This window comes from Bombyx mori, chromosome 1 (genome assembly GCF_030269925.1).
Source record: "Bombyx mori chromosome 1, ASM3026992v2".
NCBI classification, from domain to species: Eukaryota; Metazoa; Arthropoda; class Insecta; order Lepidoptera; family Bombycidae; genus Bombyx; species Bombyx mori.
The window spans coordinates 14,648,152-14,720,240 of NC_085107.1; the positions used below are offsets into that span (position 1 = coordinate 14,648,152).

Genomic DNA, 72,089 nt, shown 5'->3' on the forward strand with positions numbered 1-72,089 from the left:
TCACTCCAAAAAACTCCTTAAAGATACAACGTCCAAATTAGTGAAAGTAATAAAGACTCTCCGTGTTATAGAAAATGAAAAATCTTTTTACTTATCTCACATGCATGCATTAGTTGAGTTCTCAATAAAGATGTACCACTCGTCCACTTCCAACCAGACCCCTGCATTTTTATAACGAAATAACTCGATTTATTGTCGCAAAGGGAACGTTTCTAGATGGTGATATCAGTTCAACTACATTCGCGCGGAAGGTCTTCTTACGTCGCATGGAAAGGAATAAGTCCCACGATCGTGGAACTAAGATATCAATTATATAGATATAAATATAGGTTGGGGAAAAAGTCTTTTCGCATTATAGTATATGTATCAACTTGTACCTAATAAAATCTCTTTGGCTATAATACTATTTGTATCTGGCTGGTTTTGGTATCATTATTAGTTTAAATTTTAAAGAAGATAATTGCAAATTCAAATTAGGGAAATGTGTGATTTTTATTTATTTTTCGTACTGTCAAGATGAGTGAATCTAATGAAGAAATTCAATGCATTTTAAAATTTTACTACAAAAAAGGAAAAAATGCAACGCAAGCCGCCCTTGTAGGCAGACGATTATACGGCCCACGTGATGGTGAGTGGTTACCGTCGCCCATGGACTTCAACAATGCTAAGGGCAGAGCCAAGCCGCTGCATACCGAATGAATGAGTAACAAACATAAAAAAATACAACACACATTTACATTTGTATTGAATACTAGCTGACCCGGCAGACTTCGTAGTGCCTCAATCGATAAATAAAAGACACATCAAGGGGACACGTCAAAGGAAAAACAAAATTGTTTGTTTTTATATAATTCCGAGCTTTTTTATATTTTTTCACCTTTTAAACCTTCCCTGGACTTCCACAAACAATTCAAGACCAAAATTAGCCAAATCGGTCCAGGCGTTCTCGAGTTTTAGCGAGACTAACGAACAGCAATTCATTTATATACCTATATATATAGATATTAGATGTATTACTGGTGGTAGAACCTCTTGTGAGTCCGCATGGGTAGGTACCACGGCCCCGCCTATTTCTGCTGTGAAGCAGTAATGCGTTTCGGTTTGAAGGGTGGGGCAGCCGTTGTAACAATACTGAGACCTTAGAACTTATATCTCAAGGTGTGTGGCGCATTTACGTTGTACTTAACACCAAGTGGGCTGCGAGCTCGTCCACACATCTAGGCAATAAAAATAAAAAAAAGATATGAATAAAATGAATAAACGTGGGAATATTACGTGATAGTAAATAAAATGCAGTAATAATAAGCGTATAACAATATAACTCGGAGATGGAGGATGCATATTTGCTTACGCTTCGCTTCAACATCTATTTGGGTCGAGAGAACATTGCAATGCTCACCGCGTTTACAACAGACAATGACTGTGGTTGACATCTTTTCTGAATTGGAATAGAATGGCGAAATCTTTGTGGTATTGATTCGAAAATTTTCACAAATTTATTAGGTTTATAATCAAAATCTAATGTTCCGTGATTACGTCGTTTTCGTAAGAACTAATTTTTTTTTATCTACGTTAATGAATTTGAAAATTATGTAACAACAATACAAGTATTTCTCTACTCTATAAGAAATACAACCCGACACCAATATCGATATCAATACCAATACCAAATTCATTTAAAGTCATATAAAAAACCCTCAGCGTGGCCCAGAGGATAAGACGTCCGATATACTGTATTGAGCGATTCGTCTATGCCGAAGTTCAAATCTCGTAGTGGTTACCGTTTTTTCTTAAGAGATTCGTAGTAGCAACGTTCATAAATTAAGTAATGACTGGTAGAAAAGCGTATGAGGTCGCACAGGAAGCTACATATTACAATTCTGTGCCCCGAAAGAGGTATGCGTATTGCTTGGAATGGTAGGACCACCACAACATACTATAAATTGAGGCTTTAGTACACCTTTCAATGTCCATATCGTGTGGTGTCTATGGTCTCATTTAATCATTTAACATCAGGTTATATCACAATACATTCAGTGATACAGAAAGGCCTTAGGAACTATTCATGTTCAAACGTAAATATAATAGCCACATACCAATTCGATGAATAGATGAACAATTTCAGCTCACGGATGTTAGATTAGTCTGTACTGGGGCTTGGTCGCAATCGCATTTATCAGGTACGTATGCTGATGAAATTACGTAAGATACAAACCATGCTAGTGTCCGTTAAATCCTATAGTGGAGTGCGTCGATTCATAATTTTGGTTGTTCCATTTTGCGTCCATTCCATGTCCCCTCGAGGCAATCGAAGCCCACAGCCAAGAGAAAATAGGGTTGTTTTTGTTTATTATTGTATATTTGTTTATATACGCATATATTTTGAAACGTAAAAAGGGAAACCGATACTTAAACAAAAGCAAAATAAATTTGTTAAAATTTGGAATGGAGGGATTAGTTGGAGGCTTGGAGACCTTACAAACTTCAAGAAATGCATGCAAGCACAGGCTCGACTAGGAGTGATTTAATTTGATATCAACTTGTCGAGTAGCTCCAAAGGAGGTCCTAAAGGGTCAACGCAGTTGTTTCGCGACTGCATCTACTACCAGTACGTCATAGTGACCCGCTGAAAAGATCCGGCGAGAAACTCAGGGGGCTAGTGTTGTGGGCTAAGTGTCATGTCCAACTATTCAACGGCAAACCTTGCCTTGTGGGACCCCGGCTGAGATTAGGCGGGCGGAGGGAGAACACGAGTCGATTACGAAACAAACGGCTCGACAAGAAATCTCGTAAGATGAGCACGAGATTTTCTGGCACGTCCATATTGTTTAATATGTGAATCTAAGTATTGTGCCAAAGTTTATCAAACGTAATCGTGAAAACAAAACAAAAAGAAGAGCGCTCCCGTGAACACTGGTTGTGGTTCATGAGCCTCTAAGCCTGGTACCTACAGACATAAGCATTTAAAGCAGAACCCACTTCACTTCGTACTAATTAACTCTCTTTACATAGGCATAAAGGAACGATAAATATAAAAGTATTTGGAAACAGTTTTCCAAAAAATGCAAATGTGACATTTTATCCCTTATATCTTGATTTTGCGAATTTGAAACAAAATATAAAAATTTTCCAAAAAAATATACAAAATTTACAAAAAAATATACAAATTTAATGAACCTTACAATATTACAACTCCGTTGTGGAAGTTGTTCGTGATATCTGTTATAGACATATTTCCATATATAATCATTGAGTCAGAATTTTAACACCGGCATAGTCGCATCGCTTTAGGTCACGAAAACTTAGACTATCTTGCTTTTTATAAGAGCTTAAAATTCATCATCATATCCACACGGAATTTTATGAATAGAACACAATGATAGTCATTTGTAATTGATTCGGGTATGAGTTCGAACAACCCAATGAGTTTCTCGACGGATCATCTCAGTGAGACGCAATTTCGATTCTGTTGTAGATTCTGCCTAGCACTGCTCTTGCTAGGGCTAGTGTTAGCAAATTCTCTCAGGTGAGCCCATGAAGTTATCTATCTAAGGGCTGGAATAGCCCCTTAGGCTATCATAGACTTGTCTTATATGTAGTGAAAACAAATCGAATATTTCTGATTACATAACAGTTGTTCTAATGAGAAATTTCAGTAGTTAGTTTATTTAAGGTGTCTTGTATTCTGTGTAATAGTCCTAGTTTAATTGAGTTTTAGAAACTGTAGACTGACACAATTAAGACGTAATTCGCAGGACATAATCTAGGGTGTTCAGATCTCATTAAAAATCAAATATTCAGTGAAAATACACTGAAATGTATATTTTATTTGGAGCTTAAACACATTAAAATTCAAATATCCAACGTCGACTCGCTGAGCTTACGAAACGGTGCATAAGTAAAAATATTCATAAACGTTTGCATAGGATTCGTAAGTTAAATATTAAGTTTTAAATATAAAATGATATTTTTTTTATTGCTTAGATGTGTGGACGAGCTCACAGCCCGCCTGGTGTTAAGTGGTTACTAGAGCCCATAGACATCTACAACGTAAATGCGCCACACACTTTGAGATATAAGTTCTAAGATCACAGTATAGTTACAACGGCTACCCCACCCTTCAAACCGAAACGCATTACTGCTTCACGGCAGGAATAGGTAGGTTGGTGGTACCTACCCGCGCGGACTCACAAGATTGGCTAAGATCAAAATGTAGTATATAAAATGATGCTCCTAAAATGTTTCCTTTTTTATATTAACACAACTATTAGACAGGTTGAAAATATACGAAATCAGTGATTTTGATAAAATATTTTAACAAAAAAGGTTCTTTCCGTCTACTAAATTAAGAAGATGGCTATAATATGGGTACTTTGAAAATGAACGTACTGCATTTTTTGGTTGGTTTTTTTGTCAGATTACACTTATGGCTTTAGACGGCTTTACGCAATATTCCATAGTAAAATACAATGAAATTGACAGAGCGACATTGGGGACTAAGATATTGTTAAAAAGTTATATGAATTTCTTTTTCTTCACCTCATCCCACTAGATGGGGCCGACACAGCTAATTTTTCTCTTCCATTCTCATCTATCAGCCGTCAGCTCAACACTCACTCCTCTCTCTCATATCATCCTTCACACACTCCATCTATGTCTTCTTCGGCCGATCTCTTCCCCCTCTACCTTGCACTACCATTTCCATCTCCTAGTCACATGCACGCAAAAAGTTATATAAATTATATTGGTCGCTAACCAACGCTATCAAATTTTTGTGTAACACGAACACATCTCGTGGGTTGGTTGAATATTTCGGTGCGAGCGTGAACTTTATAGTGTTCTGTTTATTATTCTTCATTTACTTTTATAGCTTACTAATGGCGTCTTATGCACCGCCCGAGAAAGTGCACAAGCGTGGTGAAATAAAATAAAACAGTCGGATACGAGGCGAATTCTTCCATAAAAACCATTAACACGTTCACTGCGGAACAGGCCCAAATCAGCCTGCCGCGGAATTTCACCTGGTGCGGACGAAGAAAACTATGTCCCTCTCGCTGGTGCGGAACGATTATCTCAGGTGTTTGTAAAGTTACGACAAAGACAAATATATATTTGAGATTGTGGTCAAAAGTATAGGTGTTCCCTATAAAAACATGACGGCAGGCCTTTATCGGCCTATCACGCACTGACGGTAAAAAATATCAACTCGGTGCGGGAGGAGGCCTATTGTGGCCCGCCGTCCCAACAGGCTGTTGGCGGCCCGATACCGCACAGAGCGCCCGCCTCGCCAGTTAGTGTTGGGCAAGCTATCGGAACTGACGTACGTCACGTTTTTTTTATTCCTTAAAATTAAAGGCACGATGTCAGGCAACAAAAGAAAGATAAATATTTTGGAAAATAAATTAATTTGCGGTGCAGATAGTGATAGTGACAGCAGTCAGAAGATATTTTCCTTCAAGAAAATGAAAAACTGCGGGAAACCATTAAGAGTTCCGAGGTGAAAAGGAAAGTAAAAAAAATTAAAACATACTGCAGAATGTGCAAGCAAAATCTTTATGCGAAATGTTTTAAAGACAGCCATTAATAAATAATTAAATAAACAATTTTTATTTCTTTACTTTAATTCTGTTTTATTTTCGATATCCCCTTATTTTTGTCTTTCCCATCACTACTAAAAATACTTTCTAGTGCGGTTCTGGTCGATATCGACCCGCCACTTTCCCTGGTTTATTTCTCATTTTCTGTTCGGCAGATCCCGGGGCGAATCAAATCTAAAGAAGTTGGGTTCAAGGTTTTTCCAACAGTCCAAAAACTGTTCACCTACATTATGTTTTCGCAAAGTTATAGCAATTTAATCTAACCTTGTGCTGACGTGTCGAAAAAGACCTACCACGCACTGGCGGAAAAATCATTGGGGGCACAATTTGGCCCGCCGCCGCACCAGACAAAGGTTTAAGATTTTACTTGCCGCAGCGAACGTGTTAAAGCAGACTAAGTAAACTCCCGCAATTTTGAGAGAGCTGTTAAAGATCATTATTTAATTATACTACTTCGAAGTCGACGCTGGTATTGTGACGAAATATACTCAAAACAGGAGTACAGCTAGCAAAATGCAATCGTCAAGTGGATCAGAGATGCAATAATTAAGTACATCAATTTAATTTTAAACTCGAAAGAGTACGTAACAAACCCATCGCTATACCAAAGAAAAAAGAAGAAAAAAATGACATGTCTAAAGAAGTAGACTCAAAACAGCCACTATATCACTATTGGGAGATAAATAATGAGAAAACTCAATGCACTTTTCCCTCGGAAGACAAAAGTTAATGTTGCTACTGAAGTCAATAATATCATAGGGATAGTATTACTTAACTGACAGTTTATAGTTCTATCGATTTCCGTAAACGGTGTCTTAAGCGCTGGGCGGAGCCATAGACTCCTCCGTCAGCTAGTAAAAACGAATTAGCCGGTCAATGAAAGTGACGTTAAGAGTAATTAATTATCATGGTATTTTATAACTAAGATAAGTCTTAAAAAGCCGTAAATTTTCCGGTGCGCACGCTTTTTGTTTCGCTAATTGGGTCATCGGCAAAAAAAAAATAACAAAGCCGTTTTAATTTACTGAACGCACGCTTAGAACTCAGTAAAATTTCATCTACACAAACTTAAGTAAATGTAACAGCAATACTAATCGCGTTATTCGATCAATCCCGAATAGATTCGTGGATATTCACGACCTAAATATCGACGCTTGAAAGGCAAACGTGACTAAGCGACAATGCGTGAACTTTACAGTAGACTAATTTAAAGTTGAAATACCTGAAAAAAAAAAAAAATTTAACGAATCTAGCTGTAGGATTGAAATTATTTTAATAGATCTAGAAATATAATTTTTTTGCGCATCGAATACGGCTATTGCCTATGATTTATGTACAAAGCAGTTATTGTCGCTTAGTCACGTTTGTCTTTCAAGCGTCGATATAGTAACATTAATTGACACGTAGTGCATTAAATGATACCTGGAATCTTTTGACTAAGATTTTAATTAAAACATTCGGCTTAAATAAAACTTAGAAGCTATGAGTGTACCGTTATAATAATATGTGGAGTGTGATTTGTGCCTTCATACATACATCATTAAGAGTATACAAAGCACCATTCACTACTTATGTGGTTCAGACGTCACAGGACCAGCGATGGCAATCTCATAATAATAATTTTTCTCTCCCAATAGTCCCTAACGCTCCGGCCGATTGTTGCCCACCTCGCCGGAGTGTGTCCTGCCGTCTTCCCAGGCGTGGCAGTGTTTAATACATAATAATAATAATGTTTTTATTGCAAGTAACCATGACTCATATAAATTGTTAATAAGACTTAGACCTATGTTAGTAGTTATATTTACATCACAATGAATTACTGTCGTAACATCCCATGGGAGATGGCACCACAGCGACCCATGTATACACAGTCCAGCCTGCTTGCGATCATGCTCAGGATACTGTTGGAGCTGGCCCTCACTCTGCTTACCAGAGATGCACACCTCTTACGCATGGTAGCGTAAAAACAATCTATGTGCGCGTCTGCAAACATCTCTGATGCGCTACAAAAGCGGGGCAGCACCAATAGCACCCTAAACGCGTTATTATAATAGGGCGGTCCCGACAATAACATAATCTGTCCATCTATAGCAGCAAAAACGCGTCATGAATTCTTTTTTCTAAATAAAGAGACGAGAACATCGAATATCGCGTAACTTTATTCATCATGTCAACGTCACAATTCTCAATGAATATCGCGGAAGGGTATCCTTGATTTCGTCAGAATGCGAAGGTAACGTAATAAATTTTACGTTTTAGGTTATATTAATGATAGTACTTCTTGGTTAGGAGCGAGATGGCGAAATGACATGCTTAGAAGGCCGAGGCGACGTCGCACCGCCTTTACCTTAATTGGGTTCGGTCTCGATGAAGATCCGACTCTCTGACGAAATATGTAGTTTCAGTTTAGTTTTGTTGTTCTTGTCCAGTGTGCTTAGTGAGAGTTTTTTAACGTACCCCGTTGCGGGGGGCACGGAGCGGGCCTCGGGGAAACCCCTCTGCCTGCGGACTGAATCTCCCCGCCTCTTGAGGCAGGGGTGATACGCTGCAGGTAGATCTAATTTAGGCTTGAGGTACGATGGGTAGGACTTTCCTTCTCCTTCTTCTTCTTCTCCTCTTCCATCTTCTCTTCTCTTGTTCCTGTCTCGATAGCGTAAAAGTTAACTTAAATTTATATGCAGTTAGAACAGCGCCCCTAGCGACAAACTTAGGCAAAAGTTCCAACTCCATACATATTTGATTTAACTTTTACGCTATCGAAAAAGTTAAAAAACTCGCACTCAGTACATTGCTGTCTCAACGGCAAGAGCAGAGTAACGTAATGTCAAAAAAAATTGGGCCTGCGAATGGGCTGCTCACCTAAAATAACCTAACGATTTTATGTATCCCATACAAATCACAACATGAACCTTAAGACACACGGTCAGATATCGTGTTACGAGTAGAATAATAACAATTGTCCGAAACAACAGCGTATCCTTGCAAACGCCATGATCACTCACAGCGCCGATATGTCGATAACACGATAAAATAAAAAAATCTAATACGACATAATATTTAGAACTATTTTAAACGCTTTTATCTTGCCGTACGTGACCAAGAAAATTGTAAAGTCTTCGAAAACACGGAAATATTAAAAGAAATAAACGCGGAATCAAGCCGTAAACATTCAATTCTAATTATATCTGCCACTCGTGAAAATCGAAGCAAATACTAACTATAACGTTAAGAGACCGTTCAATAATATTTTTTATAATATAGATAGCCAAGGAAATTTTAAAATAATTCGCTATAAATATTGTATCGATTCAAATAGGTATACCTAGATCTTTCTAGAAACATTACTGAGTACCTATTTTATCGTGTCTTTTAATTTGTACTGCTGTGTAATTGTAGCATCACTTGTTTTTTTCTGTCTCTATCTGAACGCAATGCGCTGTGCGAATTGTAAATTCAAATTTATAAATCGAGGCAATAACGGAGCCTCAAAATCAAATTGATACTCGATTGAAGTTTCATGTTCGTAATAGTACCGATTTCTCAGTAAAACTTATAGGTCAATAAGTCTTTTTTATTGTTTAGATGGGTGACCCATCTGGTGCTGACGTATGCTGCCACCCACCTTAAGACATGAGTTCGAAGTCTCAGATTTAGGGGACAATAGCTGCTCCACCATTCGAACCGAAACGCATTACTGCTTCACGGTAGAAATAAGCAGGCTGGTGGTACCTACTCGTTCGGGTTCACAAGACGCTTTACCATCATCAGTAATTATGTAATAATAGTCAGTAATTATCATTAGCAACTTCGCATTCGCAAAAAGTAATTACGAATTGAAGTACGCGTAAACAATGGCATAAGGCATCTATATATTAATACGTGAAGCAAAAACTTTGTATCCCTTTTTACGAAAATTGCGCGGACGGAGGAGTATGAAATTTTCCACATTTTTAGAGACTATAGAGAAGAAGTGCACAATGCTAATATTTTTTTAAAAAAATGCATAAAAGATACATTAATTCAATAAAGAAAACATTACACACACTACATACCATGTATTTGACGCACACACGCATGCATACTATTTATTGTCAAACTTTTGTTCTTGACGTCTGTTGTCAAATTGAGAATAGATTAAATATTGTTTCTCTTTGTAGTCATGGCGAAATTTGTGATTATAGAAGTATAAAATACAATCATAATAGTGTACAAACTTACAATGCCAATTAATTATAGTCGAATTTCGACTACTGCGGGACCTCTAGTATATTTAAGTACATATTAGGTTTTCGAAAATTACTAACTGAATAGAATAGAAAGTTGGCAACGAAATCCAGCAGGATTGATTTTGAATTATTTTAATGTAACGCTTTGAACCCTTCTCAAGCTCTGAGGCAGACAGATAGACTGTCTAAAAAGGCTGTACCTAAATTGATAAGTAAGTTTAATGTTTATTACCTAATTCAACAATTAGAACGCATCGCGCATAGATACGCGTTGTTTTTAGTGACGCTTACTGTTTTCGGCTGCTGTTGGGTAGACCGGTGCTATAAAATAAAAGAGTGGACTATATTAATACAATAAGTGTAATATTTGGTTAATTTATAAAAGAGTAACAAGCAAGACAACGGCGGATCCAGGGGGGGGGGCAGGGGGGTCATGACCCCCCCCTGAGCTAGTTCCAGGACTTGAACTAACTTGGACTAATTAAAGAACATCATGATTTATTTATTATCTATTGTTATCAACATTAAATTATAGGTTCTTAACTTGCCCACGACTATGTGACACCCTCCTGGCGCCAAAGCTGGATCCGCCCTTGAGCAAGTAAGTGTCGCGGGTGGCGTTGCACGAAGTGTCGAAGAAGGTGTAAGTCCGCGACCCCGCGCCGCTGTCCTCCTCCCGGCGCCGCGCGATCTTCGATGTCCATGCATCGACACTTACGTTAAAATCCACCACAGTGAACTTTTTTTGTTACTCATAGTACACGAAGTATCTCAGGAAAAGCCGCTTCAGGGATCCCCAATGCATTACTGTAGAACGCGGTACAAAGTAAATGCTCGATGCAGCTATGTAACTGACCTGTGAGTTTATTATGTGACACTGAAATCCTAGTGTTTCTCAAGTAACTTATACTTAGTATGCCTGAGATATAATCAAGATGTCAACAATAGATAATTATGTAATACCAGAATATTCTTACTTGTGTTCGAGCGTAAGATTCTAAGACGGATATTCGGTGCTGTGCGGGAAAACCAGATATGGAGGACGCGCTATAACCACGAGTTGTATGATGTTTACAAAGATCCTAACATCATAACAACTATAAAGATTGGACGCCTACGATGGGCAGGACATGTGGTTCGAATGGAGAGTACCAGAATGCCAAGACAATTGCTCTATGGCAAACCAGAGGGCCGCAGAAGTCGTGGCAGACCCAAACTTCGATGGTTGGATGGCGTGGAGCGCGACCTCAAAAATATCGGCGTCAAGAACTGGAAGGAGAAAGCCCTGAACAGAGCAGTCTGGAGAGACATACTGGACCAGGCTAAGGCCCACCCTGGGCTGTAAGGCCTAAGATGATGATGATGAGAATATTCGCGTTTTGTACTATCGCAAAAAATAAGCATTAAATTATCGCATTATTGACATGTAGGTAGTCAGGGGCTTGTCTCTGCATCTCAGTGCTGACGTCCATGGGCGACAGTAACCATTCACCACCAGGTGGGCCGTATGCTTATCGGACGACAAAGGCAATAAAAAATGTGTAAAAAAAAATCGGTTGTCTCTAAAGTCGGTTTACTGACGATAGTTGAACGTGACAACGTCATAAGAAAATACGCCTCAGAGCGAGGTAACGCCGCATGAGTCATGTTCTTTCGTGCGTGCAGCCGGCTCTATCGAATTATAAGACGTTGTCACGTCAAAAAATCACATTCGTCCAAACCTAATTGAAGGGCGCGAAGCTACACATATCGGCTAGTATTGATTTTGATTGGACGTGCATTTCCCAATTAATGATGGATATTGAATTCTCAGATGCGACGCGAACAGGCGAGGTACTATGTTAAAGCGACCTACAAGCTCATATACAAACGGCGTCATTTTCAAATGATAATAGTTATCTTCAGGTTCAATGAGCCTGCTTTACATGGTCGTTAGTTTGTGTACTCGTGCGTAACGATAGTGTTGGCTACAACATTAATGAAGCATTTTCGTTGGCTTACATCGAGATAATTAAAACAGCTGATACGGTTTAATAGATTATTTATTATCTATGGTTTAATGTAACGCTTTATATTGTTATAAAAAAAAGGTGTGGCACTCGGGGACTGCCGCGGTAAAGTTATTGCATAGTATTTTTATCACCTTATGCAATTATAATCAGACAATAATAATTTAATATTAAAACAATAATAAAATAAGACCACGCTATATTTATAGACATTAACAAAAGTAAAACATTAACTGTTCCCTTCACACTCATAAGCTAGACCGCGCGAGAGAAAGATGGGCAGATTTTCACATGCAGTGCGCATGCATGATGCGCATGCAGTGCGACGTCACGCCACGCGCTTATTCACAAACACTACACAAGCGCAACGTGTGAATGTGTTGAATGCGAGCTACATAGTAGGCGGAGTGGGGGTGTTAGGTTTTATTATCGTTACGGAATTTCTTGATTCGGTGGCCGCGCTCAAAGCCCGCAAAAAAGTTATGCAATAGCTTAATAATATTTCTGACGTTTTCAATACTTTATAGTTTTCTTGGACTAGGGTTTTATTCGTCGAGTTTTGAAAATTGTGCTGAGATTAATTTTAATTACCCACATCATTAATGAAGCTATTTTATATGTATTAACGAATCTGTTAATCAAACCTAAGTTCCGCCCATGTGAAATTTCAAGTATTCATAATAACCCCTATGGGATCTACGGGCTCTTAATAAATTCAACACTTAGTAATAGGCAAGTAATATGTAGTTTTATTTGATAATATACAATTAAGACTTCGACTTCACGCCTCAAAATAGACATTTAACTTGAGGTGTTTCTGCGCTCCGGTAATAACTTATCGGTTGAGTCGTGTTGTGTCGTTTTCTAGAGCAAAACAAATCGTAACAGATTCGGACAATATTTCAAGAGATCCTAATTAAAATTTATAACGTTTCTAAATTCTAAAGAAATAAATAAAAACGTTAAGAATCGACATCCCTATAACCACTCACTCATCAGTACTCATTGTAGTACCGGATTTTTTTAAAATTAATTCGTAATTTTTTAAGAATCTTAGACATCGTACTTCTTTTGTTTTTAATAATGTTCTAATATCCAGTAATTTTTTCTTTATTGTTGTATTATATACTAATTAAATAAAATTGCCGAATTTCAACACGCATTACTAGAAAAATAGTAAACAAGTTAGAATTTGAATTTCGAACCAGTGATACGAATCAGGTTTGGGGTAGTTTTTAATGTATATAACTCCTAATTTAACAATGTTTACGAATATATAGTTATTGGACCACGTGCCTGTTGTCATGACAACAAATTTACTGTACTTATAATTACGGTAACATTAAGGTTATGAGAATTAAATCAAAAAAATCGCTTTTGGCCCCAAATTTGAAAACATCCCATTAGCAAGATACCACTATTCTGGCTACTTTTGCTGTAAAGTTATTATGCGTTTTTGTTGCTGAAAAATTATTTACATAATTTTGTTCAGGGCTTAACTACATATTATATACTTTTCTCCACAAAAATATGGCTCAGTCACTGTTTTGTGAGTAGCACCGCGTCAAACTAACACTGAAGCCGGATTACTTTGTACCGCACTAACAAACTGCGAGGTTCAGAGAGTATACTTGGCATACTTATTAAAATACTGCTAAACAATAACAATTTTCTGGTCAGTCCTTTTCGTGACCTATCTTTGAATTGTTGACCATCTATGAAGTTGTTTGGACTTTATCACCCTATTAATATAGAGTATTTTCTACAGTTTTCGCGAATGGTAGATATAATTATAATAAATTAAATGGCTTAATCGGGCTTTTCTTTACATGTGGTCATCTGGCGGTCTACCGAGAATCGTAAAATATTCGAAACGCCGGACACGCTATAACTATAATTAAAAAAAAAACGAGATTTAATTATAAAATTAATTTTAATTATACCCTTCTTCTTATTTCTTAGTCGGACACTCTTGTCTGAGTGGTCGTGGTATTTAAAATTTTTTGTTTATTATTTACCTACATATAAAGTACGACCTCGTCATAATCACCTACCTACTACCTACCACTGCTTTGTTGGGGACTGAAGAGAATAGAAAATCTGTATCCAGGATCGGACAGTACCCCATGCGTAGCAGATATGTATTAAAACTAGAACAGGCTCGATTCGACGCGTAATCAACAAACTACCCTATTCATTCTTAAATTATCGGTTAATTTCCAGTGCATCTCTTATGGGTTATAAGTTTTAAATCATATTTTAAAATACGTGAAGTGATTATAGGTATTGCACTCATCTCCTTGAATATAATCTATTGTCTTCTTTCATCACATTTTTGATACGAAAACTACGTGGTCGACCAAATCATTATCGGCCACAAATAACAGACCTTTTATTATACCAATCAATATCCCGGTACACCAATGTTCAATAAATAACTATTGGAGGTTTTACTAATTTCATTTGGCTCTATGTCTTCTTATAATGCTATCACTGCGCTATGATTCTCTCTATCAGCGCACTCTCTTAATACCATAAGAATATTAAACAGAGTTTGGCGCGGAAATGAGAAAGCGCCGCGAATATGAAAATGACGGATTCCAAATTCAAATGCGATATTATAATTTTTAGAAGAATGCTTACGGCCAGACTGTGTGTATATAATATGTGCTGTGTATTACTGGTGGTAGGACCTCATGTGAGTCCTCACGGGTAGGTAACACCACCCTGCCTGTTTCTGCCGTGAAGCAGTAATGCGCTTCGTTTTGAAAGGTGAGGCAGCCGTTGTAACTATACTGAGACCTTAGAACTTATATCTCAAGGTGGGTGGCGCATTTACGTCGTAGATGTATATGGGCTCCAGTAACCACTTAACACCAGGTGGGCTGTGAGCTCGTCCACCAATTTAAGTAATAAAAAATTAATAAAAAAATACTAATAAAACCAGCGCAGTTGTGATTACCATTATACAGACTGCTACGATAGAAACCTTCCTTGAAATGCCAATAACAATAACCAATTTCACTTTGTTTTCTTCTTATTATTATTGCTTTATTCTATTTTTGTCTGTTAATAAGGTAAAGTTCGATGAGCAAACTTATCTATGATTGTCTGTGCGAACTGATATATGTCAGAATATAATGTTAATTTGAAAATTATAAAATACTATTGAACTACTAAATTGTTTCTAATTATGCACGCCCTAACAGGTTATGGGCCCAGGACGTTTGCAGAAAGTGAAATAGAAATGATTTAACGATTTATTGTTTTAATAGGCGTAATCCGTTGTGTCAATTATTTCCTGATTTTTTGAAGTTGAAGAAACTACAAAATGACTTCTAATATTAAGATTGATCGACTTACGGGTGATAACTATGACACCTGGAAGATTCACATGCGAGCTATTCTGAAGAAGAATGATTTGTGGGAATACGTATCAGGAAAAATACCTAAACCAATACATTCAGATTCTAAATATTCTGAATGGAATAAAATGGACGGAAAAGCCGAATCGGACATACTGTTAGCTGTCAGCCCGAGCGAGTTAATTGCACTGGATGGTTTAGACTCCTCTAAAGCAATATGGGACAAGTTGAAATCTATGTATGAGTCAAGCGGGCCAGCGCGAAAAGCGTCATTACTAAAGAGACTTGTATTAAACCGTATGCCAGAAGATGGAGACATACGAAAACATATTTCTGATTTTTTCGACTGTGTTAAGAAGCTTAAAGAAATCGGATTGATAGTGATAGATGAGTTGCTTGCTATTTTATTACTTTATAGTTTACCGGATTCGTTCTCAATGTTTCGAACAGCAATGGAATCGCGTGATGATTTACCATCAACTGATGTACTGAAAGTGAAGATTATCGAGGATTATGAAGGTCGGACGAGTAAGATAATAGACCAGAGGGCTATGTTCGTCAAGCGTACCAACATTAAATCAAATGCCAACCCGAAGAAGAACTTCGAACAGCACACAACTAAAAACATTGAGTGCTATCGTTGCGGTCGTCTTGGGCATATGGCGAGAGAGTGCAGAACTAAAAACGTGAGTAAGCTTAAGCAAAGCTCACATAAAGCAGAATGTAATAGTGATGATGAGCACAAGACAAATATGTTAGTAAGTACCACCAAAGAGGTGATGATAGCCGAGCAGAGAGCTCCTGTATGGTGTATTGACAGTGGATGTACGGGACATATGTGTAACAACAAACAATTGATTAAAGATTTTACTCGAGTTGATACAGACTTGAATTTGGCTAATGGTAAAACTACAAAAATTAGCGGCTCAGGAAAAGTCAGTATTATGGTAGACACAGGCAGCGAAAAGCGCCATGTTGATATTAAAAAAGTGTTCTACGTGTCGGATCTACGAACTAATTTATTATCAGTTGCGAAGATGACAGATCACGGGTTTGAAGTTCGCTTCAATAAAATAATTAATATTATTAATATATATATTATAATAAATAAATTCAATAATTCTTTGCGCAACAAACACACAAGGTTCTTGTGGTAATGCTTCAAAACCAATATTCTTCAACCTTCCTACTAACTTTTTATGCCACTGTAATCCTGATTGACGCAAACCATACAAAGACTTCTTTAACAAACACACATTATTCTCACACTCATTCAATGCTTCGTTCCAGCGTTTAGCTGTATGAAGTATATTCTTATCTCTTATAATATTTCTTTTTGATCCAATATTTTGGTTTGCTAGTACACTTTCTAAGACATCTGATAGTTTATCTGGTATTTCCATGAATACATCTTCTTCGAGAGTACCATTTAAGTAAGCTGTTACTACATCCATTTGATGCATCTCTAATCCTAACTCAGCTGACACTGCAGCTATGAGTCTCACAGATGAAGACCTTACAACAGGAGAAGAGGTTTCGTAAAAATCCTCCCCTGGCCTTTGAGAACATCCCTTTGCAACAAGCCGTACTTTCTTCCCTGTATTCTTTGTTTGAAATACAAATCTGCTACCAATCACTTTTCTATTTTTCGGTCGTGGGACTATTTCCCATGTAACATTCTTTAATTGTGCCAAATACTCGTCTTCTAAAGCCCTTCGCCATTCAGGTTCGTCATCAGTCTTTTCTATTTCTTTCCATGTTTTAGGTTCCATAATCGCAATTCCAGCTGTCGTTTCTTCATTATCTACTTCATACTCCGATTCAGTTTCACTCTCTGTACTGTTAGTAGCTGGTTTATACTCTTTGCGCGGTCTTCCCACTAAGCCAGTACGAACTATCCTTGGTCTTCCTCTGCCTCTCATGGAGTTTGTTTTTCGATCTTCCTTCTTCTGATCATGTCCTATCAATTCCACGACTATCTTCGAATTATCATAACTCTCTTCTTCGTCATTTCGTATTTCTTTATACTCATGACAGAATGCTGTCTCGTTCATAAACTTCACATCGCGAGAAATGACGATCCTTCTAGTCTTAGGATCATGTATTCTGTAAGCTTTAGACTCAGTATCATAGCCCATAAATATTCCAAGCTCTGAACTTGATTCGAATTTTCCCTTCTGCGTTCCTTTGTTTTTATAATACGCTTTCGATCCAAACACGCGCATGTAGATTACGGTAGGTTTCTTTCCTGTCCACAGGGTAAATGGTATTTGACCATCAAGAGCTGCAGTTGGGCATCGGTTCCTTATGTAATTAGCAGTATTAATTGCTTCAGCCCAAAAAACAGGAGGGCTTCCCGCCTGACGCATCATACAACGGGCCATCTCTAGCAATGTCCTGTTCTTTCTCTCCGAAATCCCGTTCTGCTGAGGCGTATAAGGTGAGGTTGAAGAATATTGGTTTTGAAGCATTACCACAAGAACCTTGTGTGTTTGTTGCGCAAAGGGATGAAAAAATGATGTTAATTGCTATTTATGTAGATGACATTATCCTAGCTACTAATGATGAGGTGTGGTTGCATGATGTTAAGCGTCAGTTATCTAATGCCTTTGAAATGAAGGATATGGGAAAAATCAGTACTTGTTTGGGTATCGAATTTTCACGTGATAAAGAGCATAGAGTGTATTTAAAGCAAGGTGCGTATATAGATAAAGTATTAGAGCGTTATGGTATGAGTGATTGTAAACCTATATCAACACCTATGGATGTGAACGTTAAACTAGAAAAACCCAATAGTGTAAACAATGATGTTATGAGTCAGTACCCTTACCAGAACCTAATAGGTGCCCTTATGTATTTGGCTGTATCTACCAGACCAGATATAGCTTATACTGTAAATTATTTAAGCCAATTTAACACTAATTATGATGTACAGCATTGGAAGGCAGCTAAGCGAGTGTTGAGGTATTTGAAAGGTACATCAACTTTCGGCTTAATGTATGAAAGGACAGGTGTACCATTGTTTGGTGTAGTTGATGCAGACTGGGGTGCAAATACGATTGATCGAAGGTCATATTCCGGTTTTGCATTTATTTTAGCAGGTGCCCCAATTACCTGGGAAGCACGAAAACAGCGTACCGTTGCATTATCGAGCACAGAAGCCGAGTACTTGGCGCTTTCTGAAGCAACTAAGGAAGCTATGTATCTCAGAAATGTGATAAATAATATTGGTGTAAAATGTGGTTGTGTGACATTATTTAATGACAACCAGGGTGCTATGAAGCTTGCACAGAGTAGAAGCTATCATTCTCGCACTAAGCATATTGATGTTAGACACCATTTTGTTCGAGATATGTGTGAACAGAGTGTGATTGATTTGAAATACTTGAGTACAGACAAAATGCCTGCTGATATTTTGACCAAGGGCTTGTGTGGGACGAAGCATTATGAATGCATGAACAATTTAGGAATGATGGAATAATCATAATTGTCTGTAGTTAAAAGCTAACGACTTTAAGGGGAGGTGTTAATAAGGTAAAGTTCGATGAGCAAACTTATCTATGATTGTCTGTGCGAACTGATATATGTCAGAATATAATGTTAATTTGAAAATTATAAAATACTATTGAACTACTAAATTGTTTCTAATTATGCACGCCCTAACATTGTCTTAATCAAAAATGTTCTTTGTAAACATTAAAATACAGCAGACGAACCATTAAAATAATTCCTCAATCTCTTAGATGTAGCTTAATATAAAATATTTTCTAGTCTGAAGCGGGAAAAGTTCAATAATGTTAAGTTTAAATAAATTTACATATTCAGTGACGTTGCAGATTCGCTTGAAGAGAAGCCGTTTGCCGTTTTAAACAGAACATTTCCATAATTTACCTACTGAAATTTTCAAAGAGCTGCTCTTTAAAATTAGAATTATTCTAGAATATTCTCCTTGTTTAATTTTTTTTTAGAGTATTAGTTTAGGGATATGCTTTTGAAGCCTCCAAATATGATGTCAAAATCTAATTTTTATTAGGGCTGACCGTTTGAGGCGAAACGGATGACCACTTCGCGATATATCTACGTTGGCAGGACAGTGGTGAATGTGGACTCGCCCTACTCCCACTGATGAAGAGAAACTTATTGAAGAAAACTAAGAAAATTATTGAAGGAACGTTAAATTGAAATAACGTTGTTTAATAAGAATAAAAAAAAACCGTTTTTATTAAGCGGGTTGCTCTTTCACAGTACAGCCAGTGATAACGGCAATGTGAACCGCTGCCGCCGCCATGTCGTTCCGCCTTCCTGGTACCAAGGCGCTAGACTCCCTAAGGTCGTCCCGTAACCATTACCAGGAGGAGATTGCGTCCTCACAAAGGCTGAAGCTGAACAAACGACCCGCTTTGAATCGACGGTGGAGGCATGGAGAGGGAAGAAGACAGTAGCAATAGATGTCATTCAACTCTGGCTACTATAATTAGACAGTAACAAGAGTGAATATCGCTATCGACTTGAGGCATTAGGTTGGTGTCTCATTTTTAGGTAGGTATTGCTAGTGTCCCTACGGCTTTGCCAGGATAAGAGGAAGAGCAAGGGCTTAACTAGAAGGGTCGGGTTTGCTAACAGCTGCCGAAGCGCCTCCGAAGAAGACTTAACAACTCAAGGGCAGCTGCTTCGCAAATGCATCAACTACCGAATCAGAGTCGCGACCCGTTGAGTCTGAGAAAGGCTGATGTCTCAATTGCATAATGAAACGTCTCTCATTTATTTTAGGTATATTATTATGACTATTTCGAGACATGAAATAATGGTAGCTATCAGTGCCATTAAAACTTGCTGCAATAGAATTAATACTTGTCAAATGCGACGTTGATTTGTGGTAAAAATAAATTCATGCATAGTGATTACCCAGTTGCTAAGAAAAAAATCCCTAGGATAAAATTTTGCTCCAAGCGTCATCTAGTGGTAGTTACAAAGAAATTTTGCACTTCAAAATTAGACCTTGTTTTAAGCTACTATTGCCATCTAGTGTTTAAATTTAAAATAGCCTTGCTCAACTATGTCTCGAGAAAGACCGAGACAGATAGTTCTTAACAGTAATCATAGATGGCGCTGTATTAAAATTAAATATGATTTCAAAATGAGAATAATCTTTGCTTTAGATAATTATTTATTATTTATTTAAAATCAGGGTATGTACGTAAACTTATCAGAAATAATTTACTTTTCATAGATTTTTGAAGTGAAACTTCTTTATCGGCGTTGGAAAAAAATTTACCGTCACATTTTTCGGTTACGCGTCACATTTTTCCGTTACGCGCCATCTTTTTTGTATTCATGTCTATGATAATAAAATCCTTTTGTTTAAACTTTATCTAATTTAACTTTATTTAACCAATTTCTAGAAAGTTGCATGTAGATCATTTTTCGAAAAATAAGGCCATAAAGAAGTTTCACTTCTTACGTGTGTACACTAGTACACGCACACATTTTTTTATAACAACGTCTTGTTAAAGTATATTTGAAGAGTTTGGTTCTGTCGAAATTTTAGTCAATTTCAGTAATTAAAAAAAACCATTAGACACGTAATGTTTTCCCGAGTCAAGAGCTAAGCATTATTCGATTCTTTTTTTTATTGCTTTGAGGGTGGACGAGCTCACGGCCCACCTGGTGTTAAGTGGTTGCCGAAGTCCAACATACTAAATGTCAACGAATAGCATCTTAGTGGTTGATTGATCTTAAGTGGTTGGTTGCCAATTCAGCTTCGCCATAATACTCATGTCCTTTATTACTATATTGTACTCTCTTTTACCCCCATACCCCTACATATTATCTCAAATAACGTTTCGAGTTCCTAGGTCATACGAATAATTTTTCCCTGAGATCATCAGATAGCCTGAGACTGAAAATGCCTTTCATCATCATTCTTTGATAACTCATTCATCATCCAGGCGTTTCGATTTTGGAATGCTCTGCCGGATGCAGTGAGAAGTGCTCCAACTTTAAACTGCTTTAAAAGAATGGTGAAGGAACACTAGGTACCTATCCGCCTAGTGTTGTTTGCTTGTTTATTCTTTATCCATACTGTTTATTTATTATGGGTATGTAAGTACATATATTGGAATATAAATTATATAGTGATTTCATATTACATCTAACGATATAATGTATTATTAATAGTACGCCGCAACATACCTGGTGTATCTTTATATGTCCAGAATTTCGGGTAATTAAATGGTTGTCTGGAAGAAATCGCTTTTAGCGATAAGACCGCCTGTTGTACAAACGTATCTGCTTGTGGACTGTTTTCTAAGATTATTGTGTTTTGGTGTGCAATAAAGTATGTTCTCTCTCTCTCTCTCTGCACCTCTCTCTATCTCTCTCTCTCTCTCTCTGCCCCCTCTCTCTCTCTGCCCCTCTCTCTCTCTCTGCCCCTCTCTCTCTCTCTCCCCTCTCTCTTAGTCGTCTTACGAAAAAAAACAGTATATTAGCCCACAGACGTCCACTTCTGGACATAGGACAAATCGCCACAAAGATCGGTCCTGCGCTGCTTGCATCCCCAGCCCCCCCAAGCTCAGTCATCGGTCTATCTTGTGTCGGCCTATACACTCTACGTCTATCTGTAACTACTACTATATATTGCTGTTACGCGCTGGGGTTCGGGATAAATAAAATTAATCCGAATTACGATTTAACACTGTATTAGCATTTAGAACACTTAAAACACTCAACAAACACTTTAAAACTCTCAATTCACTTGTTACGCTTCGCTTCAGGTGATCTGTTCGCTGTTTCGCTTCGAGTAGTTCCGATTACTGACTTATTGCGTGCCATCTCTGCAATGTTTTTATAGCCGATACCCATCCCTAGAACTATCGAGAATATTCCACACATCTCTAGTATTGTGTTTCCGCTATCTAACAATAGATGGCGCTGTACTTCCAAAGCCTTGTAGGTGCTACTAGATCCTTTGATATTCGTTCGACTATTCGGTGATAGATGGCGTTACTCTTACCGGCATAACATCACTATAACTTAAATATTTTATCTCGGTCGGCTTAGGCAAAGTCGCGGCTTTGTACCCCGCCCCTACCAATTTACACTAATACATAAGTTTAAAGTCCCAATTGCATTGGCATAATGGATGTCCCCACCCTTTACATCATCATCGTCATCATTCGTCGGAAGCAGACACGGACATGATAAGTGCCGATCAACCCATTCAAAATTCCCAATAAAACTATTGCTATAATTCTGTAAATAGTCAGCTTTATTAAGAAACAATAAACTATAATGATAAAATATTTAGTTTAGTTTCTCATTTTCCATTTAAGTCCGTTGTTAGTTTTAAATTATTTCATTGAAGAAGCGATTTAGGTCGAAACTTGCAAACGTAAAATGAGATTTAATGAGAAATTATCACACGATAGTAAACGGGAATGGCTGCGATTACGACCGACCACGATTCGATTGCCATATTTTGTATGTAAGTATTTTAGTTGCTATAGTCCAACGACGGTAATTAATAGCAACGTAAGATTATGACTTCATTAATGTCTATATAAATAATAATTAATTGCCACGTGTAAAAAGGGGCATCGCTAGAAAATGTATCGACCGATTTGGCTGATTTCTGTTTCGTTGGGCTCTTAATAGTCACTCATTTATTTATTTAGTTGAACCAACAAATCGTCGATTTAAAACATTGAAAAATTCACAAGAGAGAACGTGACCTCAATTATAGGTTTGTACAAAACTAAACAAAATGTATTTTGTAAAATCGGCGGGTTAATTCAGTATTTTGTATTTTTGACGTTTGATATTGTTAGTCGTTACGTGAAATAAGAGATCTGCTGTCAGTGTAGATTGACAAGAGAACGAATGTCGAATCGTTTAGTAAATATACTCGTATAGGTAAATTATTCCTTATGTATTGGTATCGACTAGCTGATTAAAAAAGATAGTAAAGTATATTTTAATATTAAAATTTTATGAATTTTGTGTTGCTGTTTTTTTTGAACAGTTTTAATAACTGGTCACTTGTCTTATGCATCGCGATGGGTGACATTGTTGTGACGTCTATGATTGTGGTAACCACGTCTTAGGCAAAAGAAAAATCTATTATTCGAAATAATTACTTTAACGTTAATTTAATAACTATATTGTTTCTTGGCAGTAAGCGTATTGTTTTTTTTTTATTGCATAGATAGATGGACGAGCTCACAGCCCACCTGGTATTAAGTGGTTACTGGAGCCCATAGACATCTACAACGTAAATACCGCCATCCACCTTCAGAAACTCATATCTAAGGTTTAGGTATAGTTACAACGGCTACCCCACCCTTCAAACTGAAACGCATTACTGCTTCACGGCAGAAATAGGCAGAGTGGAGTATCTACCCGTGCGGACTCACAAGAGGTTGACCACCAGATCCCCTTCTTTGCTTATTCAGTTGACTTGGCGAATGTAAAACAAATTTACTATTTAACTCAGTCGAGTCATGTTAACTGCAAGTTTCATTGTCCTGGAATATAAGCAGTCTAAAAATCCGCTCTTAAAGAGAAACCACATTAAAATTTAAAAATATAATCTTGCAACTTGAAAGATCTTTAATTTACTCGAAGCTACGGACACTGCGTATATTATATAGAACCCGCGCTCCGGACCCCGTATTCAGAACATTGAAATCTATAGAGTAGGCAGCACAAATAATTTTATAAAATTCTTCAATATAATAAACTTTGAAACATCATTTCTGTCAGTTAATAATGCCAACGATGAAAGGAGATTCGTATAGTTGAACCAAAAACAACATTAGCGCTTATACTAGTGCAATCTGAATTTTGGCAGAAAAATAACCTAAGCTCTTTATACAAATATTTTACAAATTCAAAGACATTTAAAGTTATAGAACTGTTCATAAACAATATTTGCAATTACCATAATTTTAAGTCAGTTATCTGTCTATCTGAATCTGAATGTAGTTATGTAAGTTTTTTACAGAAGTTACTGTAGACACACTTTATAACATTACACGCAAAAATGTAAGTGACAATTAAATCAGTAGGGGAAAGTGGGGGAAACGCGAACGCTGGGTAATGCCGAATTCAATGGTTCTAATATGTTAGAAAGATATATCCTAATTTTATTTGCCGCCATTTCGGAGATCACGCCACCACTGATATTAGTCAATAACACGGGAGACGCGGACGCACGTACTTAAACAGGTATGCATTTTTCAATATTTTGTATGTTTTAGATGTAATTTTTTGGTAAATTCAAGTTGATGTAACTTTATCTCTATCTACAATAATAATTCAGCTTTTACATAGTGATTTGGCGACAATATTAACGTAAAAATGTTATAGAATAAAACCTGATACAAGAATTCACACCTACCAATTTACTTGAAGCTAAATAACATAAATAATGCGACTGTTTCTATTTGCCAAATTATACAAAATACTAAAATGATTTGCAGTATTTTCCTAATGATAATTGAATGCATAGTTTTAAAAATTTCACAGATTTTTCGATCAAAATGATTTTTTTTACTGTTCCTCAAAAGTTATGCAACCTATTCTGTATTGTTACACTACGCAAGCGTGATGGTGTATGGTCACGGACAGTCATTCATAGACTTTAGCAATGTTAAGATAACTAAGCCGCTCTCTACCTTCGTTGATCAATAATCTCCTCAAGTATCGTTTAAGATATCACAATAACATTGCTAGAAGATCTTAAAATAACTGTCAGAATTGTTGGCACTATCTCACTAGAGGGATTTTATTATACAAATAAATGTAACAAAAAATTATCTTGAATAATAATAAAATAAAAGCAACTCCACTACACTCTCGTTCGGAATACTAAAATATAAATGATAGAAGATGCGCCAAACATCTATATTGAAAAATTCCTTTTTGTCCGATCATTGGGAAAGTTCGATATAAGCTTCCATCGCGTTTAAAACAAGACTTTGCTTTTCTTGTACAATAGCTCTTTTCGAATATTTAATGTAGACATACCCCTTTTTATCTTTTCCGAGAAGTTTTCGGTCTCTTTTAATGTTCGTCCAGTGGAAATGATGCTCAGTTGGGACTCGGGAAGAAACGTTCGAAACTCGGAAAAACACTTTTGTGTTCGGTCCGTTACAGGTAAATTGATCAAGCATAATGGAAAAGAGAAAATAATACCAGAAAAAAAAAGAAGAGAAAAACGTTGTATAATTTTCCGTTTAAACTTTGTATTTTCGTGGTTTTCCTTTTGTCTAGTGCTGTAAAGATACCGGTTTTATTGTCCGTTGGCTTATGAAGAGCATTTAGGAAAAATTCCATTGAACTAGCTTACTAGATATCTTTTATAATAAAGTTAAGTTTAAGCTGATATAGTTTATAATGGAAAAACTGATCGAGCATTTAGCAAAGTGCTTTCTAATAACAATGTCATTAACACTGCACCATGCTGTGAACTGGCTGTCAACTACACTGCTTTTAGATATTATAATGCGAAACAGGAAAATGTACTCTTAATAAGTTATTGGATTTTTGCTTGGAATTTCTTTTATTTGGAATAAGCGTACATAATTGACTGAGCAATAACTAGAATTTTTTATTTGTTTATTTATTGCTTAGATGACTGGACAAGCTCACAGTCCAGCTGGTGTTAAGTGGTTACTGGTGCCCATAGACATCTACAACGTAAATGCGCCACCCACCTTGATATACCTATATAAGTTCTAAGGTTTTTTTTATGATTGAAAGATTATTGGTGGTCCGGAGGCCTTTCCAGTTTCACCAGGACAGGTGGGCAAGCAAAGGCTCAGCCAGAAGGGGTGGGATTTGCTAACAGCTGCCCGACTGCCTCCGAAGGAGACCTAACAACTGAAGAGCAACTGCTTCACGAATTAATCTACTGCCGCATCAAAATCGCGACCCGCTGAGAAGATCCGGCGAGAAACTCAGCGAGCTGATGCATGGGTTAGGTTGCAAGTTCTAAGGTATCAAGTTTAGTTACTTAGCTACTACAATATACAGGAACTTAGGTACTATCAAATTTTCCCGTCTTTGTCTATAGTAGCATTCTACTAATTACCCACGTTCGATTCTCGATCTCTTTAATTACTGCGTTGTAATTGTTAAGGAAATAATTTTTCCACATTTAAGCTAACATTTTAAGCTGTTTTATAGGTATAGGACAAGGAAAAATACTCTTTGATCCCGAAAACTAAATATCTTTAACAAAGATACTAGCTATAACTACAACTCAATCAAGATCCAGTAGTCAAATTCAATCCGGACCTATGGGTATATTATTAAGCGCACTAACCACTTAACCGACTCAATGATTTAGGTATGCAATGACTGCGACAGTCTTCTCTATTTCTAGCGTGAATCAATCACACATCTCAGTCGAAATAACGCCTTTATTTCAATACCAGTAAGAGCTGCCTTCAGAAACCGCCTAATATATCATATTAGGCTTACTACACAATTTAAATCAAGCGTTACTCGACGGACTCAGTTTACATACAAATCATGATATTCACACTTCATTTTGAAGCGCTAACATTGACGTAACTTCTTCTTAGTCGAATACTTCATTGCTGAAGGTCGTGTCCTTGAAAGCCCTTCGTGGCTCTTTGTACCCTCAGCTTCCATTTGCTTCGGTTTTCGGCTTCTCTCAGGGCGTTCGCAACAGAGAGTCCAGTGAGCGCAGTTATCTGATCCGACCAACGGTATGGTGACATAACAATACATAGTTTAAAATCTTTATTCGCTCAAGTGACTAAATATGAGCGAATAACTGAGGTGATAACGTTTCCCAACGTGTCGCTGGGAAAACGTTATCACCACATGTTTACATGAAAATCGGATCAAAGTAAGCGAACGTAATTATGCGGGTAACCAAACTGTGCGGGGAAAACTACACGTCGCAATGGGTGTTAGTCATTTTTCTATATCTATATCTATACTAATATTATAAAGAGGAAATATTTGTTTGTTTGTTTGTTTCGAATAGGCTCCGAAACTACTGGACCGATTTGAAAAATTCTTTTTCCATTAGAAGCCGACATTGTCCCTGATGAACATAGGCTACTTTTTTAAAATTTTATTTTATTTTATTTTTTTGGTTTCATGTGTGTTTTAATTTTTCCGAAGCGAAGCGAGGGCGGGTCGCTAGTAATAAATATTCGCATCGCATTCTGATTGTGTGTTAGACTGATTTTCCAGAGACGATATCTTTCTAGAAGATGTTTAGTATTCGAGTTTCAGGTGAATTCGCTCTTACTTCGAATTCTTTGTGTGTAGACGTCTTTTGTTTTCTGTTATATAACTCCAAAGGAAGATAAGATGCCACATTTTGGAGCTATGCGAATCCCGAGGAGTATGAGGGAGGATATGAATCCGGACCGAAGTGATCAGACAGAGAACCAAAGCTGTCAACACAGCACAGCGGATTAGTAAGCTGAAGTTTTTTTTATTGCTTAGACGGTTGGACGAGCTCACAGCCCACCTGGTGTTAAGTGGTTACTGGAGCCCATAGACGTCTACAACGTAAATGCGTCTTGAAATATAAGTTCTAAGATATCAGTGTAGTTACAACGACTTCAAACTGAAACGTATTACTGTTTTACCGCGGAAATAGGCAAGGCGGTTGTACCTACCCGTGCGTACTCACAAGAGGTTTTACTACCAGTAATTAAGCAAATTATAATTTTGCGGGCTTAATTTTTATTACACGATGTTATTCCTTCACCGTGGAAGTCAGTCGTGAACATTTGTTAAGTACGTATTTCATTAGAAAAATTGGTACCCGCCTGCGCTTGATACGAGTCCACTGGACGATTTTTCCGTTAGGCCACGACGACTTTAGTGGCAATGGGCTGGCCGTATTAGCCGGACAACCGATGACCGTTGGAGTAAAGTCCAGGACGTCCCTCAGGCTCGGTGTAGTGACGATCTATGGTAGCTGGCGAGAGCTAGATGTCAGAAGCCAAGGATCGTGCTCTGTTGCGTATAATTGGAGGGGTCAATGTCCAGCAGTAGACTCCTATAGACAAATGATATGATATATAAATATTGATAGATAAGTTCGTATATATTGTGCTCATCGCTTATTTTGTTTATCAACAATCGCGTTTTGCCGCGCCAAGCTCGAAATTACATAATGTCGTAAGACATCGTTTAGACAATACAATTAAGACTTATTCCTGGTTATTATGTTTGTTGGTGTCGGTAGCCGCTTAACAATAAATATCGGATGTATGTAAAGAATAGTCGCATTGAAAACAAACCCATAACAATCGATCTACTTCAGCATTCAAACGGAATACAATATTCTGCTCATCGCGATTAGCCTACTTAGAGATTAGATCAGACTAATAGAATCCACCCAAACTGCTTATTGCTGCATTGAAATTGGTAGTTTTATGACCAGCAAGAATTCGTTTTAGCTGGGCTCATACGATTTGCAACACTTTTAATACCAACGCTATATAAATATGTTGAGGACAGCTTAAAGATAAAGAAAAATCTGCTCCTGTAGGCTTATTGTTCTAGTAGCTGACCCCGCAAGTATTGTTTTACCATATAAATTATTTCTAGGAAAGATAAATAACCTAGATACCGACTGCAGCGCCCTCTATCGGGCTGATTTGTGAATCTAAACCATCCAGAGTGCTACCCAAACGCATACAAAAAAAATCATTCAAATCGGTCCAGCCGTTTAGGAGGAGTTCAGTGACAAACACGCGCACAGAAGAAATATATATATTTATCGATAAAATTCGTATCTATATTATGGCCTATAACTATATATAACTTTCATTAGATGCTAGTATTAACTGTCCTATCTACAAAACTTTTTTGAACTGTAACATTCCATAAAAAAGGAATGCCAATTACTTAACTGTTTTTTTTCTAAATTTGAATTGAGTTCGAAAGCACGACTCCGCTTAGTTGGAGGATTCGAGGATTCTGTTTCCTGCCTTATTTGTGAACTATATGACATTATCGAAATTTTAGGGTACAACAATAATCGTTTACCATAATCGATACCAATATGAACATAAGTTAGTATTCTATTTTGATAATCGATTTACAAAAAAACATTAAATTACCATTATAATTTTGTTTATGACATAATTTCGTTCGGAAACATTAAATGAAGACACGTTTATTTGCGAATCTCTACAATGATCCTTTGTAAAATAAGCATGAATTATCGCATTCAGTGTTGAAGTTCGCGACGGCTACGACACTTTCTCCACCGACATAACCAGAACTGAAACATTGTCCGGTAAAACATCCATTCATCCTTTCACAGTTGTCTTGAATGAGCAGATGTGACGAGCTGATAACAAATAGACAACTTTTGATGGGTACCTCCTTCAAATTATAGCACACATAAAATAATAGTAGCCTATCGTTTGGTGCAATCGATTTTATAACTTACTCCCTTCGAAATAAAAAGCGTTATAGTTTGAAATTAGCTTGGAACGAATAAAACGTTATGTCCGCTATAAAATAATATCATGACATTGTGTAATGTAACTAATAAATCAGTTCTATTAGTATTTTCTTGGTTTATAATAATCAATAATGAAATTTTTAGGCTAAAATTGATTAGGCCTTGAAAATAAATAAAAAAAGCCGCTTGTTTAATAATTGATTTTCGATTTATGGTTATTTTAATCATTGATGCGTTTATTTTGCGATTAAAATATAGAAACTAAAGTTTTTTTCGTTCCTGAGCTTATAAAAGAAATTCTTAGCGAATAGGAAAATTTCATTTTAAACGAGACATTTAATTGAATTCAGTACACCCTTAGGAGACAGAATAACAAAACATGAAAGCATCGTTCGCGTACTCCAGTAGGAAACTTTACGAGTATACGGAGAACGTAATTACGAGCTATATTTCAGCTTGCGCCGCTGTTAGTGAAACTTAATCGGCGTTCGCAGGACACTCTCAAATTAAGTTTAATCGCAGCAAGTGAGGGGGTCAGTTAAAAAAGAGGCCCCCTAATCAGGTCCGCGCCAGCACGCGTTAGGTACGCACTTACATAATGAAAGGGGGAAGCGAGGGGTTAGAGGGGGGCGGGGTGCTGCTGGGGGCCGTCATCTGCGTACACCCTGTCCGGCCGCCCTCGATCGATACCTATACGTGTGGACTTTATGTAAAAAGCCTCCTGCACACCCGGAGGACGGCGACCATAAGTGTCGAGAAACGAGTCGCCCCCGGGGAGAAGGCACGAAATATCTTCAATTTTCGAGAGAAAATTTTCCAATGCGGGGGCGAGAGCCCGCGGCGGAAGGGCTGGCTCGCTCCGGACGGCCGTGTCCGAAAAATGCTCGAACCTTAATTGAATTTACAGATTTGCCTTTCGGAACGCACGCCCGGCCCGGCCCTAACACTGTTTATTGCGGGCCCTCGTTATGACTCTTTACGAGACGAGCACGCCGCGATCTGCCCGATAACTTTTTATTTATTTATTTTTCTAAATTACGTTTTCTCCATTGAACACTACCAATCTAAACAGCATTTTGATCATCGCTCGAATCGGCTTAAATGTCATTTCATTTTTAACTTTACCGTAAATTAACGTGTTCGATTTATCAAAACCCCAAACCAAGCAACGTAGTTCGTACGAGTTGATATAGATCCGAAAAGTTTCACCGAAATAATACTGTTATATGTAATGTGGCATTCAGGTGCACATTAGTTTGATTGCGAAGCTTAAAAAAACCTAAAATAAACTATGTATCTAGTTAGGATTAGCGAAGATTCCAAGATGCGGCTTACGATCTAAAGCTTTTAAGTGTTTGAAATGAGATACTCGCACTGTTTATCGTAACACAACGAAACCGTCTGAACAAAATGCAATAAAAGTATCGTGTTAAAAGGAAAACAAAAAAATAATCTCCCAAATTTTACGAGATAACTTCATATTAAATACCCTTTTTTTAAACCTACTTATGAATGCTTAAGTCTGTGAGGATGTTGAATTTTTTGTTTGTACTACGCATTCACGAAAAACTGCTGACCCGATTTTGATGTAACGTCACAATATAACAGGCTACAAATAAAAATAGCACCTAGGCTTTAATAAAGTAAGATCAAAGTGCGGTACACGGTGCAAAGGTATTTTTAAAAATGTTTTTATTTTATACGATTATCATAATTATTATCACCCATAATAGAACGATTAGCTTGTTACTAGTAGTACTTATTAAAAAAAAAAACGAAAAAAAGCTCAAACTTACGACTGAAGTGACTGAAGTTACGATAAATATGATTGATCAAAACGAGAATATGTGAAAGTTTTGTGAATGTATTTGCAGTCCGCTTATTGGCGGCGTATATTGTGGGTTAAGCCTTCATATAGTGTGACGTCATGCAATTTAGTTCTTTGCTGGGACCGCTCAACACGGATTTACGGTCAGATCTACTGACCAACTGTTGGAGGTCGAATGTAATAGCCGAAGTCCTAGCTGCTGCAGAAAAAATATATTTTTAAATTTTCTTTTATATAATACAAGCTGTCTTTAGTGCTAAATGTTTGTTTTAATGAGTTAAGCCGCTTTTAGACTACGCTATAATATAATAGCATATAGTATATTACAATATCGCACACCATACATTGTTATAGACACGTTCACACTGTACTGTACTATATATCATTGGCTAAGTATAGGCTTGCTATACTATAAGGCACTATAGTATAGCGTAGTCTGAAAGCAGCTTTACAATTAACACTTATGTTTTAAGTTTGGTTGTGTAATTCTCGTTATGATGGTCTAGTATCGGCTTAAAACCAGGCGCGTCGTGAGCTCGTCTCCCGTAAAATAATGAAAATGTATTTGCAACAAGATTGTAATGGCTTTTTCGTATTCAAGCTGACGTTAATTGTAAGAAATTCCGCAATAGACTGCCTTTCAACGCACTATCCTAATCTCATCTGACCTATTTTTACAGCAAGGCTTTCATGTTTTCTGATTTAAATGATGGCCATTCATTTCAATATAAGTGAGACTTGGATCGTCTCAAGGTTGACAGTACATACGCACCGTGCGAGTCTAATCTACTCTATCCTTAAACGCCCAAACCAACCGGAAAAACTTTATATCATTTTCCCATAGACACTGAGTTTTTCGCCGGGTCTTGTCAGTGGATCTCGATTCCGATCAGGTGGTAGATTCTACGAAGCACTGCTCTTGCTAGCGCTAGTATTGGCAAGATCTCTCGGGTTGAGACCGTGAGCTCACCTACCAAAATTTTTTTTTATTATCAATTATATCTCAGGCTTTGTATCTTAGTAGATTTTAGTTTCCACCATTTTCATCTCAATTCCAACATCGATATTTCCAAATTATTAATTCAAAACCATTGTGTATGAAGAAAAAAAGGGTTTTGACGTCAAATCGTTACGATAAACGCCCACGAAACATCCTAAGTCAATTGTATTGAATAGGTTTTGACGTTGTTAATAATTTCACTCGAACGATAACATTTTTGTTTTTATGGAAATACGGATAATATTAAGTTCTTGTTAATGTAAAATAACTCTATATAAAAATAAAAAAAACTACAAAAACTTTATCAGCTCATCATTCATAATGTTTGTTTATTTATTGTATTATATTATCATAGAAATAAAACAAAATATGTGCTGCATCGGCGGCCGCCAACAAACGCGCCAAAAGAAGTATAACTTCAAAAATGATTACGCAATCACGTTCTATTTAATTATATTTTCTTATCCAAATTATTATTTAAAATTAAATCGCTTCTGAATAAGGAACATCTAGGAATAAAAGTTCTAGAATTCTTTATGCAAATTCAAATTGTACATGAGTGCGGGGTCAACAAACCTCCTAATTTTTTTTTGTACTTCTTATTTATTCGACAAACATTTTTTTATATTAATTTCCAACTATAGTTTTCGAGTTTATTGTGCGTAAGTATGTATGTGACTTCGACTTTGGGTGCTCGAATTTGGGGACAATCACGAAGTTTCAAATCGTAATGCAACAACGAACGGCTCAAGCTATGACTGCATCACTGCAGAAATAGGCGGGCTGTGACCCTGAATGGTCTCTAAAACCCTATCACTAATCTAATCTAATGTGACTATAAAATCACTTTTAGTGCCATTCTTTATTTGTTTGCCACTTACACATTCGCCTCCTTTATCGCGCCAAGTCGAAACTTTGGGTGGTTGTTATCGGCACTTCAGTGAAACCGCCAAAAATAACGCAAGGATTTTCAAGTAGAATTTGTAAAATCAGAGCTACCAAGTAACCAAATAGTGACGTATAAATTTTTCGAGTTGATTTTATTACACCATGTTAGAAAAGATTTGTGCAAACACAGTGAAGTCGATGTACAATCAATTAAGCCTGCCTCAGTATTTAATAAACTAATATACTTATTAGCATCACCACTATTCATTGTCAATACCAAACGTGTCCTAAGAGTTGCTGCCTATAGGTATGAAGCAGTAAAAGCTCAGATATTAAAGCCTAATTCCCAGAGAACGATAGTAATATAACTAACCGCTTATCCTTGCGTACTTTACTAGTGGTAGGACCTCTTGTGAGTCCGCGCGGGTAGGCACCACCGCCCTGCTTATTTCTGCCGTGAAGCAGTAATGCGTTTCGGTTTGAAGGGCGGGGCTGCCGTTGTAACTATACTTGAGACCTTAGAACTTATATCTCAAGGTGGGTGGCGCATTTACGTCGTAAATGTCTATGGGCTGCAGTAACCACTTAACACCAGGTGGGCTGTGAGCTCGTCCACCCATCTAGCAATAAAAAAAAAGATCCGACAAAAATCTCAGTGGGTATGATGTATCGGTACACACACTGATACCAATATACCACCACCAATGGTGATCAGGGGCTTAGTTTCTTGTCAATTCCTCTCTCAATAGTGAAACTGTATTACAAATCGGCAGTGTAGTCAAGGCGATATCAAAGTGCTTTTTTATTGTTTAACAAAATTAAAACTTTGATGTCATGTTTTAAGATAGGTGGCATTGATTTTGTGGGTTCTATGGGCCACAATAACTATACAATTTCAAATCGACCGTGATACTCCACCCACATAGAGTAATAATTCTAAGAGATTCTCACCCATCCAGAATATACCACACGTACCCAACATAATAATATGTAATTCAATGAGTGGAAAGTATTTTTAAAAACAGCAACTACGTCGTTCGTAAACACACGTCATATAATTACTGGTGGTAGGGGGTATTGTAAGCTGGGACGAATAGGTACCACAGTCCTATTTCTGAAATGCGAACCAGTCATGTGTTCCAGCTTAAGGGTGTCACAGCTTTCATACAATATAATCCGATTACAGGAGCATGTCCTGTATGAACTCTGAGAATTAGCAGTAGCCACAATTCCGTCATCAAATGTTTTATTTGAAAACATAATTTACGGTAGGCAGCGGCTTGGCTCTGCTCCTGGCATTGCTGAAGTCCATGGGCAATGGAAATCACTCACCATCAGGTGGGCTGCATGCTGGTCTGCTTACAAGCGCAATAAAAAATTTCCTTTCACAAAACTTGTTAGAAGAATTGATTCCCACTTAACACTAAGTCGATGAGCTTACTCAATGCAATACTATATAGTACGAGGGCGGCACTGAACATTTCGGGAATTAACGAAGTGACACAACATTACTATTTAAAAATGTATTTATTGCTTTTCGAAGTATTCTCCGCGAAATTTAACACATTTTTCCATACAATGGAACCAATCAATGAAGCAACCATTCCATTCGGAAGTTGGGGTCTCCAGAATGGCCGTTTTGTAGGCGTCCACAGCTTCTTCAGGTGATGAAAATCTCTGTCCACGCAATTTATTCTTTATTTTAGGGAAAGTATAGAAATCATTAGGGCTTAGGTCGGGGCTGTACGGCGGATGGTCTAATAATTCTATGTTTTCTTGCTCTAAAAACTCTTTTGTTCTGTGCGCGGTGTGAGAACTCGCATTGTCGTGATGGAGGATGATGCGGCGGTTGCAGTTCTCTTTACGGAGTTCAGAAACGACCTGTGGCAAACAAATGCTAGCATACCATTCTGCATTAACCGTTCTTTGTCCCTCAAGAGGAATAGTCGTAACATGGCCGGTTTTGGAGACAAACGTGGCCACCATTTTTTTTGCAACACTCCGTGAACGAACAATTTTTGTTGGCTTTAACTCATTTTCGAACACCCAAACTCGTGACTGGTTTTATGTTTCGGGTTCGTACGCGTATATCCAGGATTCGTCACCTGATACAATGTTGTATACAGCATTTGAGGATCCTGCGTGGAATCTTTCGAGAGTTCTGATGCACCAAGTAACGCGAGCCGCTTTTTGCTCTTCACAGAGCGAATGCGGTATCCATCGGGAAAACAACTTTTTTACACCTAATTGTTCATGCAAGATTATTTGTATTTGACTCATGCCAATGTCTAAAGTTGCCTGAATTTCGCGGTATGTCACATGTCGATCTTCCTCAATCAGCTTACGCACAGCATCAACGTTTTCTTGGGTGACTGCAGTTTTTGGACGACCTTGACGAGGATCATCACTGAGCTTGACACGTCCACGTTGAAACTCAGCAAACCAGCGATAAATTGTGGTTTTGGATGGGGCTTCATCACCAAATGCAGAAATCATCCGGTCAACACACTGTTTTTGTGTTAAACCACTTCGAAAGTCATAATAAATCATCGCTCTTGAATTTTCTCGAGTCAATTCCATTTTCTCAACGACTAAACAAGTTTGAGAAAACCTCGTGACAAGACCGAGAATCTTTTTTTAAATAAATAAATGGTATTCGATTTTTAAAACCAAATAGTTTTCAATTAAAAAGATTTTAATATGACAGGAACAGTGGAAATATTCCATTGCCGATACTTTTAGTGCAGCCAGTATAAGGATTAGTCCAGTGCTGATTAGAATTGCGGCAGTTTCAAAGCAACGCTTACCCATGATATTGACAGAGACAGACTGCCGATAACATCGTAGACGTTAGAATCAAGTGTGATGCGGATCTGGGCAGTTTTTTAATTACGTATTTTAAATTTTGCAGGTTTATCTTTTATTAAACAATGTTATTCCTTCATCGTAGAAGCCACTTGTGAATGTGAGTTAAGTAAGTAACTTAAGTACTTATTTCACTGGAAAATTATATTGTTGGTACCTGCATGCGAAGATTGGAGATTGACTTAATTCAATACGAGTACACCGAGCGCCTTATTCTTTAGGCCACGAAGACTTCAGCGATGACGCCCATCTTGAGACACAAACTCGAAGTTTTATTAGTAGAATTATATTGTATTACGGCTGTTTCAAACTCGCGCCAAAAAAAGGAAAACGTCACCTACGCGTGCCAGCTACAATACGTCCTAAATCATAATATGCTTGTACGAGAGAGAGAGAGAGAGAGAGAGAGAGATATGCCTGTTTTCCAGTGAATGCCCTAGTCGCCTTTAACTGGTTCCATAGGAAGAGATGCGGTAATGTAGGTAATTTAGGAAGACACTAAACGCCATCATATCATTTTGTCATCTGTTTGTCAGCCGTTTTTTTTTTTGTATCGAATCTAATAACAAGCCCCCATCGAACATTAAAAAAACAAGCCCCCAAAAAATCAAACATGAAAATAATAAGCTTTAATGTTCGATTTTTTTTGGGGGGCGGGGTTTTTTTTTAAATATCCAAACTAAATAAATAAATAATAAACAACATTAATCTAAATCTTTAGGTGTCCGTGAATATGTTTGTACGTCAATCATTAGACAAAGACTAGTATAATTCAAAATCAATCGTTGTATCACAAAATATCAGTTGAGAACGTTTACATAAATATATTATGTTTATAAGATTTTATTTTTTCATGCTTGAAATTTAATATCGTTCAATAGTACTCCTTGACCTAGTGCCCAGAATTAAAATCGGAGATATGATTTGTATTGCTCGCTTTATTAGTTCAGGTATCGATCGAGTTGAATCTATGTTTTTGGCACTCGAATGCTTCCGAGAACGTTCCCGCCGTACTATCGCCAGCGTCTGGAAGTTACTAAGCAAGTGTATTTAACAAATGGAAGCATAAATGTCTCTTGGACTTAGCGATAATGAAATACTTTAAAACAATAAAATACAGTTCACACAACGTGAATTATCACTTGGCCTTGGAATGGCCATCGTAATCTTCATACTGACCTTCGGTACAAAGAAAATTACGGTATTACGTACCTATCTCATTACTTTTCTCGAATATTGAATTTTATTATGTTAAGTTTTTTTTTTAGTGTTTAGATGGGTGGACGAGCTCACAGCCCACCTGGTGTTAAGTGGTTACTGGAGCCTATAGACATCTACAACGTAAATGCGCCACCCACCTTGAAATATAAGTTCTAAGGTCTCAAGTATAGTTACAACGGCTGGCCTACCCTTCAAACCGAAACGCATTACTGCTTCACGGCAGAAATAGGCAGGGTGGTGGTACCTACCCGCGCGGACTCACAAGAGGTCCTACCACCTAAAAAAGTAAAGTAATTTTTAGGTATTTCAAAAGCACGTGTAATTATTTCAGGATAAGCCCTCACTTTTAATATGAAATTGTGTTCATTCGATGTTTCTTGTTGGGTAAAAAACGACAGTCAAATAACACATTATAGCTTATTTATTTTTATTGTTGAACAATGTATTTTATAATTACATTAGTATCATAATATTATTTGGATATAAAAATAGTTAAAGCAGTTAGGTTCTCGACACGATAATAATTTATAATTCAATCACAACTTTTACGTCAATTAGGAACAAGTGACGCAATCTACATGGAATTAGATGACTTAAATCGAGACATTTACTGGAGTTATGTATACTTCGTGACAGAATTAATTGTAAACTAACCAATTACAAGTGAACTTTCGATTGTATTTTACAAAGTTTGACCTAGAAGACAAAAGCCAAGTTAGCTTACCCTACTACATGTATTCGAAAGGACCATTAACGTTAATCGATTCACGACTTTGTTTCGTTTAGGTTAAAGTTGATTATCCAATATTAAAAAATATCAATCGTATCGGAATTTGTTAACTTTTTTGTTGACATTTTAGTGATGTTTTTTGTTTCTAAAAAAAAAGCTTTATTAAATCTGGTCTCCTTCGGCTCTAAGTTAGCAAAGTACGTGCTATATTTGCTGTTGGGATTGTACGTCATAAAATTAAATTCTCAATTACTAAATCCCATACAAGATTACAACATTACAGTATTATTAGCCTTTCCTGCAGTATTTTTTGTACTTAAATGAAAAATTTTTGAACAAAGAACAGACAAATTGCTTTAGTAAAAAAAAAAAAATGAAACGTGATTTAAACGGAACGGCATCGACACAGTACAGAATGTATAGATTGACGAATTTTCGAAGGTCCCCTGCGTGTGGGGCCGTCGATACTGCGTGAGGGTCTACTAAAACTAGTTGAGTAACACCTATTCGAAGGCAACACACGGGCCTTAGCAAATGTATTCAGCGTCGGCGTTAGAAACCTATTTCGACTGCCCTACCTACCAATACGCAGGGCGGGCAGCTATAGTCCGCGTACATGTAAAACAGCTAAGAGCGCTACGGAGTATGCTCAACAATATTTTTATTACATATAATATTATTTTCACATTTATTACAAAGTAACATTGAAACATCTGTCTATCTATCTATTTCAAACACTAAGATATTCGAACGAATCTCAATTAATAACATAAATAATAATAATTTATATTAGGTAATTGAATATACAAAATGTATGTGAATCAAAGCTAAACACATTAAGACCCTGTAATAATGCTTCGATATACTTTGGAAATCTAATAAAAAAGTTTTTTAAGTAATTTATCGGCTAATTCAAGATTACAAGAAAATGGTTGGCAGTCACATTGGCGGAGAGGATTATTTAAATTTTATTTGCATCTTTAAGTATTATAATTATGACTATTACTTACATTATCAATATTCACCTCTTTATGATCATCATCAGACTAAAGTCGAAATTAGTAGAATTTTTCAAACAGAAAGGTAGTGATCTACTCGTCGTTAATTAATGCTGGTACTTAGCCCTTTGTAACACAGAATATACAGAACCAGAGAGTACAAGTCAGAGCCTAATGATACACAGACTGAGTAGCATTAAACCCAATTGTGATTAAGAGTTAGGGTTTCAGAAAATAATAATAAACTGGTTCGAACATTGAAAAGGTCGATAAGCCTTTTTGGTTTACGACGAAAAATGAGTTTACGTGGAAAAAGAGTTTATTGAGAGTTCTTAGAATCAAAATCAGCTGGCACTACTAAAGTAGCAAGTATTGTTCCGTACTCACTTATATCAAGTACGTACTAATCATCACTCTAACCATTAATATTTCACCACTATGCACACTATTATTCCGCTTGTCGTATCGCTTGACTCGCTTCGTATTCTTCAGTTCAACTTCGGTGGTAGCGCGCCCACACTTAAATACGCTACTGCTCTAAAATATTATACTTGTCTAAACAGGAATTAGTCAAGTAATATTTTCTTTTAATTTTAAACTTATTTTTCTATTGGGTCAGACTAGTCATTAGCCATTTTTATGATGATACAACAGATATTGTCAAACATATTAACGTCACCGAAGAGGATATTACACTAATTTTGTAAGGATGCAAGAGTACCCCGCTTCTAAACTAATATAGTGAAAATTCTGTTACATTATAAATAATGACAGTATTCTTATTAGAATGTGCTGCCAATAGCGCAACTACCATACATTACATTATAAATTAAAATACGTGAAATTGGCGTTTTGTACGTGAGGAACATAAAGTATTTTTTTTTGTAAAATATGTTTAATTAATCAAAGTATGCACCGTTGCACTTTTGTCATCTAATAGGTAGTTTGTTGACCCTATTTCTAAATAAAACCATAGGGAGAGACTCGATAAACTCTTTTAAGGCTGTTTGGACTGCCGCATTGTAGTTGAATTGTTTCCTTGTAAGAAGTTGTCCAAATTCCCGAAAAATGGTAATCTGTTGGAACAAGGTCCGGGGGCTACGTTGAATGCCGCAGACATTCCAATTGTAGCTCATCTAACTTAGTGTTTGTTTGTTGTGCAGTGCGTGGTCTTGCGTTGTCGTGAAGCAGCAGTGGCCTAGAGTGATTGACCAATCTTGGTTGTTTAGCAGCTAGTTCTTCCTTCGTGGTTTGCAGTTGCTGACCATGGATAGGTGCCGTAATCGTTTGGCCAGATTTTAGAAAGCTGTAGTGTAGCTGTAGTACACTGGCACTAGTCCACCCAACACTCACATGTAACTCAGAGTCAAGTTTCGTTTAGGGCAGGATTTGGCTGGGTCTCCAGGGTTCAGCCATTGCGACGAGCACTTTCGATTATCGTACAGTGTCAACTTTTCATCACAAGTAATGATTCGATTTAAAATCCCTTCATTATTGTGTCGGTTGAGCAAAGTACACAGCATTCGGCGCGCGTTTGCAAGTTCAATTCACTCAATTCATGAGGTTTTTTTTTATTGCTTAAATGTGTGGACGAGCTCACAGCCATCTGGTTTTAAGTGGTAACTGAAGCCCATAAACATCTACAACGTAAATGCGCCATCCACCTTGAGATATAAGTTCTAAGGTTTCAGTATAGTTACAACTGCTGCCCCGTCCTTCAAACCGAAACGCATGACTGCTTCACGGCTGAAATACCACGATGGTGGTACCTACCCGTGCGGACTCACAAGAAGTCCTACCATCAGATGGAAACATTCGTCTAGAAGAGATCGCTTTTAGCGGTAAGACTGCCCATAGCACGAATTATAACTACCTAGTGATTTATTTTCCATTTACATTATGTTTGGATGTACAATAAAGGATGCTCTCTCTTTCTCTTACACACTTAGTTATAATCTGTAGTTTAAATAATTTAAATTATTAAATTTCACAAGTGGAGCATATTTCGCTCCGTCTCATTCCAAGCTTGGTACTGGGGGCTACTTCTCTGTTATATCTGCTCGTCCAAGATACATGCCTCGCATAGGCGCACTCGTGTTACCGGCCGCGTTCTGGCCAGCGAGGGCGGAAGGGGGGCGACACGAGCCTCCTCACCCCAACCTCCTCCGCGACCCCACCGCCCTTCGGCCACCCTGCGTCATCTAGCCGCTAGGGTTAATTCAAACTATTCAAGGCTATTTGAATATTTTAAATTCCATTTTGAAAGTTTACTTTTTTATATTTCTTGATTAAGGAAACGAAGATGAAGTTGAACTATTTGGAATTATTATAGCCAGTTCCGATTTGGTCAAATTTAATTACGTAGTCGAAATTTTGTGATCTATTTGTATACTATAACTATTGTGATAGTAATATAATGCATACTTTTTGTAAACAATTGTAGACTCGTTTTTACAAAAGATTCCTATTCAGATTCAACCGTACTCGATGTTATAATTATGTATTTATAAACTTACTGATGCCTTATAATAAATACCCCTTCAGAAGTTTATTTAATATTTTATTATTATTTTCTATTCATCAAGTAAGAACCAGAGGCCTTTGCATAGCATTTACGAAATACTTTTCTTCGAAACTTTTTAGATTGTAAAGGCAACTGAAAATTGAACTGTAAAAGTGTTCTAATTTATACATGTATATTTCTATTAATGACATGAATTTAACTTGAACTCTTAATTTTGTTAATATCCTATTCTACTATTCCTATTTACTGGCAGTTTGACACTTTTGTTTTTTTTTTCGCCTTATATTACAGAAATAGACAACAAGTTGCTAAGACGCACAGTTTTTCATACACTTCTTCTTTACCAAACTATAAAGTCATGTTCTGATCGATCGGAATTCACGTATTTGTAAGAAGAAGGAATATATCTGTAAGACACAAAATACGAGCCTATATTAATACTTAAGTTTGGGATAGTTGGAAACGCTGGTCTATTATTCAATCCCATTCGTTCCTTTTTTTTGTTGTTGCTTTGATTGGTGGATGAGCTCACAGCTCACCTGGTTTTAAGTGGTTACCGGATCCAATAGACATCTACAACAAGTTCTAAGGTCTCAATATAGTTACAACGGCTACCCACCCTTCAAACCGAAACGCATTACTGCTTCACAGCAGAAATAGGCAGGGCGGTGGTATCTACCCGTGCGGATTCACAAGAGGTCCGACCATCAGTAAAATTATTATGAAAATTATTTTCACAGTAAATATTCACGATCATTATTCTGTTTATCACAATTTCTTACTAAGTTCTCGATATAGTGAAATTTAAATATATCTTTATTGAAATTTAAAATTGAAATCGAGTGAGAGCCCTGCGTGTCCGGTTCGCAACCCTGATTCTGTAGAACAGAGAACGGCGTGCGTGCCCGTTGTAAACAGCTACCTCGTACGCATGTAGGGATGGACGCCCCCCTCGAGAAAGGGGTGCTCCTTCCTTGTACCGCCTTGTGCAGATTCCCTCGACGATGGAAATTCGCTTGGCCACATTTTATACAATTTCCACTATGAAGTCGTGTCCGCAGCTAGCAAGATAACATACGAACTTAATTCAAATCGCCGTCAAAAACAAACAAGCCTGCCTAAAAACCGACATCATGTGATGACGTATCTAAGACATTGTCGTCATATGTTTCTAAAATTTCAAGTTGCTGTAACAACGCTTGAAAGGCAAACGTGACTAAGCGACAATGCGTGAACTTTACAGTAGACTAATAATTTAAAGTTGAAATACCTGACAAAAATTATATTTTAACGAATCTAGCTGTAGGATTGAAATGATTTTAATAGACCTAGAAATATATTTTTTTTGCACATCGAATATGGTTATTGCCTATAATCTATGTATAAAGCAGTAATTGTCGCTTAGTCACGTTTGCCATTCAAGCGTCGAATTATGTTTCTAAAATTTCAAGTCGTTGTAACAAACAACAATTCCTGAACATGAGAATGTAATATAATGTAGTGGAACGACATGTTACGAATTAGAAAGGACGTTGACTTTCTGTTTCATTCATTCGTTGAAACTACGCTAGCTCCGAAAGTAGTTCGAAGCTATAGTTCTGTATAGTATTTGAGTAGTTCTCGTGTACACTATTTTGTTTGTTTGTGGACAGTTCTTGTGCCGTCGTTATGGTTTTAGGCTTTTTTTAATAAAACAGACAAAATGTATGAAGGCAGTACATTTTTTTTTTACGTGAACGTTATTTGGAACGTCGTGTATTAAAGTTGAAAAATTTTACTGGTGGTAGGACCTCTTGTGAGTCCGCGCGGGTAGGTACCACCACCCTGCCAATTTCTGCCGTGAAGCAGTAATGCGTTTCGGTTTGAAGGGCGTGGTAGCCGTTGTAACTATACTGAGACCTTAGAACTGATTTCTCAAGGTGGGTGGCGCATTTACGTCGTAGATTATGGGCTCCAGTAACCACTTAACAACAGGTGGGCTGTGAGCTCGTCCACCTATCTAAGCAATAAAAAAAATATTAATTCAAGACAGTAAGTAATAATGTTTTATTTCAGTGAGCGGTATATATACCCACGCGTTGCTTACGTATTTACTGGATGAGAGAATTAATTCTAAAAAAATTAGAAATCCTGGTTAAATATCCATGAACCTTGAGGACATTAAAGAATTGTTTAGTTTTGCAGTTCGTTTACAATATGATGAGCCGAACAATCAAGAAGTTTAAAATAAATCAATACAAACCTGAACAGAAATTTCATTTCGGGGTCATGGAACATTTCTTCAATGTAAAAACGTACCTAAGTAACTTTATAAAGAACTACCACAATAAGTTTAACATCATACATATTTATTATTTGTTGCGTAGATGCTTAAATTTTTGCACAGTAAATCTGGTTCGAAGTGTTTACCTGAACCCATGTATGTATGTACATTGCCATGTTATTACCACCGCCCAAGTCTCGGTTGTATAATATAACAACAGCAGGTGACAAATCATTACTATGAAATCCGCAAAATTGATAAATTTCTGCACTCAGTGGTTATCGTCATTATTCTACTTACCTCTGCTGGCTTTCCACTCATGAGGACAATCTTGATTCAGTATTACAATCAAAATGAGAATTACATCCGTTTTCAAAGATGTCTCCTCGAATTGTCTTCGACCTCGACTCATTCGAGTTGAAATCGATTGGGCTCATTAATGGGCCTTCTCATTTTGACGTTAGGTACTTGAGGGAGAATAGTTAAAACAGAAGTAAAGTAATGTACTTGGAATGATCCAATAAGATTTTAGGTGTGACTAAGTTGTAAGCACGCAAAGTAACACATAGTTTATTCAGTTGTAACTAATGTAAATCAAAGCTAAATTTATTGACGTATATCTGAAAAACATTGTTAACAGATTACAGCTTACTGGTGGTAGGACCTCTTGTGAGTCCGCACGGGTAGGTACCACCGCCCCGCTTATTTCTGCCGTCAAGCAGTAATGCGTTTCGGTTTGAAGGATGGGGTAGCCGTTGTAACTATACTGAGACCTTAGAACTTATGTCTCAAGGTGAGTGGCACATTTACGTTGTAGATGTCTATGGGCTCCAGTAACCACTTAACACCAGGTGGGCTGTGAGCTCGTCCACCTATCTATGCAATAAAAAATAAAAAAAAGATTTTGTGAATGTTCCGTTCTTATGTGCGTGCGTAAAATAGATACGATTTTTTATTACTAAATCTGCTCCTACTTACCTCTAGAATAATGTAAATGAAACGAAATTGTCATTAAATCATTAATTTAAACTTTACTTTACCTCGATCGAGAAAAAATTACGTATGGCATTTTTTTACAATGAATTACGATTTAGATTAAAATTTGATTCAGTAGAATCGAGGAAATTTTGAGGCAACGTCTAGAACACGAATGTGACATATTATTATCTCAAGACAGGAGGCGACATTGACGCTACAAACAATATGTGAACCGCTAATCGCTTAAAATCTGAGGGAACGAATGCTTATTTGTTCATCTACTGTTCTATAAGCATGTTCTATTTATCATATTCTATTCTATTCATATTCTATTGAAATATTGACCACAAGTAGCTTAAATATTTTTAAGGATTTCATATTTTACATAGACCAGCAGACTTAAAGTCTAAAATGCTATTTGAGCAGTATGAGTGTATAATTGAATCGCTAGCCTACCTTCCTTCAAACAATTTTATTGTAAATACTAGCGACCCGCCCTCGCTTCGCTTCGGAAACATTAAAACACACATGAAACCAAAAAAATAAAGTATTTTTTTTTTTTTAAAAAGTAGCCTATTTTCATCAGGGACAATGTCGGCTTCTAATGGAAAAATAATTTTTCAAATCGGTCCAGTAGTTTCGGAGCCTATTCGAAACAAACAAACAAACAAATCTTTCCTCTTTATAATATTAGTATAGATTAAAAAAAAAACATCATAATTTAGATTATTGTTCAGTTAAAATTTTGGTCTTTATTAAAATCGAAATCAAACATTAAATTGAAGCTTATCGTTTTGTTAATAAAAAATAGAGAGCAACGGAATATCGTTGTCTAACCCCATAAGTGATATAGGCGATTTTGCAGACTTACAGAACTGTCTATGTGTTCTATTTCTAGGGTAAAAATGCTTATTACTTACTTGTATTTATGGTCGACATTTTGAGACTCAAAAACCATCCCAAAAACGTGAAGCGTAACCAGATTTCTATAAAAATATCAAAGGATTTTGTTACATTCCAGGTTGTTGACCTTGCTGTTGAAATTAAAAGAAAAAATCAAAGCAACACTGCGGACCGTTGCGCAAACGTAAACAAACGGTCCCCGAAAACTTTCATATAACAGCCGTAACAAAATGGAACACGCACGAAAATTTCGAAATAAACGTAACGAAATTGAAAGTGTAAATTCTCACGCTGTAACAATAGAGAAATTCAGTTAGCCACCACTATCAGAGGTCAGGGGGGACGGAATACTTGTCATGAGCAGAATTCTGGGCTTTTAATTAAGGCCGGAGTAATTTAAAGGGCTAGGGTAGTTCCATGCGTGGCCGTGTATTAGGGCAAAATCTTCTGCATACTCATTTCGAAATGTTTAAACAGTGAGGTGCTGTGGGGTTGGGGGGTGGCCAGTGGGGAGGTGGTTAGTTCTCTGCTACAGATAAATTAATAACGGTGCCTACTGCTACCGTGAGATACGTATAGCACGCACGTAAGTACCAAGTGAATGGGGTGATCTGATTTTCTTTTGTCTACATTAAATGTGTTTTAATAATTTAAATCAATATACTTACTTAGAAAAATACAATTAAAAGCTTTGTCCGTAATTTTAAACTAGCAATATTAGTTTCTAAATTCGGTTGTAAGGTTGGGATTTAATTCCTTATAATAATATAAACATTTGGGTGTTCGTGTTCAATGGTTTTGCTGTTTATGTGATTAAGTGGTTTTGTATAATTGTTATTGGGATTTCTGAGGATTTTTTTGGAATAATACAGTACCATTCAGGTACATAGGAAGCTACTATTTTATAATTTAGTATTTTTAATTTAAGTTACAGCGAAACGGGTCCAGGGTTTCCTAGGTTAACAGAAAAAAAACTAGTTTTCTTCAAGATGGGCGTTGTTACTTTGAAAATGAGACAGTAAAAGTTATTTGACTTATTCATGAATGAAAAGACAATTTAGATATATTTTATCAAACGTTACTATGTAGTTTTAGTTAAATCAGTCGGAAATTTCATAAAATATGCTAAGTTATTGTTAAAGTAAAATAATAATTAAATAAAAAAAGAGAGTGAGAAACCCTCTCTTTGTGAGAAACTTAAAAAATGTGACTACATTTTTGAACTTTTTTTTTATTAAAAAAACCTTTGCCCATAGCTTTTAGCGTTCCGGATCACTGATGCTTAGAATATATTTTTAAATCTTCAATGATAATAAAGTCTCACTATTGATAATTTAAAACTACTTAAAGTCGAAACACAGATGGGTTTCGGCTTGCTATTACTATCCTAAAATACTAATTAGTACAATGTAAATAAATAAAAACACACATTAAAAAAATGTTAATCAAACACCCTGTACATATAAGATGTGAGATGTAAAATTTGAACGCGCACCTATTATGAAATTTGTGCACACACTAGGCCACACGCACACAAACATAGGCCTGCCTACCCTCGGACTTAGGTGGCTATCGGGGGCGAGGAGGCAACGAATACTTGCGACGCACGGCGCGGCTTAAATTTTCGTATTAATATGTATCTCTTATACCTATGCATGGATTTACCCGTAATTATGAGGCCGATGGACAGGGATTTTTAATAGGGACGTGTTACAATATGATCGTTTAGAACCGTATTTTGCAGCTCTTTCCATTAAGCAAGCGGCAATGTAATTCATTTTAGTGTTACGTGCTATATAATACACCTAGGTTCATTTCAGGCTCGGATGTTAAAATGTTTGAGTGTTATTTGTTGTATGTCCGAGTCAGTGACCCACGTGGTTTCTTTACAATGAAACATGTAATTTTTTGGTTCAAAATTTCCATGTATTTCGTTTGTTTTGTTTGAATAACTAGTATAAAGAAATGGCTATTTTTCATTCCTTTTTTTTTTTAAAGATACGACATAAATTTTGTATTCGTGTCACATACAACGTAGGTACGTATTTTCAATTCCTAAATAAACAAACAACCAAGAAATTCATCTGTATTCAGTAGCAAGGGCATTGCGTAAAACTTGAGAACGTCAAAGTTTTCTCGCAACCTTGCAAAGTGAAGAGTTTTACATAAATTGATAATAGATGGCGCTTTAAACTCTGCAAAAGTTTCCTACGCTCTGTTGAGCCTACGATGCGACGTAGCGTTCAGCTACGAAGCTATTTCGTAATCTCGCTCTTTATATCACAAAGTAATTGACATATTAATGCGTACATAATTTCTTTTAAATAAAATATAAAAATTAAAGTCATATTTTAATATCATGTTTTTTTTTTTTCAAACAGTATTGAATGGATGTCTAATTGACTTTTTAGTAAGCACATTTATTGGGCCTTTGTGTGATGTGATATGTATCAAAGTTTATGTAATCGTTCAATTTTAACTTATTTAAGCATATAAACTGAAAAAGTATGCTGTTTTTTATTAAAACATTTTAGCTAAGTTAAGAAGACAGGCTCTGACGTTAAATAGTTATTACGGCAGGCCATAAGCCTAAGCTTGGGACATCAGTCATTCTAAAATAAATAAGTATGAATGTTGAAGTAACTACTGTTCATACTACCATTGGAATAAGAGCCCGTGATTGCTATGGTGCAGAAATACGCGGGACTTTGGTACCAAGCAGTGCGAAGCCACAACAACGCAACAACACACTTTTGCTTTTCATTTGAACGTTTAAATAAAAACTTGTGTAACCAACAAAGTCGCTTCTTAAGTCGGGGACTTCGTAAAATTCAAACTCCTTCACCCCAGGACGTGCCAGCTTTAAAGAGAAATTTTTAATTCTACATATTCTAAAGCGGAAGAATAAAAGAGTGCAGACTAAGTTCTTCGGCATGGGTTTCACGGTTTCAACTGAATGTTTAACATTTTTTTTATGTGTGTTTTTATTTATTTATATTATACGGATTAGTATTTTAGGATAGTAATAGCAAACCAAAACCCATCTGTGTTTCGACTTTAAGTAGTTTTAAATTATCAATAGTGAGCCTTTATTATCATTGAAGATTTTAAAAATATATTCTAAGCATCAGTGATCCGGAACGCTAAAAGCTATGGCCAAAGGTTTTTTTAATAATAAAAAAAAGTAAAGAAATGTAGTCAGATTTTTTAAGTTTCTCACAAAGAGATAGTTTCTCACTCTTTTTGTTATTTATTGCTTAGATGAGTGGACGAGCTCACAGCCCACCTGGTGTTAAATGGTTACTGGAGCCCATAGACATTTACAACGCAAATGCACCACCCACCTTGAGATATAAGTTCTAAGATCTCAGTATAGTTACAACGGCTGCCCTATCCTTCAAACCGAAACGCATTACTGCTTGACGGCAGAAATAGGCAGGGCGGTGGTACCTACCCGCGCGTACTCATAAGAGGTCCTACCACCAGTAATGTGCAATATGTAAGTGATTCGAATTGATCTATTCAGAAAGATATTTTGGAAACAATCGTTGTTGTGTTTCAGAAAAGAAATATATTATTATCATCCTAATTAATTATAATTCTAATAAGTAACGAGTGTATTTTAATGTAAATCAATCAACGATAAATAGGAGTAGAATAAAAAATTAAAAAAAAATCCACTGTCTCTTATAAGCTGCATGCTCTAAGTCTTTATTTAAAATATGCGTCGTGAATTTATTAAATTGCTGAAATGGGTAAATAATCTCACATCCCGCCCGGTATTAAGGCGTTGTCGAAGTCAATGACATCACAACGAAAATATCACCCACCCTTGAGACATGGGGTCAAAAGATTGTCATTAAATTAATCGCTGCGAGTGGACCACCCTCAAAACTAGACAAGGCTGCTTCTTGACATATTTCGAAATCCCTTTAGATGTGCTAATTGATCAGTTTTGATTTTTATTTCACGATGTTATTTCATTATCGTGCAAGCCCTGAGTATGTGTTTGTTAGGCATTTCCTTCGAAAATTAGCCCTTTGATTCGAGCTGCGGCATTGTCGCATCGCTTAAGATGAATACACCGGGCGTCTTAAGCTTTGGACCCATAGTAACAGCAGTTGTATCAGTAATACTAGGAACAAACACAAACACAAGCTTGTTGTGCCAATGAGTAGGTTACATAAGATACGAAACTCATTCGGGTGTTTGTCTGTGCGCCTGTACAACAAAATCCCACAAGATGTTCAGAACCTACATATACATAGGTTTAAGAAAACTATTAAAGAACATCTGTGCAATAAAGCTTACTATAAAGTTAATGATTATCTAGAAGATTGCACAAAGTGGGAATGAGTTGCTTGCTCCAGGCATTTCAATATCGTAGTAATTGTTACGTTATAATACTCATTGTAAAAAATTCATATTTAAAAAAATAATAATCTAATATTAAAAAATAAATAAATAATAATTTCAAATTTAAAAAAAAAAAAAAAAATACATGCCCGCTGAGTTTCTTGCCAATTCTTCTCAGGACGGAGGCTAGTTCTTGTGAATTGGCGGTAGTTCTTTTGACGTTCAACAAGTATGTACTTTCATTTATGTTGAATAAAAAATTTTTTTGATTTGATTTGATTTGAGTAACAGTACTATCTGAAAGACCATCCTATAATAGCACGATAAATCGCAGATAAGCTATATCTATATATTAATACGTGAAGGAAAAACTTTGTATCCCTTTTTACGAAAATTGCGCAAACGGAGGAGTATGAAATTATCCACACTTATAGAGAATATAGAGAAGCAGTGCACAATGATAATATTTTTTTAAAATAATGCTTAACAGATACATTAAATCAATAAAGAAAACGTTACACACAACCATGTATTTGACACACACACGCATGCTTCTATTTATTTATGTCAAACTTTTGCTCTTGACGTCTGTGGTCAAATTGGGAATAGATTAAATACCTATTGTTTGTCTTTATTAATATTTTTCTATAGTGTAGTCTTGGCGAAATTTGTGATTATAGAAGTATAATAGTCTTTGAAAATAGAGTCATAATAGTGTACAAACTTATAATTTCAATTAATTATAGTCGAATTTCGACTACCGGGCGACCACTATTATACCTATATATAAAGACGACCGGTGTATTCATACCAAGTGATGCGACAATACCGCAGCTCAAATCAATATATATACGAATAACTAAACACTATAATATATTATATCTACTCTAGTGAGAAATTTTGTTGATATACATATATCGTTTTTTTTAATGTCTAATGTACTTAACACAAATGATATTTTGATTCTTATGTATTTTAAGCGATACGTAATATGGATCAATCTAATAATCACTAATTAAGTCAAAGTGACCGTTTTCTCTTAAGATCTAACGGACATTATCCTGTTATTGATACTAAAGACAAATATTGTCAATAAATAATGGAGATACTTTAAAAAATGTCCAATTTCCGACATTCTGGAATTCTCCGAGTTCTTCCATGCCCTTCATAGTGAAGGCATTCTTTAAATATAAAATTTACTTAATTTTTATTCCTATTTATAAAAAGTCCGTTTGAAAAATACTGATTCCACTAAGATAGATTATTCATATAACATTTTTTTGCTTAGTTTTATTGATGTTTATAATATTAAATATTTCTTACCAACTTATTAAATATACAATATTTAAAAAATAAACTGTTGAATAAATAAATTGCTGCTGGTGGTGGATAACGGTTAGGGCCACAGAGCGAGAAACCTCAAAACGCATCGTGTCAAGAATAAATGCTTTCTAAGCCAGGCCATTGACCCAACTGTACAACGAAACCTCCTTACGGTATCAGTGGAAGCTTTTCGCTATCAAATTATGGAGCGACATAATTATTTGTATTTTTTTTTTATCACTAGCAAGTTATTAAGATCATTCGTGTGTCTTAAGATTTGAGGAATTGATTGAGACTGTTATGTAGTCAAGTGTTAGTTCCGATAAAAAGGTTAGAAATGTTGCATTAAAAAAAAATGTACGCATATACGTTGTAGATGTCTATGGGCTCCAGTAACCACTTAACATCAGGTGGGCCGTGAGCTCGTTCACCCATCTATGCAATAAAACAAACAAAAAAAGAAGTTGTAAATGTATCTGGACTCCAGTAACCATTTAACGTGAGGTGGGCCGTGAGCTCGTTCACCCATCTATGCAATAAAACAAACAAAATGCAGTGTGACGTCACGCCACGCGCTTATTCACAAACACTACACAAGCGCAACGTGTGAATGTGTTGAACGCGAGCTACATGGTAGGCGGAGTGAGGGGTGGAAGATTTTTTTCGTTACGGAATTTCATGATTTCGGGTTCAAGGCCTGCAATAAAATCTATGCAATAGCTTAAAAACATCCAGATTTTCCTTACAAGAGCATAATGCTTGCTATTACATTAAGGGCCTCTTAATTAAATCAATGTAGTTTTTTTTTTCTGAACTAAACTAAAATTATTCCCTCCCTCAAAAAACAGTTAAAGGACGACCTCGATTTTTGCTTTCACATCTAAATTAAGAAATTTACGTTAATAATTGAGTGACGCAAAAAGGATTGTCAGCCGAGGTTGGACAGTGAAACAGGCCCATTTTCAATGGGTAATTGAAAAGGGTTGTGTGTTTATTAAAAATTCAATAGTCAGATAACCTCTTGATGTGATGCGTGGATACTTTCGCAGTAACAGCCTGTGCTCCCTTGTTACTATCGCCTTTCATGTTTTTAAAACTCTGAAATTTCTGGAGCTGAATTACGAAATTAGTAAATAAGTAAATTTTAATAATAATACCGGTGGTAGGACCTCTTGTGAGTCCGAGCTGGTAGGTACCACCGCCCTGCCTATTTCTGCCGTGAAGCAGTAAAGCGTTTCGGTTTGAAGGGTGGGGCAGCCGATGTAACTATGCTTGAGACCTTAGAACTTATATCTCAAGGTGGGTGGCGCATTTACGTTGTAGATGTCTATGGGCTCCAGTAACCACACTTAAAATCAGGTGGGCTGTGAGCTCATCTACCCATCTAAGCAATATAAAAAACAGAAGAAGATCATAGCAGTTATTCATTTCTTGGTAAAACTGTATTTTGTATTGAGTCAACGTCTTAATCAAATTTTCAGATTTACTATTATAATGTAATGCTAATAATTTCTGGAGTTAAATATGTTAAACCATAGCGAGATTTTTTATTTGGTCGTATGCCAGGTTAAAGTAGCACCGATTCGTCTTTTCACGTGTGTGTTCATTGAAGGCGCTTCGGGGATTTAACGGAGAATTGTCAGCGGCATTACCTAAGTATTATAAACTCATTGCGATCGTCAGCCAACATTTACTTATGTTAGAGCGTATTGCTTCACGGGTATGTGTCGACAACATGCCTATTTCTGTCACAAAGCCGTCACGTATCCCGGTTTGAAGACTCAAAACTGTTTGGCCATATAATAAACTGTAACTATCACGAAATTCTGGAAAATTCGTTTGGATTTAGCCCAAAAGACGAGCGTACTTTTTCGTTTGGTACACAAACATTTTACTAATACCAAGCGTATGGAGAGTTTTAAAAATTGCTTTTGGCTCCATACCTACTTTGTGTAATGCAATCACAGCGATTCGGTTCTCTTTATCACCCCACTCCATTTTAATATCGCAAAATATTGAACAATGTATTGGCGCCAAAATGAGAAAACACAATGAGCAATCATATAAAAATGACAGATTCCAAATTCAAATGTAATATTTTTAATTGTAACAATATTTATGGCCAGACTAAGTATAGGGCTTGTAAATATTGGGCACTTTCCATAAAGTTATTGAACCTTATATTGTTTCCATACTTGTTCGAGTTACATTAGCCGCATAGTTGAGATACAAAATAATTTGTAAGAATCGTTCGACGTTTTAACATATTGATAGAATGATCTATGATAATTATCAATGTGAGATTTTCGAAATAGAGTGATACGTCCTTACACAATGGTGATTCCTTAAGGTAAGATGAAAGCTGATCTACCTTTGACTTTAATAAAATCAAATCGAATTATTTTAGTGTCAGAAAGAAGATAATAGGCACTTAAATTGCTCAACTGATTACATTTTTTTTTATTATACAAAACACATTTAAATGATTTTTTTTTTTTCTAAATATAAATTTAAATATTTACTAACAATCACGCCACGTTAAATGAAAGTTAATGAACAAATCAAGTAAGCTGACAAGAATTTCAGATATTAGCTATTGCAATCAATTGTAATAAAGTGAAGTAACTAGATGAGATTAAATACCTGATATGAAATAACGATTTAGTACAACGAAGAAGATTTTCTGGGAATTCTGTGGACTTTTTGGTAGAACCCCTAGTCCGCTTTAAAATTCCATCTTTGTGCACTTTCACGGATTCTAACCGGTTAGTAGTCCACTAATTTAAACCTTAGTTCTAAATTTACAAATTAAATCAATACACATAACTCCTCCTCATGTTTTGGCCTGAAACTGCCAACCCTACTGATTATAAGATATGAAGTGTTAGTGATTATGTGTTAATAATAAATAGTAGTTAGTAATAAATAATTTTTTTTTTCGGTTGATCATAATTTAAAGACAAAAGAATAACTATTAGCTACTAAAAATTGAGACGGTAGTATCATTTGAAATAATACTCTCAAATATATTAATTCAATTTATTAGACAGTAGCTGTCGCTTCGTTTGCCTGGCCTGTATAGTGGAGATTCGAATTCTGTGATGGTTCTTTCCTAAAGTTCAAACTATTTTTGTACCGAACCTCACCAGAATGTAGCGGTTTGGGTGTTGAAATGTAACACACTGGTAGATCTACTTTTTATTATATCATCAATAATATTATTCGCTATGCAATTTCTCATATCTAATTACAATAACCATAAAAATAAAAACTAACCATATTTCAGTATCTAAGAGCGGACATAAAAAACACGTAAAATATCTGATTTGTATGTTTCACACTCACATTTCCAAGTAAATCTCAAAAAATGGAAAGCGCCTAATTTTTAATGTAATATCTGTGAAAGAAAAATTCAGGGGTTTTATTAGCGAGTTACTAGCAGGCAGTTTCCAAGCGCTCTGCCCAGCGAATAACAAACAATCATGATGACTTCAACAACATAGTAATAAAGGTAAATTAATCCTTACCTAGACTTATAAAGCTAATATTTGTAGCAAACACGATGAATAGTAACGAAGATAGAAAATAATCGATAAAAGAAAAACGAAAAAATATTTGTGTCACATTTTCTTTTTTATTATTGCTTAAATGGGTGTTAAGTGGTCACTGGAGCCCATAGACGTAATGTAACGTGACGTAAATGCGCCACCCATCTTGAGATATAAGTTCTAAGGTCTCAAGTATAGTTACAACGGCTGCCCAACCCTTCAAACCGAAGCGCATTATTGCTTCACGGCAGAAGTAGGCGGGGAGGTGTTACCTACCCTCGCGGACTCACAAGAGGTTCTACCACCAGAGATAGAAATAGAACTAAAAATTATAGCGAATGTAATGGGGCCAATCGCGATAACGTATACACTTGCTGGTGCTGGCGATTGTTGTTAAGATAAGACAAAAAACTGCTTGTTTTGCTTCTCAGTGCTCAGAAAACACAAGCCCCGGTCACCGTCCTCGTCGAACCCGGCGCTTACGACGAAGGGCTCGACGAGCAGATTAACCCATAGACACAGCCCACTAAGTTTCTCGCCGGGTCTTCTCAGTGGGTCACGTTTCCGATCCGTTGGCAGATTCTGCGAAGCACTGCTCTTGCTAGGGTCAGTGTTAGCAACACACTAAAACAAATTATTAACATGCGGGACCACATGACCTGTTTGCTATAATAAATAAGGCAGTATATTCACAGATTCTTGATTTACGTGTAAACAAATCCTTAGATCGGCTGGTAGGTTAAAGCCGGAGAGCTATTATTATAAGCGACACGTGTGACTCTTTATACTTGAAAATTATAACCTGTTTCATTATTTCCGAATTATATATTTAACGCGGGTGGTACCGCAGGACCTGTTAAACCAAAGACAGGAGCTTTGTCTTTTGGAGCAATTATTTAAGGATAGCTTCCTACATTGTAACTTAGTTCACATGAACAACTTTAGACATAAGACAAACATATGTACGTATTATGATAATTTTAGATTACAATATAAGCGGTATGTGTAAGCATGTGGATAAACATAAGATAAATTTTATTAGTTGAGCCATTTAAATGTAGAATATCTGAAACTAAAATGATTTTGATTTGATTTATATAATCATAGACTGTTTTACCTAAAATGGTCATTATAGCTTAAGATTTTAGTACACTTCACTACATTATTTATATCTCACATTGATTAATTGTGCTATTTAAGACCCTAATAATCCACATTATTAAAGTGTAAGCAAATCGAAAGACATATTATCAAAAAGAATTGTAATTTGCTATAATAGGTACTGATTTGTTCATTTTGTAATTTAGTTTATCATGAGGTTTAATATTGGTAGTTTATTTTAATTTTTAGTTTAACTTTTTTTACGGTGTACTAGAGTGAAAAAATATAACAAAGTGCCAGGACATAGCTTTTTAAGGCCTTCCAAAAGGTCTAGCGAAGTCTTAGTGTGCATATGTCTCTAAACAGTATAAAAACAAAGACATTGTCAACCTATTTTCTCAATTAGGTACTTCTACTAAACGCAAATGATTCTGATACAATTTTAGTAATGGAAAGACCTCAAACTAAGCTATAACGATGCTTAAAAAAAGTATTTACTTTCCAAACGCTGGTTATCTTATATCGTATCTTAAGAAATTGTAAAGTCCATGCGACCTGCAAGCTAGTAAATTAGAATAAAGTTGAAAATTTCGTAAAATTAACGTTACCAACAATGGAAAGACAAGAAGCCGATTGGCAGACTAAAGAAAAAGAAGTACTCTGTTCTTAAGGTACGTTGATAGCCGCACCTATGGATGCTACCACCCTACCCATTTTGAGGTTAGCAATGGTACGCTATTTAGAACAATTATGGCAGTTTTGACAGCTACTTAATGTTGTAATCTAGTAAGATTGTAATTAGAACAAAATGGGAAGTGCATTTACGTTTTGCGTCACGTGTGTCACTATGGACCGGAAACCTATCTAATCATCTTATTTAAATATATAAGTGTACTTACTAGCTGTATCCGTCCGCTTCGCTAGGCATTTAAAATTAACATTATTATTTCTCACCCCCACTAAGATTCACCTCATTAACGCCTCCGCAACTGGTGTAGGGAGTCCAACACTCATATAAATATTAGCCTATCCATGAAGTACATGTATTTTTTACATGGATACAAAGTTTCAAGTCAATCGGATGCATAGTTCAGTAGTTATAACGGAACATCTCTTAAAACCACTGTAGATTTATATATTAAGTATAGATTGTAAATAGGAGATGACTGCCACATCATTCGAGACAGCTACGAAAACTGTCACTGTAAAAATTGCATGACTAATATTAATTTTGTTAATTTTAAAATGAAACGGATGTAACCCTATAACACGGTACTACTACAACACGATAATGAGATTTTTGTTTAAAATTATTAAGAAAATTACATTAGACACGATGAGCATACGATATATGGGAATAAATGATTTTTTTATACAGTCAAAAATACATACAGGCATAGTTGAGAATGTTGATATGTTTCATTCAGAAGAAATACTCTCCTTTTTTTACTAGCTCCTAATCTAATATAACACAGTTACGCACAATCCGGACTTTTTAGGAACATATCTACTATGTTATAGGAGGGTTACCTGTGTATAGAAAAATACCTAATGTATTTATTTTTTACAGGAACAAACTAACACTCTGCCCTGCAAGTTCAGTCTTATGATCATTGGCTTAGAGTGTCAATTCAACTGGAATCATCAAAAATTTAAATACCAACAGCACGGTCAGTAATTACGTACAGTCGCTCGGCGAAGGCGTCTAGACAGAGCAATCGTGCTGAGTGACAGAGATGAGACCCGGAAAACGCGAGCCTGAGGTACATCAACGCTGTCTCATAAGATTGCCGATAATACCTTTCAGGGCTGAAGAGTTTTATAATTTAAACAGTGGTGATTTACACTAGGGGCAATCGGGGCAAGTGCCCACGGCGGCAAATTTTTTAGGATGCAAAATTTTGAAAGTTTATTTTTTTTTTCTTTTGAAGATTGATCTATTTAATTAATTAATTTCATAATTAATAATTTTCTGTTTAATTGATAATTCATGAAATTCAATTCATCCATTATTTGTGAATTATAAATTTGGCACTTTTGGTAAAATTAATAATCAAAATAATTTAATCAATTTATTTCCTTGGAGATTTAAAATAATAATCGATTTTTTTATTTACCGAAATTAAAGAAATTTAATTGTTTTTTTCATGTATAATTAAGAGTCAGCCTTAGTGCCAAATTTATAATTGTTAAAAAACACATATATTTGTTTATGTTTATGAAATATATAACATATTATAATAAAGTTTCTAGTAAAGTTGAAGAAAAGAATATATAAACTATAAGTTTAAGTAAAATTTCAGTATTGGGGCGCATTTTTTCCTGTGCCCAGGAGCGGCATTAGGTTTAATTCCGACCCTGAATTTAAATATCAATTTTGACAGCAATACCTATAAATAAACCAATTTATTATAGGCAGTCATCTCAGTACCCTTTCCCAAACGATACTAGCTTTAGTGCCTAGTGTTAGTGTTGTTAATAAAAAACAAACAGTTATAGACTTTTTCCCCAACTCTACAACAAAAGAGGTGAATTACAAAACAAACGAGAAAATATAAAAATGTCTATCGCGGCGTCTAAGCACTGAAGTATGAAACCTAGTCTTTAAAGGTCTAAGTAATTAAGTAATTATTCTAGTTAAGTATGCGTCTAAGTGATTATGGTCTATTTTTATCATTGGGCGAAGAGTAGTAATTATAATTAGATTCAGATAACTTAAACCGTTATATTATAGCGTTCTAATCAAATCTAAGATGGTGGTCAATACTTTTCGACGCGTCTGAAGGATGTGGGTGATGTCGATGGACATTTGCTTAAAGGACGCCATAACGAGTTTTCTTGAATACAAACAAAATGATTCATTTTAAAATTCAACAGGAGTTCACTTATTTTTGTTGAACGTCCTTCGTATCATTTCCAAGGTAATCGAACCAAATATTTAATGTGAATTCACTGATGAAAGTTTTTAACGAATATGAAAAATCAGTAATCTCTTGAAACTATCTCATTCGGTTAACTTTGCAGGGGTGAGACACTTTTATTTTCAATCATATTTCTATAGAGGTAGCAGTTTGACTGTGTCTGATCTTGCTCATATCAATGTAAGGATATTATCACTTTTCATGCTTGTTTGTGGCCAATCAAATAGTATTGATTACTCAAATTAATTAATTATAAAAAAATACTACTTCGACAACCCTTGATCTTTGACTGTACACTAATTGTTAAGTTTTAGTAGTTATTAATAACTTCGTGAGAATTGCCCACTGTGACTTGTGCGTGCCCAGTCTCAAACCGGCTACCTCTTCTATAAAGCGCACTTAAGATACCAATGAGCCACGAACGCCCTTATGGATCGCAGATACCATTAATATTTTCATCTAAGATTGAAAAAACTGTACGAAATAATAGGGAGTTTTTAAATAAATTTAAATTTGTAATATTGTTTAGCATCGTGGCGGGTGAAACAAAATTTTAATGAACATTTCTATGAAGATGTGTTTGGTCCGTGACCGCGCATATATTAACTAAGAATATAACATTGAGTTTTCGCGAATTGAATGCCCCATTTATTCGCGTATGAATCATAAACTTGGAACGATCGCTGAATCGGACCTCATCGATATTATTTTTCCATAAAATAAACACATTAAGGACGAGAGTATACGTAGGTAGGTTGTATGGAGACTGTTCGAATCCATTTACTTCTCTAAATTATGCGTAAAACGTCCATTTGACGCTCACCCCTCTTCCCTCTTATCGCTTGGACAGAAACGGGGAGCCTCGGGCGGGGGTGCCGGACTAGGGCAAATTGGGAGGCTTACAACCCCCCCAAGTGAGGGGAGTCCGAAGTCCACCTCACCCTTTAGCTACCCTGAAGTTCCATCTCTCACACCTATAAATTCGGCACACACATTTCACCCCATCGTGCGGGGAGATGCGGTGGCAGGGAGTCCACGGCGCACCAATCCTTTCGCTGTGCCGTGTCACACTTGCCGACGGTGACCTCCACTACAAATTAATATTCAGAAACGTTTCAGTTCCGATCGTTAATCATTGCCGGTTCTGCTTGTGATCTCACTCGTCTGTGTAGCGGAACATTGGCACCGAAGACTGTGAGAATCGCACGGGCTGTTGCCATGCACATCACCGTTGTTAGCCATTGTAATAATTGTATTATTCAATATTTTTTTTACATAAACTTACGTCATTTGATTCAATTAAAATATTATCTATAGTCTTTTGATTAAGCATTTAATTTATAGATGTATTAATGCAAAAGTAACATTTTAGACTAGTGTTTAAAAATATACGGAACCACAGTGCCTATTTGTCAATAAACCTGAGATCGCGATAAGAAAAATAAATACGAAAAAAAGTTCTAATTTCCTAATTTCATTATTATTCGTCCAAAGTAAACCTCCTGATCAATTAATAATACTAAACAACAAAAAGTTTGATGTTATTAGTTTGATTACTTGACATTCGACCTTTTCAACGAATCACTACAAAATTTAAAACCACGTTTAACTGTTGTTTTCAGAGTTGGAAACTATGTGACCCCGTTGACAAGTTCAAAAACCGCAATTTACTATTACTACATTAGTGGTAATTGAATTTTCTAAGCAAATAAAGTTATGTAACCTAAATGAATAACCCTTTGACGTATAATATCATTTTGTCCTTTAAATACACAAAGCTCAAAGCTTTTTTTTATGAATATGAAATAAATTGAGACTTTTAGCCACTTGTAAACAAATCAATTTTTTTGTAAAAGAAAGGACAATGCCCAAAAGTGGGCCAACTTCATGACAAAACTATTTGTACTTGAAAAACTATGCCTTATTTTTTCATGTTGTTTAGTTTATGTATCAACATTTCTTTCACCCTGGCATTGTTTTACAAAAAAATAAATTACTTATTTGATAACATCCCAAAACTGAGTGCCATAGTTTTTAAATTCGCCAATAGACAAAGGGAAAATTAGCCCATACAGCCTTATAGTAAACTTATATGCTGACAAACGAAAGAGTTGTCTGTGACTTGAACAACAAATTAAAAAAATTGCTAATGGTTATAATTCACAGACTTTTTAGTTTATTGTTGTTCAATTCAATATTTATGTATTGTAATAATAATTATTACTTAAAACCATGAATTATTTAATATTTTTAGATATTAATGATTCCATTAGTAAAAATCTCAATGGCCTACCATTACTCTATTCTTATTATATATGATCAGAGAGTTTTGGTAGCAACCCGAGTGAAGCGTCACTTGAAGTTTTATTTTATGTTTTTTTAATAGCTTAATGTGATGTATAATATACAAATTGGGTGTTGTTTTGTGTATTAAATGTCAATAATCGTTGTTCACGATTATTGAGGCATTGGAATAAAACTGTGGCTAACATAGCAGTGACTGTTTTTTTTTTTTCAAGATAAAAGTCTATCAAATTAAGTTAAAATCATCATCACCCGACAACTTTTTTAGGGGCCCAAACGCCCATAGAAAATGGGCATTGTCCTTTTCAACGATTTTAACTGATAATATACAAAAATAATTAAAACGTTTATACTCAGAATTTTACTGCAATACTTTCTCTATGAAAGTCCTTTCCGCAGTTTGTCTTTACCATATTTCGTTAAACACACTCCCACATAAAAACACTCACACATCACGTTTTCATCACTTACGTATTAAAGACGCTAATCACCATCATCCGAAGATAAATACACCTCTTTTGAAAACATCATCAATAACATGATCTTGTACATCGATGATCAACTTAATAAATAAAAAATTTCACTAACTACCACAGATTACTCGAATTGTTAGAACTATTCTGTTATTGCATAGTCTGTGATAACAATAATTTTGCAAGTCCTCCCTAAAACTTGAACCTCGGTATCGGATCTAGTACTATCGCCGAATTGAAAGATGAAATATTATTTTGTAGTTTCATAACAATATTTTAGGAAGCGTTTCCAGTTTTACCAGGACAAGTGGTCGAACAAAGGCTCAGCCAGGAAAAAAGAGGTTTACTAACAGCTGTCCGAGCGCCTTCGGAACAGCCCTAACAACCCAAGGGCAGCTGCTTCTCAAATTATTCTACTACCGGATCAGAATCACTATTCATACTGTAAAATATTATAGGTAACTCACAATGCGTGTGAAGATTTTTTAACAAAATTTTGGTGACAGCGCACGTTGTTATCACCATACTGTTTCTTTTTTTTATGATTGAAGGATTACTGGTGGCCCGGATGCCTTTCCAGTTTCAACAGGACAGGTGGGATTTGGTAACAGGTGCCCGAACGCCTCCGAAAGAGACCTAACAGCTCAAGAGCAGCTGCTTCGCGAATGAATCTACTACCGGATCGGAATCGCGACCCGCTGAGAAGATCCGGCGAGAAATTTAGCGAGCTGATTCATGGGTTAGGTTGCACGTCGAACTCTTTGTCGAGTTCGACGAGTGCGGTTACCAAGCATACTGTCTCCTTCTGCGACGAAGCAATCAAGGGTTTAAATTTACAGAGTGGAACAGTAATTGTAACTTAGATTGATTGCCTGCGAATAAACAGCGTGAATCATGATAGCCGCTGATTAGTCAATGAACTGTGATATCGTTTTCCATTATACCAATCTTTATCTATATATTAATACGTGAAGCAAAAACTTTATACCCCTTTTTACGAAAATTGTGCGGACTGAGGAGTATGAAATTTCCCACACTTATAGAGAATATAGAGAAGGAGTGCAGAATGTTATTTCTTTTTGTAATTATGCATAAAAAATACATAAAATCAATAAACCATTACACACACTACCATGTATTTGACACAACACATATATAAGTATATATATACGAGTAAAATATATACTCTTTGCTTATGTCAAACTTTTGTTACTGTCTAAAGTCTGTGGTCAAATTGAAACTATATTAATTACATATTGTTTGTCTTTAATATTATTTGTCCATAGTCGTAGTCTTGGCGACATCTGTGATTAAAGAAGTTTAATAGTCTTTGACAATAGAACCTAAATAATGTTCAAACTTAAAATTTCAATTAATTATGCAATTATTAGAATTTCGATTACTGTGGGACCACTACTATATAATTCTACTGTACGTGTGTATGTCAGTAAACTCCTCCTAAACGGGTAGATCGATTTTGATAAATTTTTTTGTGGATGCTCCAGTGACTTTGAGAATGGTTTATTAATGTAATGGTTTATGGAATTTAGATTTACAATTCGGTCCACTAAAATATGTTTTTTAATTATTATTTTTCGTAAAAAAAGTTTGAAATTTTCAGTTTTAGGACAGGACGTCTGTCGGGTCCGCTAGTATAGTATGAGTATGTAAAATTGTTAAAAATCGATGTAATTGAAAAGCAATCATAAGATCGACAAAGTTAATCAAGTTTAGTTGCTAAGTCAGATTTAAGTAAAACTTTTTTTTAGTGCCCTTGTAGGCAGACGAGCATACGGCCCACCTGATGGTGAGTGGTTACCGTCGCCCATGGACTTTAGCAATGCCAGGAGCAGAGCCAAGCCGCTGCCTACCGCTTAATACTCTCCACAAGCCTCGTTTGAAGAAGGACATGTCATAGCGCTCGGGAAACACCGAATGGTAAAACATTCCATAGCCGAATGGTACGTGGCAAAAAAGACCTCCGGAAGACTTATTCGAACCGATTTCGTTGTAGGACACCTTTAATATGCGTTATAGGAATAAGCTTACTGAGATCCTATTTCGTATGAACTAAAGAGAGAATCATGTTTTTCTGCGGCATTAAAAATGTTTTTTAATTGAGCACTGCACGCAAACTTAGATTAATAATAATTAAGCTATACATTTCTGAAAGTCGTTCCCGTCCGTGCCAGATACGACAGTACTGTTCATCGCACGTAAAAAAATAGTTCCTTCATTATAGACAGAGTGACTATTTCAAGAAAGTTCAATATACTACCTAGAACGACAAATAAGACTCGAAAAAAATCATGTCTACTGCTTTATTAAGGTGGATCTAATGGGACAACAGCTACAACTCAAAATTCAACCTCGTGTCTCAAGGAAGTATTAAAAAAAACTGGAGTAATTAAGTATACTAGAGGTCCCGCAGTAGGTAGTCGAAATTCGACTATAATTAATTGGAATTGTAAGTTTGTACACTATTATGATTGTATTTGATACTTCTCTATAATCACAAATTTCGCAAAGACTACACTATAAAAAAATTAACAAAGACAAACAATATTTAATCTATTCTCAATTTAACAACAGACGTCAAGAACAAAAGTTTGACAATAAATAGTATGCATGCGTGTGTGCGTCAAATACATAGTATGTAGTGTGTGTAATGTTTTCTTTATTGATTTAATGTATCTTTTATGCATTATTTAAAAAATATATTAGCATTGTGCACTTCTTCTTTATATTCTCTATAAGTGTGAAAAATTTCATACTCCTCCGTCCACGCAATTTTCGTAAAAAGGGATACAAAGTTTTTGCTTCATGTATTAATATATAGGTATGTAGTAAATAATGAAACTAAACAGCGCCATCTAGTGACAATATAAAGTACCCTCGCCCCCCCTAGGTACGTTATAAATGTAAGCGCTTTTACGATTATTATATATGTTGCATATTTTAAATACGGTCAAATAAATAACAGTTTGCACAGGGTTAAGATCTAAAAATGTCATAATTGGCATACACACGCAAAACAACTAAAAAATACCGACCAGTTGATCTGTCACGATTAAATAATGCTAAATATATTGCAGTTTTGTTCCAATTAGCGTACGAATCTTATTGGTATTAAGTGTGTACAAGAATCTAGTTAAACCTTATCTGATATCTCTAATTTTGGATAGCAATTATCTAATAGCTATGTTAAATCTGAAATTAGACCATTTTCCGAGGTTATTGCGCTGTTGTAAGGCGAAGAGCCTGCCGCCATGAATCGAGCGGATAACCAAGCCTAAATGAATATCCACGGTAGGAAGCGGCTTATGTGTGACCCCGGCATTGCTGATGTCCATGATCGACAATAATAACTCATCATCAGGTTGGCTGTATACTCGTCTGTCAACAAGGTCAATAAAAAAGAATATTAACATTGGCGTTCAAAAAATATGTTAACGAAGCCTTAATACAAATAGGCTGTCAGACTTTTCAAAGTGAAGCTGAAATAGCCTCTCATAGCTATCAGAATAGGTAGGAAAAAAAAAGAAAAAAAACGAAGCACATGAGCTTATTATTATTATTGTAGAAATCATCACGACAATACTTGGTGCTGACCTACTGCTGCCATCTTATAGAATATACTGAAGTACGAAAAAAATAAAATCGAATCAAATCACCGGTAATCTTGATAGAAGCATTCCGTGAAAAGAGATTTGATGACGTCGCCAGATAAGGTCTCAATGAAAAAAAAAAACGAACAGTTTCTGTCTGTGGAGATTATAAGTTCAGTATGAATTTTTATTTTGTTTTTCGCTAATGAATGTGGACAATCACGCGACCAGTCTGAATTGATTTGAAAGGCGACATAAAGCGAAGGCTCTGAGAGGACGACATAGATTTGAAACCGGTAAGTGTCGAAATGTGAATTTAACAAGGATTTTCCATAAAATAAGGAAGGATTTTCGAAACTGCTAAGAGGGTTGCTGCTAATAGCACATTTAGTCTATAATCTCGAACATTGTTATTTTAAAGCTAGAACCAAACAAGGAAAAAAATTCAAAATCCAAATTCCTTCGAACTTATGGGCAGTCTTTAAAAAAAGTCATTTCTATCCATAGTTGTGAAGGGTTTTTTTTAAATAAATTATATACATTTTTACAAAACAAACGTATAATATTGATGTTTTATTTCAACTCGACATAAACAAAAACCTTTTACTAAATTACAAAACATTAGTAATATACTTTTTGCACTAAATGACTTTTAAATAAAATATCGATTACCTCCACTTTTTTTATGTTATGGTCAACTTTTGTAGATTAAATGTTTTTTTTTTTTCGTTTAGAATTGATCGTGTGCGTCTCACTAAATCACAGGTTGCGTGAAAAATTTATGCTCTTACATTTTTTCTATCATGGTAGTGGCTCTCAAACTGTTGAATTAGCTTTGAATTATTTTTGGAAAAAAAATTGAACTATTTCTTTCTTTGCATCGGAATAGCGTGTTACATATATAATAAATTGACATACGAGAAAATTATATATTTCGTAAAAGGTATAACTTTGTAGGTATACGACAAAGGGAAATTTTTCCTCTGAGCGGGTGATATTGCTCGGTAGACCGACGGTCCGAATATTATTGTTCGGAACTTGTATATATGCAAGCTTATCTTGAAAATGTCCTAAACGAGATTCAGGCATCTGTCACATATCTTGTGTTGTATGTTGACTGGCTACCCACCACAATGTAATATAATATTATACTTATTAAAACTATTGTTATTTACCTTTAGCTAATCTTTTTTGAGACAATGTTTTCTGTCATATCCGTTTATTGTTATATGTGATCAATCGCTATTACTTAGCAAGTCAACAAGTTGCAAACGCGATTGCAGTATTAATTTCAGAGGGTTGATTAGTAAAATACCCACCTTTGTAGAAAGTTTGAGAACGGTTTGTTTGAATTAAGGGTGGCGCCAGAGGGTCGGCTCGCCCGCCAGGTATTTGACGTCTGTCGAAATTGTCGTTGCATCGCACACACAATAAATTTGACCAGAACCAATTTTTTTTCTGGATTCTTTGCTAAAAAATTAAATACTCATTTACTAACAATCTTTATTTCTTGATCTTAGTTTTAACTTTTACATCTTTCACCTTACTCCTCTTTCCAGCCTCATCGTTTCTAATTGTTCGTGAGAAATTGTTTCGTTCGGACAATTTGAATGTTTTGCAGAGCAGAGTTACTTTGGCTCCACCGGATAAATGTTCATCTAAAGTTTTAACAGTCTTAGTCAATAAATACTTAGTAGCGAAATGAGAATTTTTAAAGTTGTCTAATTTCGATTCTGTAACTGATTCCAAATGGTTTTCTGTTATGTTTTTTTCATCTTCTTGATCTAATAAGATGGGATTGCTGTAATTGCATACTACGTCGACTCTTATTATCTGGAAAGTTTCAGGGCTTTGAGTTCGTGATATGGTCAAACTCTTTCTCGTACCAGATTTCTCAAACTTTATTTTAGCGTCTTGAATATCATCGATCTCCGACTTGTCATCCGTATTATCGAAATTGTGTTTCGTATTTCGTTTGAAAATACTTTTAAACCTAGATCCGACGCTCCTGCACTTTCTATCTGAGTCATTGACGCGTATCTCTTTTTGTTCTCTGTAATTACCACTAAGGCCTTGAAGGAAGAGGCTTGATTTACCAGAATTGGGTCTGGACCTTTCATTACTGAACAAATACTTAGCGTAATCGTCGAAATAGTAGCATGTGTGTTGTGAAGATCTTCCCGAATCATCGAAATCATTTTGTACCATTTGTTTAACGAACATCCTGTGTTTCTTGTTATCGCTTAGCGTTTTGTATTTGAAACTTGTTTTAGGTCTTTTTTGTTGCTCGACGTCACCTTGGAATTTTAGTGTTTGAACACTAAGGTAGAGATCTTCATTGTCACGATGGCTTTGCCCATGTTCTGGCGCTTCCTTAGGGTTGTCAGCGTTGCAATGATATCTGAACAATGAGATAATAGATTGATTGACACGTACGCTTCCCTACATCTGAGATAATAACGTTCAAGGAACGTTGTATGTATCTAAACCAAAAGCTAAAGTAAATAATAATAATAATATTGTAGTACAACATCATTGAAACTTTTACGTTAGGTCATAAAGTGGACGGGGAAATTAATTTTCATCATATGAAATCTAAAGTGCATTCGAAATAGGGTAGCAATTGGTTTACTCGATAGTGAGTGATCGCCGTCACTCAAAGACATCGGTAAAGTCGGGGGCACTAGAATGCCAGACTCTTGTCGAACCTCGCTGGGAAATGAGCGTGAACGAGAATTTATTCCAAAGACGGATGACGCGTATCTCAGAAAGGATCTCTGAATACTCACTGCGGATGAGTGCAGTGAGTCCACGTAATATTTCGAACTACGCTCCGATGATGTGTGATAAAAATAAAATGGCGGAATCATCTTAAACCATTATTCAAAATACTCCCCGTCGACAACACAGAGTGGACTGAAATACCTCCGTAGACCCTGAGGCTCTCAGCAATCCGTAAGACCAGGACTATTAACAACGTTTCTCTTCTGTACCAAATCAAATAGAAGTTAATGGTATGTAGTAGCAATAGAGCGTGCGAAGCCAGAATTTCACGTAGTCCAAGAGTAAAGTATCGGTCTATTGAAAAAGTTTGAAGCCACCGTAGCTTCTTCTTCTATGTGACTTTGATATTGAAGGCTGCTCGATACATCAATCGCAAGAATCTAAATAGTCAAGAAATATTTCAGGAATACTCATTAGACTTACGGCACCATGACCAAAGAGTCTTTAATTGAAGCTTCAATAGAAATCATTCTAGTAGGGGAGCCCAAGCGGGGATTTCGGGATTTACTAAAGCGCGGCAGATTAATATACAGAGGGATACCTTGTACCCGTTTGAGTACCTCCACCATATATTCGGAGTGTTTCGTTTGTCGAACAATAAAATTAAATATACCTTCCAAAAACAGCCATCCATGTCGGGTTTTCGTCATGTTCAGGATTAACGAGACGTTTTTGACAGTATCTTCTAGGTCTTTGAGTATTTTGGATCTTTTCTGTTTTAGGTATTACTTTTGCTCTTTCTTGTAATTGAAGTCGGGCGCACTTCATAGTACCCTAGAAGAAAAAAAATAATTGCATGTGACTTAGGGTTCTTTATTTTATTCTTTCGAATATTTAGCTTTCAATTCCGTTTAATTTCAGAAATGAATTATCATAATTTCTGGAACAGCAATTCGTAAACCACATACGAATCTGATAAAATGTGTCAAAAAGTATTTTATTTAAATATTTTTCGATTCACAATCCCATTTATAAATATACATAGAGATTTAGATGCTACATTTACTAGGTACTAAACAAATGTAATCTTAAACAAACCATCCTTAGTTTAAAATTTGAATCAAGAGAGAAGGACAGGTGATAAAGCTTGTAAATTACAAAATAATTTACGTAAACGATACGTATTATTTATTACGATTCGGAGACAGCAAAATTAGACAATATAATAAAACGGGGAAAAATATTGTATGAAATTACCGGTTGGGGCGTAAAATTGGGTTTCGTGTGACCTTGAAGTTCCCATAAAGGGTTCGCGACAATACAATCACTCGTCATGAGAGTAGTTCGAATGTAACGATGCTAGGTCACGAAAGTTGTAACTGAATATGATTAATATTTGAATATTTATTTGTATTTTCGATTTTCAAACATATGAGTAAATAGGTACCTATAGAAAAATCTTGGCAGACTTATTTGTTTAGGGATAACACTAAGGTTGAAGTAGTTTGCGTAACAAAAGACGCGCAGATATGCAGATTTATTATATAGTCTCAGTCGGATAAGCCCTCGAAGTAATAGACAACGTGGCGCTACACACCTTGAGAAGTGAGGTCCAAGTTAATTGCATTAGAGTAACAGCTGTCCTACTCTTGAAACATCAACGTCTTACCCCTTGGCCACAGCCGAGAGCGGTGCGAATTGCGGTGCGTCGTGAGGCGCGGCAAGCGGGAGCGGCGAAAACAAATGGTAGACAACCTATGAAGTATGCCACAGCTACTGGCGGTGCGTTTTGCGGTGCGTTGCGAGGCGCGGTGAGAGGCGCGTGACATCTGGCGGCGACGAGCTGCACGATGTGCGAGTGAAACAAATGTACTAGACAATATGGAGGTGGCCACAGCTCAGAGCGGCGCGCGCGGCGGTGTCGGTGGACGCATTGAGGCATCGCGCGACCGAAACAAATCATTTTGTTTTTACCGCGCGTTGAGCTAATAAAATATAATGGATGTGGAACAATTCATTAGTGAAATACTGAGTAGACCAGAAATATGGATGTCAAAACATCCACATCATAAATATAGGCATGTTATAAAAAAAATGTGGGACGAAATAAAACAACAATTTTCTGGTACTAATGGTTTCCTAGATACTCTTGGATAGGATTATTGAAATAAAATTTGAAATTTGAATTGATTTCGTATTCTAGATGCTTGAACCGTTGCTCGATTATTCCGTCTTGATCTGCGTACGCTATTGTGAATATTGGAGTCTCCAAACTGGGAAACAAACTGCTGAAAATCTGCATCTCTGTCTCCATCACTTTCTGTTAAGGCACGAAACCTTTATAATCAATGTCGCGTGCTTTTTGTTTGCCTGTACACTTTTCGTAAAAATACGAAATTTATTAGTTAGAATACCAAACGCGTACTGAATTGTGACACTTGCCCGGGATAATGTTTTGTCGAAAATTATTTGTTCCGCATTTAAACCACCCGGTGGATATGGGCGCATCAAATAATTTTTAAGAGGATAGGCTTTATCAGCAATTAACACGTATGGTAAATTTAGATTTGAACCTGGTAATATCTGTGAAGGTTGAATCTATTAATAATCTATTTAGCGGGATAGTTCTTATATTCCTAATATAATACCTAATAAATAGGGTGAAATTCGCCAAGTTCTCTCTTTTTCTAACTGGGTACGCTCCTATTCTTGATTGAATAATATCTTCAGCTAAGAACGCACTTATTTCAAGGTAATATCGTGCCACTTTTGAAAGGGAAATTTGATAGGGCTTTCTAAATACGTCCACCTCTGACGCCGCCGCCGTCGCAACTAGTCTAGCTGTGGCATACCCCCGCAAGTCACACCGCCCGCCGCGCCTCGCAACGCACCGCATAACGCACCGCCAGTAGCTGTGGCCAGGCCCTTAGTACTATGCTACGGATATCTACATACATAAATAAAAGTCGATTTGTATATACAGTCAAATCTGGATAAGTGAGAGTTCAAGGGAGCACAATCTCATTCTCGCTTATAGAGGTTTCTCACTAACCCGAGTTTCTCGCTAATGCACCCTCTAAATTTCATTTCGTGATTTTCTGAATTCAAACGCATTCACTATTTTAAGTTTATCACTTAATGACAGTACTTTAATTTTCCGTTTCGACATGATGCAGAACAGAATTTTCCTTCGCAATTGATTAACGACAAACTGAGTAAGTCCGACAAATAGGACGGTATACAGGCACACGTGTCCATTCGAAAAGAGTGCGATAAAATAACAACGTTATTTAGTTCCAGGAAATAGAATAGGTTCAATATTGACGAGAAAACAATACAAAAACAATGGTAGGAAGTTCCACGAAAGTTAAGAATGAGTCATAAAATAGCAGATGTTAATGTTTTGTAATTAGTTCCTCCTAAATAATATAAATAAATAAAGCTCGACTGTCGCTTATAGAGGTATAGATAAGTAGCAGTCTCACTTACGGAAGTTCATGAGGGAAAAACAACTCTCTCTTACAAAGGTTTCTATTTCTCGCTAATAGAGATTTTGGGAGCTTAAAATGACGGGTCCTGGTTATTACTCACACTTATAGAGTTTTCTCACTTATGCAGTTCTCACTTACCCAGGTTTGACTGTATATTCATTAAAGACTCCGAAAGGGCAGGATCGATTTCAATGGAATATTCAGAAAATCTTTAAATCAGTCTAACGAGGTCGAGCAAACCGGGCTGGCTGGCTTTGATTAGTACACATTAATTACATAATTTAGAGCCAAACAGGAGAGGTAATGACATTACAAGCAATACAGAGCAAGTGCATCTATATATTCCAGATACGGTACTGGAATAATATACTGAAG

At 36.2% G+C, this 72,089-nt stretch overlaps 1 protein-coding gene and 2 long non-coding RNA genes across 3 annotated transcripts in view; 2 read left to right on the forward strand and 1 right to left on the reverse strand.

Annotated features, from left to right (window-relative positions):
* Positions 1-24,037: 24,037 nt before the first annotated feature.
* On the forward strand, positions 24,038-58,490 carry LOC134199347 (uncharacterized). Its single transcript, XR_009973801.1, has 2 exons — positions 24,038-24,422; positions 57,764-58,490. It is a non-coding gene; the product is annotated as an uncharacterized LOC134199347 (long non-coding RNA).
* On the forward strand, positions 27,400-43,974 carry LOC134199354 (uncharacterized). The gene is made up of 2 exons (XR_009973808.1): positions 27,400-27,658; positions 43,777-43,974. It is a non-coding gene; the product is annotated as an uncharacterized LOC134199354 (long non-coding RNA).
* Positions 58,491-66,988: 8,498 nt separating the features above from the next.
* LOC110386423 (uncharacterized) overlaps positions 66,989-72,089 on the reverse strand; it is a 22,092-nt gene continuing 16,991 nt past the window's right edge. The window contains exons 2-3 of the mRNA XM_062670059.1: positions 68,897-69,057; positions 66,989-67,900 (exon numbers count right to left, since the gene is read on the reverse strand). Coding sequence (XP_062526043.1) covers positions 67,003-67,900; positions 68,897-69,051 — 1,053 coding nt within the window. The 5' untranslated portion in view covers positions 69,052-69,057 and the 3' untranslated portion in view covers positions 66,989-67,002. The remainder of the gene's footprint in view (positions 67,901-68,896; positions 69,058-72,089) is intronic.